At 35.3% G+C, this 72,089-nt stretch overlaps 3 protein-coding genes and 1 long non-coding RNA gene across 16 annotated transcripts; all 4 read right to left on the bottom strand.

The window, feature by feature from the left end:
- Positions 1-4,647: 4,647 nt before the first annotated feature.
- LOC114163463 lies at positions 4,648-10,110 on the bottom strand. Its single transcript, XM_028047773.1, has 9 exons — positions 9,226-10,110; positions 8,905-9,048; positions 8,698-8,862; positions 8,374-8,571; positions 8,022-8,188; positions 7,841-7,976; positions 6,731-6,808; positions 5,839-6,261; positions 4,648-4,770 (listed from the first exon to the last, which is right to left on the bottom strand). The coding sequence occupies exons 1-9, from the start codon at positions 10,108-10,110 to the stop codon at positions 4,648-4,650; spliced, it is 2,319 nt and encodes a 772-aa protein (XP_027903574.1).
- A 10,067-nt stretch (positions 10,111-20,177) lies between these two features.
- LOC114163952 (DNA ligase 6-like) lies at positions 20,178-29,866 on the bottom strand. Of its 5 annotated transcripts, none has more exons than XM_028048351.1 (12): positions 29,248-29,866; positions 29,081-29,142; positions 28,840-29,001; positions 28,675-28,763; positions 27,662-27,761; positions 27,406-27,534; positions 25,385-25,432; positions 24,881-24,978; positions 24,663-24,728; positions 23,713-23,872; positions 23,507-23,614; positions 20,178-23,008 (listed from the first exon to the last, which is right to left on the bottom strand). In XM_028048351.1, exons 3-12 carry the CDS (start codon positions 28,903-28,905, stop codon positions 22,955-22,957), a joined length of 918 nt encoding a protein of 305 aa, XP_027904152.1. In that variant the 5' UTR covers positions 28,906-29,001; positions 29,081-29,142; positions 29,248-29,866; the 3' UTR covers positions 20,178-22,954. The 5 variants fall into 5 exon arrangements, with proteins under 5 accessions (XP_027904152.1, XP_027904155.1, XP_027904153.1 ...); XM_028048354.1 differs by having other exon boundaries at positions 28,840-28,991; XM_028048352.1 differs by having other exon boundaries at positions 29,624-29,866.
- Positions 29,867-32,785: 2,919 nt separating this feature from the next.
- On the bottom strand, positions 32,786-35,943 carry LOC114196243. 9 transcript variants are annotated; one of them, XR_003606650.1, is made up of 6 exons: positions 35,764-35,940; positions 35,523-35,602; positions 35,344-35,413; positions 33,207-33,272; positions 33,043-33,129; positions 32,786-32,965 (listed from the first exon to the last, which is right to left on the bottom strand). It is a non-coding gene; the product is annotated as an uncharacterized LOC114196243 (long non-coding RNA). The 9 variants fall into 9 exon arrangements; XR_003606646.1 differs by having other exon boundaries at positions 33,203-33,272; positions 35,764-35,938; XR_003606645.1 differs by having other exon boundaries at positions 33,043-33,272; positions 35,764-35,943.
- Positions 35,944-63,289: 27,346 nt separating this feature from the next.
- LOC114163462 lies at positions 63,290-70,493 on the bottom strand. Its single transcript, XM_028047772.1, is given in 4 exon segments — positions 63,290-63,891; positions 63,894-64,487; positions 64,545-66,733; positions 66,919-70,493. Coding segments are annotated over 4 exon segments (6,960 nt in total).
- Positions 70,494-72,089: the final 1,596 nt, after the last annotated feature.

The raw sequence follows: 72,089 nt of genomic DNA, 5'->3' as shown, positions 1-72,089 counted from the left end.
TTACGCATAGGGAATGTGTTAGCAGCGCCCGCCCAAGGGCGGTACCCTTAATTAAACATGCAAAGTTGATGTGGTTTTCAAAATATTAATTTTCCCCAAAAATAAAGAGACAAAGATGCTAAAATGAAACAAAAATATGTTTTTAATTTTTTGGGCCCGACAAGGATTGACCTTGGTCCTACGTATTCTCATTTCAAATGAGAAATTAGGGTTACGTAGTTCTTTAAAAGATATTTGGAAAACAATTGAGAAAATGATTTGATTTTTTTGGAGGTGAACCTGACAAGGACTGGCCTTGCTCCTACGTATCTCACAGTGGAGAATCAAGGATCACGTAGTTCTTAAAGAAAATATTTGTTGGAAAATGTTGATATTTGTATTTTTAAAATTTTTGTATTTTTTGATGTTTTTGAGATTATTTGAAAAAACATGTGTCATACGATGCGAGCGATCGGACAAACACTAAAATATAAAGAAAACCATTTTTGGTATTTTGAAAATGAGTGTCACACGGTGCGGATGACCGAACAGACACAATAAAACAAAAGAGAACATCTTTCGTTTTTTAGATTTTTCTATTTTTTGTAGTTTTTTATAATTTAAAATATTTTCATTTTCTCTTTTTTAAGAAAAGAAAAAAAAATAATAGCAAAAAAGATAAAAGTAAAAAAAAACAACAATAGTAAGGTGCATGAGTAATGTGGGAGGTGCAGCGAGTAATGCATAAACACATGCCCAAAAATGAGAAACAAATACATAGGGGGTGCGAGTTATCAGATTTGGGAGGTGCACGTAGTAAATAGGCGGGGTGCGTGAAGTAAATGTGAGGGTGCATGAAGTAAACATGAAACAAGTGTGGTAGGGGTGCGAGGTTAGTAAATATCAGGGGTACTCACAGCATAAAATTAAAACATGGGTGCGAGATAAAGGAAAAAAGGGGTGTACAGAGTAAAAGCTGAAGATGGAATAAAAATGTAGAAGAGGTGTAAGCAATGAAAATTAGGGTGCAGTCAGTAAATGAGGACCAAAAACACAAAGTAATTCAATTTTGCAAATAGGGAGATACAAATATCAAGATGTGAGGTGCACAGAACAAACAAGGGTGTGGTCCAATTTCTAGTTAAACTAAACCTAATTTAAACTAAAGCTTCTCCTTCACACAACCTCCTTCTACATCCGCGCAAGCCCCAATGGCTCCAGCATCAGATGCCACCACCGCACGTCCAACTACCGGCGAGAGATGCAACCGCCGTCGCCGGCGAGACATGCCGCCGTCGCCGGTGAGAACCCATCTTTCCGAAACGCTTGCCTTCTCGTTTCTTCTCCCGCGCGTGAGATAGGCTAGGTTCTAGAGTTGTGTCGTCGCACACCACGCCGCTGTCATTGCTTCGGCCTCGCATTTGTCAACCTAGACAGTCGCGATCTAGACTGCTGTCGCAACACCATCGCTGTTTACGGAAAGCACTGCCAGAAATCCAGTTGCCGCGAGGTTCCCCTTTTCCACGCCATTCAAATCTAATCCCAAATCACGTGCAAGAGACGTGAATATTTGGTGTTGGAATGGGGTTCTAGTTTTTATGTAGGTGCGAGATGAAGATGGTGATGGGTTGTTGGTTTGGTGTTCGCGTTAGGTGCGGCGGGAAGGTGGTAAGGTGGTGATAAATTTTTTTTTGGTGTATTAATGATGCGAACTGTGTTAGGATGATGGATCAAAGAATGATGAGGATCTGTTTGGTTATATGCTTATGAATGATGGTGAAACAAAAAGGATGATGGGGTGGTGGATTCTGGCTAATAAATAACAGACTTACTATGCTCACCTCAAATCATCTCCAATTCATATATTCATGAACATTAATATTAAGTCACAGTTCCAATACATACATTCATCATGAAAATCAATAGCAAGTCACGGTAATAGAAGCTAAGAAGGAGTTAAGAACACTTACTGTGAAAATAAAATTAATGCATTAACAACTTTGCTTCCGTTTTCAATTTTGACTCATTCTCCCCCTCTCTGATCTCTAGTGCCTTCCCCCTTTATCGTAAAAAATCCCCTTTCATGAATGTTCCTCTTTTTATTATGTAACTCTTCCCTTTGTTCTGTTCACTTTTCTCTACACCTTCCAATCTCGAAATTTGGGATAAAGGCGAGAGCAGATGTTGCTTCCTGCTCCTTCAGCCATCATGACTATGTTACAGCTCATTCCCAATACAAAAACCATGATAGCACAACAGGCATGGGTCTGATAACAGAGAGACCTTACGTTACCTCTAGCTTTCTTGCCTTTTTTTTCTTTTTGCTTTTTTATATACATATTTTTTGAAAAAGGAATACAAAAAATAAAAATAAAAAAGGTAATCAAAATATGATTAAAATCAAAATTAAAAAAAATAAAATAAAATAAAAGAAACAAGATAAAGAAAGCAAGATTAAATCAAATAAAACAAAGTAGGAATATATCAATACTCAAATCAATGTTCATTAGTCTTTTGTTTTTTTTTATTTCCTCCTCTTCTTGATTATTTTTTGTGAAAACAAAATTATTATTTTTTTACCCGGACAAAATTGGGTGTTGACACAACGTATTGCGTCGGCTCCCCCCGATATCAACATCCGAGCTTGAAACGCTTTTAGATGTAATTCAGGATCAGAGTTCCCCGTAAAGGGTGTGATCTTTGGGATCACAAAATTCTGGGGAATCGGCTCCTCCATAATTTCATTTGACAAAGGATGGGCTTCATTAACCTCAGGATTTAGACGACTGGAATATCGATAGCCAATCCTGGTGGCATCCAGTCTGTTTTGCATCTCCTTATTTGCCTTCCTCAACTATTCCTGTTGTTGGAGAGCATCTTCCAGCTTTCGATGTGTTTCCTCTGCTTCCTTGCGAAGTCGTTCTCTTTCCCCCAGGGCCTCCTCCCCGAAGGAGCTGAAGGTCTTCTTCAGCTTTCTTACGAGCTTCCTCTCTCTCCTTTTCTAATTGAGCTTGATCGGCCTCGGCTTTCAATTTGATTTCCTCATTTTGTCGTTTTAACTCCATAATGCTTTGCATTATCTGTTGCCGGGTAGGTCCTTCTCGCGTTGTATTTCTGTTTCTATTCATTATTGTTGCTTCCAGAAACTTGTGCCCTTTCTACTCGTTCTTTATTGAAGTGGAGTCAGGATCGAGTTTTACCGAACCCCACAGTGAGCGCCAATGTTCCGGTCAAGAAAAATACTAGATAATTCTTAACCAAAAACAAAAAGAAAGAAATATTTTTAACCCTAGCTTAAGACTTGCTTAGGTCAAAAACCATCTGTCCCTTGACCATGAGAGCAAAATTTGTATTTATAGAATAATCAGTTACAAATATTGGATTTTGTAGATAATACGTAACAAAATAAAATTATCTTTTGCCCTAAAATATCTCCCAAAATAATAACTAAAACCTCCCCCTGAAAACCACTCAATATATTTAAAAAATAACCTCCTAAGTATTCTAAAAATCAAATCCCCCAAATATCGGACACTGATTATCTTTCAATTTTCTACAAACGCCTCGGACTCGCACCGATCTCCTCATGTATTCGTCATCTCGCCTTTATACCGAACCCCTTTAACCATCACCTCGTCCCATGACTAAAGTTACTTTCTCGATGCCTCGGCATAATGACGAAATGTTATTCCCAGACAGGTACAATATATATATATATATATATATATATATATATATATAATATATATATATATATATATATATATATATATATATATATATATATATATAAAGCTGTCAAAATGGATAACCCGACTCGGTCTGGCTCGACCCACACGGGTTAGTCACTTACTAAGCTAACCCAACCCAACTGATTTATTAGCGAGTCAAAAAAATTCGAACCCGACCCGACCACCATCGGTTGGCTCACCGACTCACTTAATTAAAAGAATACAATTTCTTTTCTTCAATCTCAAATAAACTAAATTATAATTCTAATTAAAATCTAAATAAACTTCAATAGAGTCCAAATGCAATCCAAAAGGATGTTAAACTCCAACTACAAACCAAAATCACAAAAATACCAATGTGTTGGCTAAAAAAAAACCTAACCTGACTCAAATGCAAAACTCAACTTAATAAAAAAGCACTTGTGTAATCCTTTATTTTCGGGTTGGTGAGTCAATCCAACTCATAACGAGTTTAACTTGGGTGAACCGAGTTTTAGGTGACCCGGGTCAAAAATTAACCCGTATTAAAATTTATAGAAAAATTTCAACCCAACCTGACCTAAACTTATGGTGGATTGAATTGACTTATAGATTCTAACTCAGTTTAATATATATATATATATATATATATATATATATATATATATATATATATATATATATATATATATATATAATCAACATATGAGTAATGATAGATAATCAATGAAAAATCATTAATTATATCCTAATTACTTTTTTTTCATAAATCACCAAACTTTTATTATAAGAAATTCAATATAACGCAATTAAAGGAATTTATAACACAATTAAAGGAAAATGTTACATGATTATAATATAACAGCGCAGTTCAGGAATTTAAACATAAGACCTTACAACTAAGGCACACCACGATGCCTCCAAAAACGAATAACGGTATGACTAAAAGTTTACAATTTCAATAACGAGGAATATAGGGGTCGTAGCCATAAATAAAAGCCCAAAGGAAACCAAAGCCCAATTCACGCGGACTATGCAGCGGAATTACCATCTCCCTGTTGTCCACGGGTGTTCCTCGTCTCTGTTCACACCAACAAGTTGGTGATCATCGCAAATAAGAGTACCACACAACAGGAGCACACAACAACAAAAGTAGGGTAAGCTAGTGCATAAAATCACATCATCAATGAAGTCAGATACATATCCACAATCCATCATACGTACATCACACAAGAATGTTACGACCTTTCAAACAATACACTACGACTCGACTCATCTGGATACATATAACTTGGTCGGATTAAGCGGATGCTTGCACTTGTGGTGGATACCTCTGCTCACCCCCGAGCTGCTCACCCCCGAGCTAAGTGTTACAAGTGTTGCAATGAATCGATTTCCCTCACCACAAGGTTAGCCCTTAATGAGTTTCAGGCCTCCTGTTACCCTCACCACAGGGGTTAGTCCGCTCTAAGTGAGACTAACTGACCCCTTAGAGTGTCAGGATGCAATCCTTACCTAGTTATATAGATGGGGCACCACCATGGACACCCACTAACAGGGGCCATGGAATTACTTCCCGACCACTGAAGCGCGACCCTGAAGGTCTCACTTAGAGACCCCAAGGAATTATGCACTGACACAAAACAACCAAAATCACACAGCCAAAGAATATTCACCATGCAGAGATATACCTTAATCGTATCAGCCTTTAAAGCCAGAGCCTTTCATGTTCCAGGCCCAACCCATTTCAACTCATCATACACCATTCATGCTCATAGGATCTCAACTCATCTCGTTTTCATGTCACTTTAACAATAACCAACTCACTTAGTACACATGCCAACTTTCATACCAGACCCATCATCTACAATTCGTGTTTCTTGCCAAGCATGCGTAATACTCCATTACATACATATTTCTCATCATATAACTCATACTCAACAAACATCAATCATCCAAGAATAAGCAAACAACCAAACAGAGTACTGTCTCGCCCAACCCCTCGCTTAGGGTGAAGGGTCGCGCTCAAGCGAGACGTGCTCGCTCAGGCGAGCCCCCCTTCGCCTAGGCGAGGGCTCGAGGAAGCATGTAGAGAACATCACGGGATCTCGCTTAGGCGAGACCCCTCTCGCGTGGGCGAGGCGTTTACTCGCTTAAAAATTTGAGCGGGCCGCCTGGGCGACCTTTCGCGCATTTGGGATTTGGGCGAGTCCTTGCTCATCTCGCCTAGGCGAAACTGACTCGCTTGGGCGAGATTTGCAGGTCTCGCCGCTGTTCTCCTGAAGAAGTCCCTCACACCAGCCAAACAACAAATTTTAACAACAGATTCAACCACAGATTCATGTACCCAAACCAGTATATCATCATACCAAACGTGCAAACTCAAAATGACAATCAAACCACAAGAAAACATGGCATAAGAGAAGGTTTTAGCTTCCCTACCTGGAAATGGGTTTGTACGGGACTCCGACACGGAGTCAAGGAGCACAGCAGCTCCAGGACCCGACTCGCAAACTGGAACAGCGGTTAAACGAGTTAATACAGAGTTTCCCACTGTGGCTACGAAACTATACTAGACAGAGGCGATAGGGTGAGAGAGTACTTACGTGAGCAAAACAATGGCCAAGCCAAACGTGAATCTGAAGAACGTTGGAACCTAGAAGAAGTAAAGGCGGTTGCAGCTCAAGGCAAGGACAAAAGCTTTTTCTGAAAATGGTAAGGAACGTTAGGTTTAGGGTAGACCTAAGGACTTTATCTGTTGGGCTGGCCTTAGGCCCACTTACAAGGGCATTCCACTATCTTTAGAGCAGAAAGAATTAAAACATATTTAAAGGGGTCTTACAATCCCTCCAACAACAAAAAATTTCGTCCTCGAAAATAGAGACTCACCAGGTAAACAAATGTGGATGTGATTTTCTCATGTCCTCTTCCAACTCCCAAGTCGAGTCACCCGTCCTCCGATCCCAGATGACTTTAACAAGACTGACGGTGTTTCCACGACGTTCCTCAACCTTGCTATCCTCAAGAGCGATGGGTGGTACTTCCACGGTGAGGTCTTCCTTGATCTGTATATCTTCGGCTTCTAACACATGAGCTGGGTCAAACACGTACTTCCTCAGCTGTGAGACGTGAAACATTGGGTGAAGGTTTGCCAACTCTGGGGGTAAGGCTATCTCATAAGCCACTGGCCCAATCCTCCTCGTGATCTGATATCGGCCAAGGAATTTAGGAGAAAGTTTTCTTGAGCGGAGAGCCCTTCCCACGCTAGTGGTTCGGGTCACCCTCAAGAACACATGATCGCCGGCTGCAAACTCCAAGGGTCTCCTCCTACGGTCTGCATAGGCCTTCTGCCTACTCTGAGAAGCCTGCATCCTGTTCCTCACCATCTCGGTGGTCTGCTCTAACAACTCTGGTCCAACCAACACTGCCTCCCCATCCTGATACCAACAGAGAGGAGTCCTACACCTCCTACCGTAAAGAGCCTCGTATGGCACCATGCCAATGCTCGCATGAAAGCTGTTGTTGTAGATAAACTCGATCAAGGGCAACACCTCATCCCAAGCCCCCAGATGATCAAATATGCAAGTCCTCAACAAATCCTCTAACGACTGGATCGTCCTCTCAGACTGGCCATCGGTCTGAGGGTGATAAGCTGAACTCATGGTGAGCTTGCTACCCATAGCACTCTGTAACGTCTGCCAAAACCGGGATGTGAACTGCGGGTCTCTGTCGGAAACTATGCTCGAGGGCACCCCATGAAGTCTTATTATCTCCTTAATGTACAACTGAGCCAGTTTGGCCATAGACATCCTCAAGTTCATCGCCAAGAAGTGTGCACTCTTGGTCAGTCGATCTACTATCACCCAGATGGCATCATGTCCCCTAAATGTTCGTGGCAAATGGGTCACAAAGTCCATCGAGATGCTGTCCCATTTCCACACCAGTACCTCCAACGACTGTAGAATGCCACCGGGTCTCTGATGCTCCACCTTCGCCTTCTGACACGTTAAACAAGCTGATACAAACTGAGCCACATCTTTCTTCATACCCTGCCACCAGAAAGTCTCCTTGAGGTCCTGATACATCTTAGTCATGCCAGGATGCAAGCTAAAATGACTTTTGTGTCCTTCCTCAAGGATCAACTTCCTTACCTCTGCATCATTAGGTACATAGATCCTGTCCTGAAATCTCAGTATACCATCATCACTCACGGCAAAGTCTCTAACCTCGTCCGACCCAAGCTGTTCCCTGACTCTGTTCAGACTGGCATCCAGCAACTGCCTCTCTCTGATCGAGTCCAAGAAGTCACTAGATATAGTAAGGGTACTACACCTAATGGACTCGGACCCCAATTCCACCTGTATCTTCATGTCCCTGAACTTCTCTAGTAGTTCTACCTCTTTTATCATGAGATGTGCCGTGTGTACCGTCTTCTTACTCAGAGCATCTGCCACTACATTTGCCTTTCCTGGATGATATAGAAGCTCGAAGTCATAATCCTTCAAGAATTCCATCCATCTTCTCTGTCTCATGTTCAGCTCCTTTTGGTCAAACAAATATTTGAGGCTCTTATGATCGCTGAACACTCGAAACTAAGCACCATAAAGATAGTGCCTCCAGATTTTCAAGGCAAAACTATAGCCGCCAACTCCAGGTCATGAGTGAGATAGTTGCGCTCATGCACCTTAAGCTGTCTCGAGGCATACGCCACCGCCTTCTTTTCTTGCATCAAAACACAACCAAGTCCAAGATGAGAGGCGTCACAAAAGACCTCAAAAGGCTTCCCCATGTCTGGGATCACTAGTATCGGGGCACTGGTCAGTCTCCTCTTCAGTTCCTGGAAACTCTCCTCACACTTATCCGTCCAAGTGAAGGGTTGGTCCTTCCGGGTAAGCAAGGTCAAAGGTGCCACTATCTTGGAGAATCCCTCTATGAACCTCCTATAGTAGCCTGCTAACCCCACAAAGCTCCTAATCTCTGTGGCCGACTTAGGGCTTTCCCACTTTACCACTGCCTCGACCTTTGCGGGGTCCACTACAATGCCTCGTGCAGATATCACATGCCCTAAGAACTGCACTTCATCCATCCAAAATTCGCACTTGGACAGCTTGGCATACAACTGTTTTTCTCTCAGAACACTACGCACCATCCTCAGGTGTTCCTCATGCTCCTCCTGAGTCTTAGAATAGATAAGGATGTCATCTATGAAGACTACGACAAACTTATCTAAGAAGGGTCTGAAAATCCGGTTCATGTAGTCTATGAACACTGCGGGAGCATTGGTCACACCAAAAGGCATAACCACGTACTCATAGTGTCCATACCGGGATCGGAAGGCCGTCTTCTGCACATCATCGGCCTTCACCAAAATCTGATGTTAACCTGATCGTAGATCTATCTTCGAGAACACTGATGACCCATGTAGCTGATCCATCAAGTCATCAATCCTCGGGAGTGGGTATTTATTCTTGATAGTCATCTTGTTTAATTGCCTGTAGTCCACACACAGACGTGAACTCCCATCTTTCTTCTTTACTAACAACACTAGTGCTCCCCACGACGAAGTACTGGGTCGAATAAACTGCTTCTCCATCAGCTCTTCTATCTGTTTCTTGAGTTCCACTAACTCTGTCGGAGCCATGCGATATGGAGCCATTGATACTGGACCCGTCCCTGGTACCAGGTCAATAGAGAACTCCACTTCTCTACTGGGAGGCAACCCTGGTACTTCATCCGGAAATACGTCTTCAAACTCATGCACCACAGGTATGATTGATGGTCTCTCTCCCTCTCCCACCTCTATACGGGCGAAGATTATGAAGCACTGCGCGCCACTCTGAATCTCCCTCACCGCCCCCTGAGGGGACACCAACTCGAGCTCCTCTGAATCGGGAAACAACAACCTCTTCTCCCGACAGTCTATAAGGACGCGATTGGCAGATAGCCAATCCATCCCTAAGATCACTTCCAAGTCTTGCAAAGGCAGGCAGATTAGATTCACCTTGTACCTGCGTCCCTCTATCTCCACTGGACACCTAACACACAAAGACGACGTCGTGACCAATCCCGACGCCGGAGTAGACACCGCAAGCTCGCACTGTAGCTCGCATACTGACAAACCCAGACGTTTCACACAACTATCTGACACAAAGGAGTGTGTCGCTCCAGAGTCATACAACACACAGCAAGACACACCAGCTATCAAGCAGCAACCCATAACCAAGTTACCTGAACCAGTCGCCTCTGCTCCTGTCATAGCATACACCCTGCCTGTTGCCTGAGGCCTGTTGCCTCTGTCCCTCCTCTGATGCTGATGGGGAGTCTGAGCTGGAGGGCGTGTTGCTGCCCTAGCAAGGTTGGGACAGTCCTTCCCAAAGTGGCCCTCCTTGCCATAGTTGTTGCACCGACGGTAACCCTCCATACACGGGCAGGCACTCCTTAGATGAGGGCCCCCACATATGTAGCACTGCACTTGACCCTGCTGGGGAGGAAGACCCCTAGACCCCTGAGGTTGATGAGGAGGTCTGTCATACGGTCTCCTCCACTCGTCATGTTTGGGCTTGGACCCAGATGGTCCACAAATCCTCTAAGGCTACTGAGGCCGCTGACCCTCTACCTCATTCTTCATCTTCTCCATTACCCTGACCTTCTCCACCAGAGCGGCAAAATCCTTGATGGACAAGGGTGCCACCATCAAGCGAATGTTGTCGCGGAGTCCATTCTCGAACTTGCGACATCTCCACTCCTCATCGAGTGGCAAGGTGTAGAAACGACTGAGATGCTTGAACTTCTCAGCATAATCAACTACTGACTTCCCTCCCTGTATGAGCTGGAGGAATTCCACCTCCTTGGTGTATCTGACGCTGTCAAGGAAATACTCTTAGAGGAACTTTCCTCGGAAGGCCTCCCAAGTGACTGGCTCTCCCCTCTCCTCCATGATAGATTTGGTGCTGGTCTACCAATGTTCGGCCTCCCCGGTGAGCATGTACACGGTGAAAGCCAACCTGTTCTCCGCTGGACATGTTTTTGCATCAAAGATCCTCTCCAGGTCCTTCAGCCACTGATCTGCTGTGTCAGGGCTCGTCTTCCCGTTGAACTTCACGGGATGGTGTTTCAGGAAGTCTTCCAGACTCCACTCCCTGACCGGTGGTCGTGGCTCAGGGCCAAACACAGGGGCAGCCGCCCTGTTCTCTTCCAGCTGGCGGAGGGCCTCCATAGGCTGCCGATGAGCATCCTCGGCAGCCACCCTTGCAGCTTCCATCTGCTGCATCAGCAACTGCTGCTGCTCTAGCGACGCTACCTGTCGCTGCATTGATGCCTCGTGTTGCTGCATCATCGCTGTACTTTGCTGCGTCATGGCAGCTATCATCGCCTCGATAGCCCTGGCAATATCGGGTACGTCACCCTGGGACGATTGCGAAGTCCTATGAGGGGGTGCCATAGTCCACTGGCACACAGAAAATCACTTGGTTAGGCTTGATAAAGGCAAGAATTTTAACTAAGCACTTAGAGACACACAGAGAAAGCTAAGCGGACAACCCAAGTCCACAGACCTAAGGAATGACCGCTCTGATACCATAAATGTAACGTCCCATTTAATTTATAACGCAATTAAAGGAAAATGTCACATGATTATAATATAACAGCGCAATTCAGGAGTTTAAACATAAGACCTTACAACTAAGGCACACCACAATGCCTCCAAAAACGAATAACGGTATGACTAAAAGTTTACAATTCCAATAACGAGGAATACAGGAGCCGTAACCCTAAATAAAAGCCCAAAGGAAACCAAAGCCCAATCCACGCGGACTATGCAGCAGAATTACCATCTCCTTGTTGTCCACGGGTGTTCCTCGTCTCTGCTCACACCAACAAGTTGGTGATCATCGCAAATAAGAGTACCACACAGCAGGAGCACACAACAACAAAAGTAGGGTAAGCTAGTGCATAAAATCACATCATCAATGAAGTCAGATACATATCCACAATCCATCATACGTACGACACACAAGCATGTTACGACCTTTCAAACAATACACTACGACTCGACTCATCCGGATACATATAACTTGGTCGGATTCAGCGGATGCTTACACTTGTGGTGGATACCTCTGCTCACCCCCGAGCTAAGTGTTACAAGTGTTGTAATGAATCGATTTCCCTCACCACAAGGTTAGCCCTTAATGAGTTTTAGGCCTCTTGCTACCCTCACCACATGGGTTAGTCCGCTCTAAGTGAGACTAACTGACCCCTTAGAGTGTCAGGATGCAATCCTTACCTTGAATCCTTACCTAGTTATACAGATGTGGCACCACCATGGACACTCACTAACAGGGGCCATGGAATTACGTCCTGTCCATTGAAGCGCGACCCTGAAGGTCTCACCTAGAGACCCCAAGGAATTATGCACTGACACACAACCAAAATCACACAGCCAAAGAATATTCACCATGCATAGATATACCTTAATTGTATCAGCCTTTAAAGCCAGAGCCTTTCATGTTCCAGGCCCAACCCATTTCAACTCATCATACACCATTCATGCTCATAGGATCTCAACTCATCTCGTTTTCATGTCACTTTAACAATAACCAACTCACTTAGTACACATGCCAACTTTCATACCAGACCCATAATCTACAATTCGTGTTTCTTGCCAAGCATGCTTAATACTCCATTACATACATATTTCTCATCATACAACTCATACTCAACCAACATCAATCATCCAAGAATAAGCAAACATCCAAACAGAGTACTGTCTCGCCCAACCCCTCGCTCAGGCTGAAGGGTCACGCTCAGGCGAGACGTGCTCGCTCAGGCGAGCCCCCCTTCGCCTAGGCGAGGGCTCGAGGAAGCATGTAGAGAACATCACGGGATCTCGCTTAGGCGAGACCCCTCTCGCCTTGGCGAGGTGTTTACTCGCTCAAAAATTTGAGCGGGCCGCCTAGGCGACCTTTCGCGCATTTGGGATTTGGGCGAGTCCCTGCTCATCTCGCCTAGGCGAGACTGACTCGCTTGGGCGAGATTTGCAGGTTTCGCCGCTGTTCTCCTGCAGCAGTCCCTCACACCAGCCAAACAACAGATTTTAACAACAGATTCAACCACAGATTCATGTACCCAAACCAGTATATCATCATACCAACCGTGCAAACTCGAAATGACAATCAAACCATAAGAAAACAGGGCATAAGAGCAAGGTTTTAGCTTCCCTACCTGGAAATGGGTTTGTACGGGACTTCGACACGGAGTCAAGGAGCATGGCAGCTCTAGGACCCGACTCGCAAACTGGAACAGCGGTTAAACGAGTTAATACAGAGTTTCCCACTGTGGCTACGAAACTATACTAGACAGAGGCGATAGGGTGAGAGAGTACTTACGTGAGCAGAACAATGGCCAAGCCAAACGTGAATCTAGAGAACGTTGGAACCCTAGAAGAAGTAAAGACGGTTGCGGCTCAAGGCAAGGATAAAAGCTTTTTCTGAAAATGGTAAGGAACGTTAGGTTTAGGGCAGACCTAAGGACTTTATCTGTTGGGCCGACCTTAGGCCCACTTACAAGGGCAGCCCACTATCTTTAGGGCAGAAAGAATTAAAACATTTTTAAAGGGGTCTTACAGGATATGTTAACACAATTTTTTAAAAACTTATACAAAATTAAAATCAAAATTAGTTTATATATAAATTTTCTCATATGACTTAATTATAAATTTTTTAATATATATGAACTAATTTTAAATTATAAAAAATACTTTTATCTTTCTTTATAAATTCTTCTTGTAAAAGTAGTCCAAAGATCATAAATGTGAAAAACATTTCTTTATAAACCAAAAATTATAAGAACGACAACAGACTTTCAGTGCAAAACGTGCATGTCTAATGGTAAAAGAAATACTTTGAGAATATTAAATTAATTTTGAGAATATTAAAATAATATGTTTGAAAATTATATTATGCTAAAATATTATTTAATATTTTTTAGTAGTTGAGGAATGTATCTATTGTTTCCGTATTTTATTTTTTTTTAAATTGATTTAGTTGTAAACAACTGTCATGATGATAGAGAAATTATTATAAATAACTCTATATTTGAAGGTGAGTTAATTATAAAATTAATCATGTGTTTGGGTTAATATATTTAAAAATATTTTTTTTGGTTACCATCTGAATAAGATTAATTATCTTTTTCTATTAAATATTAATTTTCTTAAAATGTTTAGGAGAATTTATGATACGATTTAAAAAATACTGACCAAACCTATTATAATGGTTTAAATCATTTACTTTATTTATTAAATAGTTTTATAGTTGGCAATTTAAGAAAGAAAAATGATAAGACATACTTATATCCAATTTGACTCATTTGTTAAAGTTGTAACTTTTTAAAATGTTTTCCGTTGTCGTAACCTTGTTATAATCTTGCTTATTATAATATATTAATTATAGAATACCTTCTTTATTTATAACTTTTAAAATAAGTATATATTATTTTAAGATTTTTATGATTTAACATATAAAATTAAAATTAAATAATTATATATATATATATATATATATATATATATATATATATATATATATATATATATATATATATATATATATTAACATTCTTTAAAGGATTATATGTGTTTTTAGCTCCTGAACTTTAACGAGGAATTAGGATTTGTTCATATCTGAAACTTTGATACATTTTGGTCCACAAACTTTAAAAATGAAGGGCTATAGTCCTTTTAACCTTTATTCCTTCTTTTACATGTTAAACATGTTCTCCGGCTGATAGGGTGTCAACAACTCAAATGCTAGCTTGAAATGTGTTGGTCACAAAAAAAAACGTAATTGGGTTAGAAGGACTACATCCATTAATTTTTAAAGTTTGACTATCAAAATATGTCAAAATTTTGGACAGGAACAAATTTCAATTTTGTGTCAAAGTTCATAGACTAAAAACATATTTAACCCTTCTTTAAATTATCAATGTGGAGCCTTTCACTTGAAACATTATTTCTTTCTGTGTAAAACACAATCATCACATATTAGTGTTGAGACTAGACGATACAGATAACCCTCTAGACAAAAGGTTTAAGAAGTTTTGATGATAATAAAACACTATACAAAATGACAAAATTGATGATAACAAATATTATATGAAAATGAAGATATATGTGGTTATTCATATAATTCATTTAGTCTTACATATTAAAGCTACCAAATTGTTAATCTATTGAATATTTTGTGGTAACTATAGGACCTCGTCTAACACTTTTCAAGACTAAGTGCGAATTCGTTGTATTGTTCTTATCATTTATGATTTGAATAAGCTACAAAGTTTAAATAAAATTTTATAAGCCACAAATTTTAATATATTTATGTATAATTAAGTTTGAATTAAATGATTTCACGAAAGATATTATATCTAAAAATTAGAATTGTTTTAAATGTCAAACATACATCTTATCTATGTATAGAAATCTTTTATAAATGACTAACATTATTTAATTTATCTTAATTTATTGTATATGATTACATTTGATTATAGTATATGCAAATTATGGTTTGAAAAAGTTTCCTTTAGCAAAGAATTTATGAAAGTTGGAGAGAATATAAAATCAATACTTTATATATTAAATATTCTTTGATTTCGAGACAAATACACTACATCAAAATCTTCAATAGAGAATATCTTTCTAGAAGAAGTGTTCTTTGATCTCAATAAGGAATAGACATATTAAAGCTTAAAAAAATATATCTCAACTTCAACAAAGGATATCTTACAAATGAAGGATTACAAGGAAGATTTTCTAAAGATAGATAATATTACATTTCTTTTCTATGTAGATTTTGCTTCATCTTAATAGAAAAATAAAAATATTATGTTCTCAATGGTCATATGATTTGAAGAATCGAAATTAAGAAGATTCAAGTAGAGAAGCTACAATGAGAAAGTAATTAAAAGAAGAAATATCATATACTATGTATTTCTAGAAAGATAAATTCCAAAGATGAAGATCTCAAAATTATCTTGAAGATTACATCATAACTTTTGTTACCAAGTGTTGAATGTGAAGATGTTAATATAAATTAATGTTGAAGAAAATAAAAAAAGGTAAAAGACACATTAAAGAGAAGATCTAGAAAATGAAAGAAAGAGTCAACTAAGGAAGAAACAAAAAGCTCTGTAAATTATATCTATAATTTTTTATTTTGAAGTGTTAAATATCAAGAAGATCATTCAACATAATTGTGAGATCAGATATCAATGTACTACAACGGTCATTTGCAATATATTAAAGATTGTAATATCGAAAGAATATCTTGAAGATTATATGAAGAGACTGATGAACTGAGAAGATGAATATCTATCATGATCAAATTCACTTATTCAACGATTACAAATTGGCATAAGACACAAAAGAAGAAAGAAATACGACTATGAAAACAAACAAATGAATTATTCAATGAGAATATACTCAAAAAAGGAGAGAGAAACAATCAACAAGAAAAGAAGATTGAACAATATCATTATGCTTGAAGATTGAAGAATGACATATTGAATAAGCAAATCGAGAAAAGGAAAGAAAGAGAAAATCAAGAAAAGAGGAAAGCAAAAGCTTTGAAGATAATGAAAACATTCCTTAATAAGAATAAGAATAAGATACAAAGAGAATAAAAAAATATAGAGAATTAATTTGAGAAGATTTAGAAGTACAGACACTTAATTGTCATATTCACAACATGTCTATAGATACAAAGATCAAGGTGAAGAAGAAAGGGCATGAGTAGAAAGTAAAATACATAAGAAATGAGAAAGAGAAAGGAGAGATATTTGAGCTTATAGAGTCACATTTCAATAGTCGTGAAAACAATGGGCGTGTGTAGTTAACCATTGTAAAATCCTTTAGTTTATGAAGTATATTTGAGTGAATTTCATTTGTATTCTCTTACTTTAAGAGTGTTTGTCGTTATTCCATTTGAGATTTATTGATCTCACGGGGAGGTTAATAAGTGATACATGGAGAGGTTAAAATTGTTATACCTAGAGAGGTTGATACTTTTGCCTAGAGGGACTATACTCGTAATACCTAGATATTTGATACTTAGTGATAGCTAGAGAGGTTGACACTCATGTCTAGAGAGACTACACTCGTGATACTTGGAGAGGTTAATACTAATGTTGTAATCAAGTTGTTTGATTAGTGGAACCTTTTAAGCATTGTGCTTAAGAGACAATATATATATAACCCATGTGATTAGGTGAACCAGTATAAAATTTGTGTGCATGCTTGTTATTTATTTTACTTCAAATATATTTATATTTTATCATCTGTCAATGTCTTTGTGCGAGAAAATGTGTACATGATTTATTCATCTTCCTCCTTTCTTCTAAAGTCTAATTCCATTATCAATTAGAACAACACAAAACACACAAGTAGGGTAATCTACTATTAATTTGAACAAAACATACATTTAACAATAAAAATATGAAACAAACACACATTTGTCACATCTCATTCATCATCTAATTAATATGATGTAGAAATCAATTCATATAATCATCACAAACACTCATGTCTACTTCCGGAAGATCCGTATGTTGAATTAGACTTAGAGGTTTTGTACCTATCATATAATCATTCACTCACAAAGTCACATCCCAATAACCAAGACTTCCTCAATACGGTAAGTTTCTTATAATATGCCAGTTATGGTTCTTATTCACATCGTACTCCAAATTATAGGAACCTTCATCCACTCTCACCACCTAATATCTTTTTGTATGTGAGTTCAATATTAGTAGATTCAGAATAATCTCATTAAGAAACCCCTACTCAATACACATCTTACCGCTACTCAACATAACATTTGTTCCTTAAAAATAACTACACTCGCATCACACATATATCAAATCAACAATCCATAGTAGATTATGGCACATTCCATAGTTCTACTTGACCACACACCCACACAAAAATAATATATCATACCTAAAACTAGCTCTACTTGGCACACACCCACACATTTTTATCTCAAAATCTCAAACATTGATTTTTCTCAAGATCCTTAAAGGTATACTCACCTAGCGAGTTTATGCTCGCTCAAACCAATCTCCTCTAAGCACTCTAGGTTTACATCAAATTTATTTTGTTCAGCAAGGAAATTGACTCCTCTAATGACAAGGTATTGGAACTAAAACTTAATGATTTCTACCAACAACCTAACCACCCTAGCCTCTTTATATTTTAACAAAAGGAATTTCTCTCAGTGAACGATTTAGTCGCCCGATAATTAAAACCCTGGAAGCCTTAATCAAAAGGTTTGCCTAGTGATTAAAATGACTTGAGCTCTCTAGACTTTGAAATTTAGAATTTTGCTCAACGAAATGGATGGCTAGCCAACGAGTTTGCAATAATTTCAAAAACCTCAAGAAATATATCTTATCAATCACTTAGTCAAATTGAGCAATTTCTACTCCATCCTCATTCCCAAAAGATATAATTTTCTCCAAATGATTTTAAACCATACCAAATTGACTAAAATAATATATCTTAATTGTTAAAACTTCACACAACTAGTACAACATAAAATGCATCAAATCAACAAAAATTTAATTAAAACTAACTATCCAAAATTCATCCACACAAACTACATTTCTTAAATCAAATTCAATGATCGTGTCAACCATACTACTAGATCATTTAACTAAAGCACTACCAACAAATTACTAGTTTCCCTTATCTGCACTAAGCCTCTGACTCAACTAAGCTCTAATAACTCTTGCTCTCATAAAATATTATACATGTACTAAAAAAACTAATATTAACAATTTGAGCATGTCCTGGCAATCCTAGATAAATAGATATTCATCTTAAGCCTTTTTCAACCACATGTAACAACCCTAAAACACATGCATACACACTTCTAAAAGTTAACTTAAGAGAAGGGTGAAGATGTATTTACTCAAAAGAAAATTTAGATCGGTTAGGATTACTATATATTTTGCTTGGATCTTTATGACAATCTCTAATCTTCAAAAGAATGAATAAGTTGATAGTAAACTTAGAGAGATTTTAGAGAGAAAAAGAATAAATAGTTTTAAAGACATGGTGGTCTTTATTAGATGAAAATCGATTGAACGATTTTTTCTATTTACAACCTTTGTATTTTAATAATAAAATTTTCAAGCTTTACTTAAAATAGATAAGTTTTAGTCCTAATTATTTTCTAGGTTCTTACTAAACTAATAAATTAGTGCAAGAGTGTGATGTAATTTCATACAATATTACAAATAATATTTTGTATAAAAAATCATTAGAAACTAAAATTACTCAAAGTAAAATAAATTATATAATATTTGAAAAATTGGATCTTTTAAAAAGAATAAAGTTCAAATAGAAAATGGAAGAAATTTTACTAAGTTATAATTGTATTTAATTTTTATTTTTTTATTGTTTCTATGACCTCATATTAGTTTTTTACTTTTATGGTAATGCCTTTCAAACTCAACAAATACATGGAAGAAACAATCCAAAATATCTTAGAAATATTAGTTGTTCTACATACTACATCTTATCAAGATGTTAACTATATTCATCATACTACACCTCAAAACATCATAAAAGCTCATAAAGCTTCATTAAAAGTTAAAAATGGTTGTCTACAAAACCCTAACCAAGAAGTAATAATCATAACAACCTCCCCTCAAGTTAGAAAATGGATGCCCATTATTCCATGTCAGGATATAATCATTTGAAAACATAATTGACGTAAAATTTTAGTGAAAACATGTACGAGTTATTAATTCGAGCATATAGGGAGAAGATGGAAGAGATTGGGTTGGAACTACATGGTAATCAATGTCTATATGCTTCATTCGTTTGAGAAAGTTGTGATTATGGGTTATGTGACGTGTCAATTGATTATCAATGTACAAAAATAATAGAATTATTTGGTTGTATATGAAGACCTTGTAGAAGATGAGAGAGGCAATGTAGCTCACGAGCATTTGTGGCTAGGGCACAATATTCCACTTCAAAAGAGGATCAAGAAATAATAGTTTGTTTCTTAAATTCCTAAAATTAGGGGATGTTCTAAGAAAAATTCAATACCTTATATTGAGCATCTAGTTTTAGGAAAAGATAACCAATCAGAATCATTAAACCCCTTTAGTTGAATTTCAGAGTCATAAGGAGAAAATAATCCTTGTGAAGGGTTGGTTTTTATGTACCTAAGAATGTGTTGTGCAACTTGTGGTGATAAATAGTAGGTCCTTGTCCAAATTGGCTAAGAAGATCTACAACAAAGTTTATACTCGGTCCTATATTAGTTAAGTACAACAATTTTTCAATAAGTCTTCGATAACAGTTTGCATTTTGGAGAATATTCTTTGCTTAAAAAAACACTTTAATGTTATTCATGGAAGGTGTGGTGCACAGTTTGCTGGCAATTTCTTGTCTCTTTTAAAATATATGGGTACACTTCCTATGGCATAGATAAATACCCACTTCAAGACCAAGAAAATACTTGAGTTCTTCAAGATATTTAATCTTAAAATAGTTATCCAGAAAACACTTTATTTTTTTCAATTTTTACTAATGAAACTCCTTTTAAGATGATGTAATCTACATACACAAGTAAAGTTGTAAAAGTAGTAGATGATTTATTTATAAATAAAGAGTGATCAAATTTAGATTGAATAAAACCAATAGAAATAAGAGAGGAAGAAAATTTAGCAAACCATTGCCTACTTGCATGCTTTAATACATATCAGGATTTAGTAAGCTTACAAAGTTAATTGTGTTTATCAACAACATTTAGACAAGGAGATGGTATTGTAAGACCCGTGAAATTTAATTAATTAAATAAATATTTAATTAATAAATGCGGGTAGTGAGAGCCTTTATGGATTTTAATGTTGATTGATGTGACGTAGAAAAGTACTAGCTCAAATGGTTGAGAGTACTTAATTATGTGAGAGGAGAGGTTTTCTGCATTTTCTATTATTGTATAGGGAGAGGAGTATGAAAATTGAGAGTTGGGTGAGGATTGAGTGAGGAAAGGAGCTGCATTGAGATAGAGTCAAAGGAAGATCATTGGTGATCAAGGAGGAACTCAACAATTCCAAAATAAGCTAAGGAAACCAGGTTAGGGGAGTTCCTTCACGTATATACATGCTTTATGATTGTTTTGTATTGTAATGTATGATCATGATGCCCTGCATAATTCCAAATCGTGGTGTTTTCGAGTTTGTTCTAAAATTCCCAGAAACCGCCTAGAGGCTTTGAATGTGCCGCCAGGCGATGCATGAGTGATAACCCAATTCTGGGTTTTTCTATGATGAACTGTCTGGCGGCAAGGGTGACTCTACTAGATGATGCAAACACTGTGCAAAAAAATGCTACTTTTCGTACTTTTCGCACAGCAGGAACCACCAGGCGCCAAGCTCTTGAATTCTGGGTGCTAGGCGCCACAAATTTTTCTAGTTTGCGCAGTTTTCGTAAAACTGTGTTTTCTTATTCGTTAACCGTCCGATTCAGGTGACATTTTGACAAGCGATTCATAACATATTGTTATTCACTTTGAACGGTGGAGATTTGCATTGGATGTCTGCAGCTAGAAATATACATCACTCATGATTGGTTGTTTTAATTCCCTAATGGTATGACTATTAATGGATGATTAAGTGTGCTTAAGTGCTGGTATGGCCTTGATTGGTGAATGTATATATATATATATATATATATATATATATATATAGAGAGAGAGAGAGAGAGAGAGAGAGAGAGATGTGTGATTGTTGAGTATATATATATGAATTCGGTGATTGATTGGGTTCTCTAGAAACGTTCATGTGTAAAATGTGAAATTATGAGAAGTGTTATATTACGAATGTTTACCTATGGGTATGAATCTTGGGGATTGAATGGGAAGCATTCAATTACGGTAACATGGTTAGGGTTTGGGGAATGATTCATTGAATTGATTTCTATAGTGTAATAAGAACGAAATTGTGATTATATGGTTTTACTTGAAGAGTTGAATAATTGAACCTTTGTTACCATATTCACGTGTGAACTACGAAGATAGACAGAGAATTGGGTTTGAGAATTGTCAGAAGAGGCTTGAAGGTGCTCGAAATTCTGGAATTTCTCGCTAAGCGCCAACTTAGCAGGTCCTTTACTGCGTGGCTGTGATGGAAGGCACTGGGGTTGGGTTCTGTTGCAATCCTAAATGGAATTGGAAGGATGGATTTTAGAATGTTTTGAATGATTAATGGAAGAAAAATAATGTATTAACTAAGGAGTTGACTTAAAACTTAGAATTGAGTGAATATTGTATACTTGAGTTGACTTGGAGGAGCTGAAATTATGGGCAGAGAACATGAGTTGTTTAATTGTGGTGTCAAGGTAAGACTAATAGGAATTGTATGAAAAATAAAGTAGTAGTACTTTGGATTATTGGAGAGGGGGCCTAATTAATGGGACATGGAAATAACTAATGGTGGAATTGGTCTAAAGGTTGAAGTAATTTGTGTGGGTTGATCTATGTATTGGGTACTATGTCTGAAGTACAAGAGAGGTAAGTCTCAGTACATATAAGTGATGCGTTTCATGGTTGTAGTCTAATGCATATAAACATAGAAAGAAAGTTTTAGAGTGAATACTTAAAGATTTAAATCTGTAGAGAGTTAAGGACAAGTCTCAATGGGGTTGAATTAATCTTGTGGGCTTGCGCACTGGGTGATGCATTAGGGAACTAGGATTACTTGGTAAAATCGAATGTAGTGGAAAAATAGTATGTCTCGCAGTACTGGTGCATCGCCTGGCGGTGGCTTAGAGTCATCAAATGATAGTTGTGGGTTTAGAGGGCTACTGGTACGCATGCGCCTGGCGACGAGGGAAGTCCCGCCAGGCGATGACTGCAACAGTGGTGTGTTTATAGGCACTATGTGCCTGGCGGTATGTGTCTCCTACCCGGCGGTCTGGAGGTAGGCAACGCTTGGCGCCTCATGAGTAGCGCCAAGCGGTTTTGCTGCAGCAGATTGGTATTATGCTTGCTATGATGTGCGTGATCTACATGGCTTCTAGGATATCTTAAAGGTCAGCTTGCTGGTGTTCCTTGAGTTGTGGCTCAGAACGTATCCCTTGACTTAACCTCGGGATAGGGGTTAAGCACGTAATACAGTGAACCAAATAAGGCTAAAGTATTCATGAGACACATTTTCTAAGCTCATCACCAAATATATTAAGCTTGAGTAAAAGATAATTACTGCTCTCCATTTGCGAACATGATATCAAAAACAAAGATGCATATATCCACCTGCACGAACAAAGAGAAGATATCAGAATTAAATCCAGAGAACTAACTGCAAATAGAGTTGAAGAAGAGAACTAGAGAAGTACAAAGACAAGAAATACTACTGCAAGAACTAGAGCAAAACCAAACCACGTCAAATTCAAAGGAACCAAAGCAAAGCAAAATGACCTGACTAGAAAAATCGAAAGAAAAAGAAGAAAAGAGCATAATTTCAACAGAGCTCTCCAATCCCTCTAAAATTTCCATGTTCTTGACAATTAAACAAATGTTTTAATACTTCATCCTACTAAACCCTTCTAAAAGTTACCGAGTCAGGTAACATTCCTAAGATTGTTAAATAATTGGTTTTTATCTAAGTTAACTACAACCTGAAATTAAATAACTATGCTGTCCATAGAACAAACCAGTATCAACTAAGGTCAAGTCTTTTATTTTGAACTGTAGTACTGAATATAATTAATAAAAATAACGTGTTTTATAGGCCAAATGCAAATGTCCAACCTTGATGCTCTCTGCAGTAACTAATGCATCTTTTCCACCTCTCCCACGTGATGATAGCTCCTGGAAAGACATAATCCTGCATCCATTTTTCCTGTCAATACCAACAACCTGAAAGGTACAGGAACCATAAAATTATGAGTAAATACTAGGAGCTAAGTTAATAAGAACAAATATAAAGAATATCACGGCAAGAATCTTTTTTGTACTTCCGCATCCATTACGAAAGTTGATGCAACAGGCTTGCTGGATTCCTTGATTATGTCAATCAGATCAGGAAATCTTGAAGTTGTTTCATCCCCATTTCTTGAAAAAACACAAATTGATCCATCAACTAATTTATGAATTTGAGCCCGCTGACCATCATACCTGGGATTCAATTAAACTCAATTTAACAAGTGATGTGAAATAAAAGGCAATTCATCTTGAACAAGAGACAAGTAATGCCGAAGTGGATGTTTACCCTGAATAATATCACCGTTTTGAAAGGTATTAATAAACAGGCAAGATCACTATCTATCCAAGAAATTTTTCAAGTTTCACATAAAACTGATTATACATGAAGCAATCTGACATTTTTGCACCTACTACTACCTCTCTTTTGTACAATAGTGCAAGTAATCTCTGCACTACTACAGATATTTTAGAAAACTTTGTAAAAGATAGAAATAAGATTAGAATTTCAAATTTTGAAACTTAGAATATTAAAAATTTAGTTTTTTCTTTTCACCAGCAACCTGATGACTCTGCCTTGTACCAGCTTTCCTGCCATCAAAACGACCATTTTTAAAAGATTAAATGTTCAATTTTGATACTAAAAGATATTTTCTTTTTCTTTTTAATAGTCAACTTGGAAAAAACTTTAGAATTCACAGTCAAGGAAACTTAACAGCACATTGTCCCATAAGTTTTATAGCATTGACATACAAATTTGACAAATTAAGTGATGTAGAATTGCAGATAAAATTACTATTTTAATATGCACATGCTCTAACAAGCAATCTGTTGTGATTGAAACTTCATATGACCCAGCTAATATATCCACCCAAAATATTAAATGACAACTTGCTTCTTCATGTTCATCGTTGAATGCAATGAGATGTCAAAAGAGAAGTGAACACAAAAGGAAACAACTAACTAATTAAGGAATAGCGCATACTTATATTCACATGTAAATGCTTTATTTTCAAATAGCTTCAGTGCTTGAGGAATACCATTGGTGATCCTATGAAGAAATGGAAAATAAAAGAATCAATTGGGAGTTAATAAAATACGTGAGGACTTGTGAAGACTACTGAAGTTGACAAAAGGTTCTAGAAACTTGAAATCAAATCATCAAGGTTTCAGGAAAGGGCCAATATATGGAATAGTGTATACTTTGCTAGCATAGGCTTAATAGGGATGCCTGGAACCATTGATAAACTTGAAACCAAAAAATCAATGCCTTTGTTCATGAGAGATGGAACTATTAGATCCTGCATAAGTAGATGACAACGAAATTTTTTATCCTTCATGAATTAACCTTAAAACAAACAAATATGAATTACAGACAATCAAGAAAAAATCAGAACAACTTCGACAAAGTTATTGGAACCTAAAGACGAAGTCCTGATAAAATTGTATATCAAGCTTTATCAGTATTTGATCATATTAATCAATGCAGTAGATACAAACTTATAAAGCCTATACTTTCTCACTTTCAACAACAGCTGCTCAGAAACAAGAAAATATTTAGTGCCAACCTTCCTATCTCCTACCTACCATATGAGAGTAGAGTACCATAGAGTCTTAACAACAGCCTAATGAATGCAATAATGCTGTGGTCTCAATCAGAAAATCTACCTCAACGCAAGACTCACAATTCAAATAAACAATACTTACCAGATTTGGCAGTATGTTATATGCTTCAACAACTTCCATAGAAAGAACCTGGGGAGTGAGGAAAACTATTTAGTGACAGATATAAATTGTCACTTCTACTATTAAACTGTAACAAAAAAAGCCCCATGAACCTTATTGACCTGTAACAAATTGTTAGTGTTAAATCCAATTAAGAATTGCAGCCCAAATAAATACACAACCTTGCATGTATCATTATCTTTTCACACAGTTTCACAAAACTTGTTATGGAAAATAGTTATTCTCAGTAAGTTGGTTTTTTCTAACTCAATCATACAAAGCCAGCTAGTAAGTCAGGTTTACATTCTACTTATATATTATGATTTAGCCATATTCCTTTTTAATATGGGATCTTCAACACACCAACTCACGCTGAGAAATGAACATCTCAAACATAGAATTAGATATTTGTGGATAGTCTGACAATAACTCGACAATGGATGATACAATAGGTCCAATAAATCTCATAGGATAAGCTTGAAATAGCTATGATACCATTTTATTAGGTATGTTCATGTCTAACTCAACCACAAAATCCAGTTTGCAAAGTGAGGTTTGTACCACCTTATATATTATGATTTGATCATATTCTTAGTCGATATGAGACCTCCAACCGTTATAACTTATATGTGACAGATTTAAAGAAAAATTAAAGGGGTAAAAGATTGAAGGGTAAGACTTCCAAGTTTGAGCCAAGAGAAATGATAGATAAAAGAAAAGGAATCATGAATGCTAGAATTGAAAGCAAGCCTATAATCACTAAATCATTAAAGTTACATTGAAATTTGAAAATTACTATACTACCATTTTTGCATAATTTACAAGCTAATTACATGACACAGACCTCTTGGCTCTCACAAATCTAGGTTCACTATGATTTGATGAAAATCACTACAAGTTTTACAGGATTTAGCTGGAATGTAAAAGACAAAGGTCTTGTGAAGATGCACTATTTATGCTTTTACTTTGTCAGAGCATAATGCTCGAACATTTAAGAAGTTTCTGTTCTCGAATTTCCCATCAGACTGAAATGCTGGGGTTTAAATTTAGTGTCTAAGAATGTCATTTTGTCTAGCTAACGGTTCCAGCATTTACCTTCGAAATAACATTCTCTTCAGCTTCAACTACTTCAGAACAAGTAAAGAACTAAATAGAAAGAATGTGAGGCATTGGCGAGCTTTACACAACTGATGTGCTTTCAGTTTGTTCATTGGGTATTTTCTTTTCTCTTCCCTATGGAGAATTTATCCTAGTGCAGCAGTAAAGTTGCACCTTGATGACCAATTGATCATGATTCAAATATGAAAAACCCTCTATGCATATATGAGGATAAGAGTATGTATGGTGACCCTCCCTAATATCATTACTTAGTGAGTAGCCTGCACGTTAGTTAATTTTCTGTGGAGGATATATTATCCTCGGCCACTGCACTTTTTTCTCTCCCTCTTATCCGAGAATATTTTTTCTATTGTATTAATACTGAGTAATGTAAATGAAATTTTTGCTAGACATTCAGGGGTTTAAAGCAACAATCATATTGATGATGTCTGTTGAATTTGGAAGGAGGGCATTTAGAAAGATAGGGAAGCTAATCTGATAGAAGGGAAAGCTTTTATTCTTGTAGAATGTAATGTATAGATCTTGCATATAGTCCATGTACATAGACTCTTCAGGAATTACTGGAGATTATTCCCTAGGATTATAACACGTGAGGCAAGGCAACTTAGCATTGGATAGTTGAACTACTTCTAACAAGTCCTTGTATTATATGTTACTCATGTTTTTTACTAAATGTATTTTTGGATAAGGTTATCTTGTATACTAACATAATCTTATCTCCTATTATCGTATTAAATGGAAGTTCCTCTACATATAAAATGGCAGATGAAAACTAATTATTATGAAAAAATAATATCAACCATTAAAAAGCAAATAGGTAAACAAAATAGCACATAAATACATTAACTTGGACATAGGTAAAAGAAGATGACTGCAGAATGCCCCTGAAGTTTCTCCTTCAAATTTTCTGCAGTTCTTCCTTGGTGAAAAGTAGGGCTAGAATTCATAGCAACAGCATGAGCCCATGCAGGCAAAACAGTTCTAAGCATGGCCCCTATCCTTAAGTTCCTGACCTACACATGAAGCAGAGTTCAAACTTGGACTGAAGCAAACACGGATACAGAATAGGGTAAGCTTCCCTCCCACCAAACTTCTATTCAGCAAAAAAAAAATGAATACTTTGAAGTCAACAATTTATACCTCTATATAAAATGAATCTGAAAAACCAGACATCACACGACATACGCTTTGATACTCCTCTGTTTCAGGATTGAAACACGCCACAAGAAATGGACTATACCTGGAACAGTAAAAGATCCAGAGATAAACAGCAGTAAAGTAAATCGATTTCATACAACAAATAGAATCATTGTGTTGGTGCAGAAAATGCATACACTTTTCTGCCACTTCATTTTCCATTTGTTGTTTTAAATAAGTTCTTAAGTAATCATGCATGGCATATCAACCAGTGAGAAAAATAATAAAACTTCATGATTTTACTATATATTATAGACACAAATTTCTATCACAATTACAAAGACTGGCCTATTGCTCGACATAATCATGTTCATTCTTAACCAATCACATGGATCATAATATTTAAAACACCTTTTTCAAACAAAAGTGCCACTCAAACTTTTTGTGATTTATACTTACTCTAATGCATCAGTTATTGATTATACTCCATATTTTATAATTGTTAGATATGACTATTGCTTTATTGGTTGCACCTAACATAGATATTTCACCCAAAAATTTCATACTAAAACAAACTATTGCCATTTTTTGATTTGTTCCAAGCATCTGAGAATGAAACGACATGCACTATGCGCTGAGAAGTTTAGGCCTACACACATGTACGGTTAAAGCAAAATTCACTAGGCCTACACAAACATTTGCTTCTCAGTATAAAACACCCTAACCCAATTATATGTTCACTGCTCAAAATGTTTTACCCTAACTACTGAATGTAAGGGTTTCTAATAACCTAGCCCCTTGCTCCCACAACCTAACCTCCAGTAAAACTTGGTTGTCCAGTCACAAATTTGGATTTTCTGCTGAATATTTTTGTGTTGTTTTCTGTTGCGCTTTTAAAATATACTGATGCATACTCCTTTTTTAAAAATGAGATAAAATAATTTCAAGTTAATACAAGTTTCATTGCAGCATCTTAAAATGATTTTAAGAGAAAACAGTACGATGATTAAAATTACCATCCAGCTTTCCTTCCATTTCCTCGCCAAGCACCAATCGGTACTAAATCAAGAGTATCATTTAATCCTTCCACATAATCTCGCTTGACCTACAAAATGAATGATCAGAATATGATACAGATTTAATACCTAAAATGTCCATAGTACTGCAGGGCAAATACTAACATTTAACCATTTGTCTGAACGCTTTGATGGAAAATAGCCAGCCTCAACATCAAATGTTTTCATCATAATTCCTTCGCAAGAAGACTGGATTGCCTCTTCCAGGAAAGCATTTACCTTGGTTAATGTGGCTTCACAAGCTAAGCAAGCATCATCTGCTTCAATCTACATTTAAGTACTCATATATATGCCTTTTATAAATAGATTTCAGTAGAAAATAGTAATAATAATCTGAAGCACTTACAGTAATTTCCTTTGCATATTCAAAATACCCAGGTTTCTCATCATAGAATAAATCCTTCAGATCTGTATAATTTCCAAGATAAACAAAAGGATTAATATGAAAGTGTAATTACAAGTTACATTTTGCCTCAGAAAATGCAGAAGATTTACAGATGATTAGATGCATACACTTTCGTCTATGGCGCAGAGGAAAACCCAATAACCTACAAATCAGACATTTTCACAAGAAGCAATATAAAAATATTCATCGGTGGCAAAGTATCCACCGTGGTCAGACATCCAAAGATTGAAACACACACAAAGCTTAAAAAATATTAACAATGTTTAAATGGGGTACCACTTACACAATTAAAATTGTATTAAAGGTTGGTTGACACAAACACCCCACCACCGAAAATTGACAAACAAAGAATTTTAAATTAGGGGACAAGAACCTTTTATTCTATTTGAAAACGACAACTCAAATATAATCAATCCTCATGCACAAACAAAACGAAGCAAAAACACTAATTAAAATACATAACCAGAAAAGCTAAGAGTTAACTTGTTTGACGATACGAACACCTCACACCACCAATCTTGTCGCACAACTATCTTCTCGCACATATATCTTCTACAATTGAAAAAGAAATTCCAATGCACACAAATTTTGTCACCAACAGCAATACGAATGCCTTTCAATCAAATTTCGTCCCCAACAGTGATCCTTCCCCAAAATTTCTCCCAACAGCGAACCATAACCCTAATCCCAATTTGTTCTAATTCATTAACCTAATCCCCCTTTCAATTAAACATCATGCCATTCTGACACAGTAAATAAACAACCACGTCACTGTACAATGCACCACGTTAGTGGAAGAGTGACACATATACATTATTATGTTAATGATTTTAACGGTGTTAAGTAAAATGACTTAATTGAATGATATTTTCCAAATTTAGGACCAATAGGAAAAACAATTCTAAAGTAGGACCAAATTGAAAAAAAATTAACTAAAACTAGGACCAAATGACTATTTAAGCCTAAAATGAAATACATATGCGCAGGTATTTGTTAAAGGAAAATGTAGGTATATTGTGTAATATGGTTCCATATAAAATAAATACAACATGGAATTAATGTTAAAATTTTTAAATAGAAATACATGTGTGTTATATTAAAATGAAATGTGTATGCACGGGTCGTTATTGAAGTAAAATATAGGTATATTCTATAATATGGTCCCGTATAAAAATAAATACAACATGAAATTGATGTTAAATTTTTTAAATAGAAACATGTAAATAATAATAATAATAATAATAATAATAATAATAATAATAATATAAATGGTTAATAATAATAATAGTAAAAGTAATACCAATAATGCTAATAATAATACTAATAGTAATAGTAATACAAATAAATAATATTGTTATTATATTTAAATTGATAATTTATTTGAATAATTATATTTAAGCGGTTTAATTATTTGGTGTATGAGATTGAGAGCTATCAAGTTAAATCAATTTTTTTAATCGTAAGTGGTCTAGATTAAGTAACTAAATATGACTATAAACTTTTGAATATAAAGTAATTGAACTAAAGTAAATCAAATACAAAAAAATATATGACTTATTAGCAAAAGCAAGTTTGAAGCAAAGAATTGATAAAGTCATGTGCATGAGAATCATAGGTGTTTGATGAAGATTTATGAAGATCCACTTCAAGATTAAGTTTTTAAACTGTTAAATCTGAAAATAATATGTTAAATGTAATGTTTTTGTGTTATATCATGTTGGTAGGCTATATGACATAGGTTAGATATCTTGTGTGCCTCAGTGTGTCTCTTTTAATATGTTAAAATGGGTTTTAACAAGTTAAAAGGCTTGTAGTATATAGTTTCTGGTATGAATGCATTCAGTCAGTTGAATTATTTTTCAATCGACTGATTTCACTTAAGTCAAGAGAAATTAACTGACTGTATCGAAAATTCAATCAACTGATTTCACTTAAACTAGACTATATATGTTGTGTTTTCGAGAGCAAAGTCTCATTTTTGAGTTTTTGAGCACGAAACTTTGTCATTCTTCTCTAAAAAAACTCTCTCTCTCTACAATACATAGTTGAAACTCATTGTTTGAAGATTTTGGTTGATCTTGGAGGCATTTTGGCTTGTGAGTAGCTTGAAGAACACATGTATGGTTAGCTAGGGACAACCACCATCAGGTTTGAATGTTCTTGTGCCTCTGGTTGGTTTGCCTGATGTGATTTCAAGTCTGTAAGTGTGATTCTTACAGGGTGTGATTCTAGATTTTTGTGTGGAGTCAAAAATCTTGTGAGTTTCTTTGTTCAAAAGTCTAGTCTTGGTGTTTGATTTGTAAAACTTTTGAATATAGTGAAAACCAGACTTAGGTTGTCCTAGAAAACTGGATGTAGCTCTGTGATTGAGTGAACCAATATAAAAATAATTGTGCAATTCTCTTTCCCTCATCTCACTCACCTTGAATCACTTTAAAATCTCAAGAAAATCAAGTAATCCACTTCTTATTGTGTTTTAATGCGTTCTTGTGTAATCTTAGGCTATATAATAGTTAGAAATATTGATTGGAATAAGTCTTGTATGTAAAAGATTGTTGTTTGAGTTAAATCTACGAATTCTGCATTCTACATAAATCTCCAGTATTTTAGCCGACTGATTTGTCTTTTTAATCGACTCTTTCATAGCTCAAGAACAAATTAGTTTGTTATTTTATTTTTTTAACCGATTGAAAGATTATTGGTCTGCTGCTTTTACATCCTAACTTTCTAATCTATTTGATTCAATTGAAAAGAGTTTTAAGCTTTCGAAAAAGTTTTAAATAGCCAATTCAACCCCCCCCCTTTCTTGGCTTAAATCACCATTTCAAAACTAACAAAACTTACCATCACTATCCAACAACAACATTAACACACGTTCATATAGAGATTAGCATAGGAAAAAAATTAAAGAGAACCACACACCCAATCTTATTCATAGCTAACATTAATTCCCATCACAACGTGTTCAAACAATTTGACTTTCTGATATAATAATACACTACAAGAAAAAATATTTTTAACTGAGGTTTATTTTTACATTACCCAGGGTTAAAACCTCTACTAAGTTCTTTACCCGGAGTTTTGATTTCCTCCGCTAAACCATCCCTGGAGAATGTGTTAGTCGGGGTTTTTACGAACCCCAGGAAGCACCAATCAATAACGGAGGTTTTTTATCCTTTTGTATTTAACATAGGTTTTAAAACCTCAGTTAAGTTTTGTGAGTTTAAAACTCTCGGTAATTACCATGAATTTTGAAACCTCCATAAAATATCGTGGATTTTGAAACCTCCATAAAATACTATGGGTTTTAGAACTTCCATAAAATAACATAGGTTTCAGAACCCCCATAAAATACCATGGGTTTCAAAACCCCCTAAAATACCCTGAACTTCAAAACCTCCGTAAAATACTATAGGTTTCAAAACCTCCGTAAAGTACCATAGATTTTTAAATTATTATTATTATATTTTTTTACTCATTTATCATTTATGTATTCATATATATTTTTTCAATCACAATTATTTACATTTATTCTATTTTTTTAATCTATATTTAATGAAATTATACATAAATAGATATAAACTTATCAAATTGACAAATTATTTATAGATGACTAAATGTATATCAAAGTATAACAAATATACGAATTCAAATTCAAGTACAATATTAGTCAGCAAAAACTATCATGAAGTACTGCAATGATTCTCAAAACATAAAATGGTTCAATTAATTTCCACATTATATTATATTCTTCAACTATCACATATGATTTTCCTCATGTCCAGAACTTGTTGTATTAGTTGGCACACTTCCTTGATCAGAAACCTACAATATAAATGTGAATCATAATTACAAATATAAACTCTAAAAAATAAAAGAAGTTATGCAGTCTTAAACATTACCGGTGCAGGATTGAACATAGTCAACTCATGAAGCAATATTAGCATCCTTAGCTCTCTCCACAAGGTAATATTTGCATAGTCATCAATCTAGCTTAGTAAATTTGAAGATATAAGATGGTTAACACAAGACAGAGTAGTGTGTTTATATTGGGACACATACCTACGTTTAAGAATCCTCCTTTGTTGAAACAAGTCTGTCACCATTTGATTTTCATTTGCATCATATCTGACTAAAACAACAGAAATCATAATAATTATAATCATGATTAAGAAAGAAACCTAAAGTAGAAAATAAGATGAGAACTTTTTTCATTTCATATACATGTTATACAGGTATAAAGAAAAATTAAAACAGAGTAATAATTTCCGGGAGATTAGCTTCCCAAAATATACCCTTTTGTTAGAGATGTCGTACAACACATGACGTGTTTACCAACTACTTTCCTCGTGCCATTTCATGATAGAAATACATTGTAAAGGATAACATAAATTTAGTTCGGGTGGTGATGATAGGAACCATACAAAATTATAGTTAACATAAGCATATGTTTAATCACATCATTGAACTAGAAATCAAAATTAGTCTGAAATGTAGTAATGCTACCTAATTTTCTATTCTTATAAAGAATTCTGCAAGGAGTCTGATACTCTACAAAGAGTCTTTACATGAGTGCTTATTAAAAAACCCTTGAGCACTTGGATATTATTTTCTTCTGTTTTCTTCTCATTATTTGCAACTGCTACTCTATTCATATGCAACCACACCCTCAACATCAATCCTCCTTCTTTAGCATTTTATAAATCTACAATATGCCCGAAGGAGAACATCTTCTATGGCACATCTAATGTTGATGAGTCCTTCAGTTACTATTCTGAAGAGCTTCATGGTTCTTATTTTGAACATTGTTCAATGGTTAGACTTCCAATAAGAGATGCAGAGCTTGTACCTAACTCGAATGGAAGCCTCTTTGACTATGTATCATCTGATATTCTGGTTAAAATAGAAGTGTCTGGTGAGTGTTCTTCTTGTTACCATCTTAGACGAGGCCAATGTCAACTTGACAGCCAAGGGAAGTTCTTATGTATACAAGGTACCTTGTTTATTGATGGAAATAATTTGTTTCAACTAGCTCCTAGGCTGATGATTTATCTCTCGTAATTCTGATGTGGAATGAAGAAACCTGAACTAAGTATATCTAACTGGTTAAGTTATGAAGCAAGCACTTAAGGATCCAATATGAGTTCTCACTTTCTCATGAAGTTTAGTTATAATAAATGGTTATTTAACCGATCCAAGTTACCACTTATTTCTACTTAGGTTTTATTGTTATTTGTTTTTGTTTAATTCCTTTTTTTTTTCATGTTTTGCAGAGAAAACTAGTAGAAAGGTCAAGATAGTGGTAGCAGGTACAACTTTTTCAACCCCTGATTCTCTCTACAGTGATTTATTTAACTTCGAACACAAAAGTACAACATTTTGTAAATTATTTGTCAATCTTGTATCATAGCAAGTTAAATATCTTCACTGGTTGATGAAGTTTTCCAATATAAGTTCATCTTATGAATATGATGAGTGATTAAATACAGAAAAAAGATGTAGATGTATGGTGACTTCCTATAACAAAAGTAAATAAATAAACAATCTCCTGCAAACAATCTCATATGAAAATAAACAAAGCATCATGGAGGGTATTTTTTTTCTTATTTTAACTCCTTACTGTAATAAACCTATAGCTACATCAGCTGCTGGAGCATTGGGAATTTTGATGGTGTTGGCTTGCATCTTACGAAGATACTATTTCCACAAGAAGAACCCCATTTACATAATGATTGAGAACTTTCTGAAACAACATGGGCACCTTTCAGCCAAAAGGTACAGTTATATATATATATATATATATATATATATATATATATATATATATATATATATATATATATATATATATATATATAAATTGAACCCATTAAGTAATTTTTTTATTTAAAAGGGAGGTTTCATACCAGTTTATAAGGTGATTGAAACTACTGAACTTATGCATTCATAATTTTGCTTTAGAGGAGTAACCACCTTTTGTTCTCGTTTCAAAAGGAAAAAGCAGAAAAACAACTCTTAATAAATATTACAAGTATCAAGGCTCAACCAATCAACCAAAAACTCAATCCATGAGTGTAAATTAAAAATCAAATCCACAGCATATTATAAACTAAATACAGAAGCAAGAAGCAAAACACTTCTACTACATAACAATTCCAGTTCAAAGTAATTAAAATCTGAGAATATTTATTCAATAAACTCACCTTACGAGACCGTCTTCATTAAATCATGAATCAATCTTTAGCTTGACCAATCTTTACTCGTTTTTCGTCTCTAAAACACACGAGTTCTTTATTTAGGTTAGTGTTCACAGAGGCTTTTTATTTACAATTAATCAATCGAGGGTTCTAGTAAAATGTTACCCAAAGTGTGATAATCTAACCTTACAACTCACCACCGACATCGGGAACGAAGAATGGGGATGAGATGAGTGCTCTGTGCTGCTGGAAGTCGTGAGTTTTTCTTGGTGAGAGATGGAAAACGAAATTGAATGAGATGAAAATAAAAGCATGTGATGAAATCAAAAGAGTAATGACACGAAATTGAAAGCAAAGGAAAAATTAAAATCAAGGAGAACAGTGGTGAGGCACAATCGTTGATCGATAACAAAAGTGAAATCTAACCTTGAGCGAAGAGGAAGAAATCAGACAGAAGAACAATTCGTCTTCCTCCTAGGCACTGTGATTTGAAATCAGAGAGAAGCAAATTTATTGGAAGGCACGCGAAGATGATAGATGAGACGTGAGCCAAGTTGCTTCTCAGTTTTTGACTGAAAATTAAAAATAAATAAATTAGAAACTAAATTTTACTGAGGTTTCTTGAAAAAATTTTGGAACTTAAGGAAAGTTTCTAAAACTTCTATTATGTTTATGTCTTACTAGGGTTATTATAATCCCAAATAATAAACCCCTATTAAAATTATATTTTTTTATAGTGATAATAATAATAATGTAAAATAATATTAATAATAGATTAATAGTAGTTATCAATAATAATAATAAATATTCATTAATACCAATCATATTAATACTATAATAGTAATATTAATAATTAGGTGTAATAAAATAATAGTGTTGTATGTTTAAAATTTATAATTACACTTTTGAGTTACATTATATTAAAATAAAATGTATACACGGATCATTGTTAAAATAAAATATAGGTATAATGTGCATTAGGGATCCCATAAACAAAATTCAAAACAAAAGTTGATGTTTAAATTTGTTATTAACCATAGATATAAAAACTTAAATTCATTTAAATTGAATTGGTCGCTATAAGAATAAATGTTACCATACATTGATTTAGTCGCTATTTAAGTCACTAATTAACAACTACTATTGTTCGGTCGCTATTTCAGTCGCAATTTGCAACCAACCTTTTTCGGTCGCTAATTTCGGTTGCTAAATTGTGTTTTTTTTGTAGTGGTCATATTAAGTTTTAAAAAAATGAAGTTAAACTTGAAATATTATAAACAAAAGTAATATATATATATATATATATATATATATATATATATATATATATATATATATATATATATATATATATATATATATATATATATATATATATATATATATATATATATATATATATATATATCAATATATTGTGACATGTAATAATACAAAATGATAATAGTAATAATAATAATAATTCAACTATTACTCATAAATATTAATTTAAAATTTGTTGAGTTAAAAATAACAAAAATAATAGTAATTATAATATTATTACTTGTTACCAATTAAAATATTTATTTATAATTAAAGAAATTTAAAATAATTGATAAAATCAATTAATTGATATAAAAAATTAAAATTAATCATATAATTATTAATTAGAAATATATAAATTTAAAAGATTTCAAAAAGTATGGAATAAAAAAGAAACCATTCAGTTAGAAAATTAAAAATGATTAATGAAATTAACTAGTCGTTTAATGAAAAAAATTTAGAAACAAATCATATAATTATTGATTGTATAAATAAATTCCAATTATCAACACAAATCATTACTAAATTAAATTTTTTATTTATTTAGATTTGGATCTTTATCATTAAAGAAAGTTTCTTTTTAAGCCTTTTCATAAGAATATTATTTAAACTTCCATTATTTTATATATTTATCTATATAGATTTGTGGAATGTATATGGTTCATCTGCTTATGCTTAATTTACATATTAAGTACATATGTTTGGGTTGATTTATGTTCATGTTTAATGTATGTAGCTTGACATTCAAGAATTCATAGATGTTTGCATTGCTTAATTGCATAATGAAACTGAATTGTGACTTTCGCTTAATGGTTATTGTCTAGTGGATTGAGAGTAGGCAAATGTGTTAATTTGGTGGCCTATGATAAGTGAAATTGTATTTGAATCAAGGAAATCATTACGTTTTAATCACTGTTGCATTTCATTTAATCTATTTTAAGCATTTGAATCTACCAACCCTCATCCCATTTGTGTTGAATTGAAATCTGAAAAGCTTTGAATGGAAGGTTTGGTCACTGGGAGATGACCTTGGATTAACTTCTGAGTATTACATTTAACTGTTTTATTTGGTCGGGTACAACCTCGATCACCTACCACACAAGGTTAGTCCATTTAATCATCTACGAAACTAAGTTAGTATAGGTCTTAGAGATTCTATTTGTTCCTAAGGAGTTTTAAGATCGGTAAAAAAATAATTCACATTCCACTTTCCTTATTTAATGGAATGGATTTCTTAAAGCATATCTAAAATTATGAAATGGTCACCTTTTAAGACCCTTTCCTGCAAGTCTTTCCAAAGATTTTTGGAGAATCAATGTAGATAGTGCTTTATGCAATTTAACGACATAAAGTCTGATTAATCGAGGAAAGAATCATCACATTGCACATTTCCTATGCTTCAAAAATAGGATCATTGCATTAAGGAATTCCAAAACTTCCATCAATGAACTTAAGTTTATTCTATTACAATAAGGCACGCCGCATATTTCTACTCAAAGATTGATAATTTGTCTATTAAAAGAAGGAGAGACAAGAAGAAGACATAGATTTTCTCTAGGATGCAAACGATTAGGACTAGATGGATTGAAACAGTAATCCATTGTGTGTTTTGTTTCAATAATAAATGACCCTAGAAAAAGGAGAAAGAAACATTAGAAGAAAAAGGAAAGATAAAAGATAGATTTATCATAATAGAGAAAGCCTTAACCTACTCTGATATCATAGTATGGTATTTAGTGAAGATGCATACAACCATTAAAAAAAAAAAAGCTCACCAGAAATAGATTAAACAAACTAAAGTAGAAACACAATCAGGTTTGTAAAACTGGAAAATACTTCAAATTTGACTTGTTCATTTTACAAATAGGAAACTTATTTATAGGTTTTGTACAAAAACCCTAACCAAAAAAACAAAAAATCATTAGGAATGTGAGTAACGGTTGTACATTCAGTAACCCTATCCTAGAAACAACAATCTTATGATTCATGATATACGCTCTGTTTGGAATTCAAAGTATTAGAATTCATGATATGCATTTTTCTACTCCAAATATTTTCAAAATAGGCAATCCCAAAGTCACCATTGAAATAAACCATGAAAGGTAGAAGAATTGCTTTAAAAATTATAAGGGTGTGGTAAGAAAAAACTTTCATAAAACCTTGTTCACATTTTTAATTGTGCCCACCCAACTTGGGATTCTACTTCTTAAATGCCCTTTATTTGGTACCTGCACCCTCATAGTTTAAGCAAAAAAAGTCAAAAATGCCTTTGATGGATTTTTTACATTAATCCTCATTTTATTTCTTTCTCCTTCACATGTGCAACTTGGTTGATCGCAAGTGTCTCTTCACTACGACATATGTTTGAGTGTTGTCTATTCTACCATTTTTGTTAGTCACATCTCAAGTTGCATTATCGTTGGAAGATGTCCCTAAATTAGCAATTATCGTATTCATCAAAAGATCCACATTATTTCCATAGGGTAGGTTTTCTTTTTTCCTTTCAAGAATGGGTATTCCAAAAGTAGAAGAGGTGTGGAAAACACACAACGCTTTGGATTGGTCATTCCAGAAGACCCTTTCTAAAGTCCCCATTTTTTAATGTGATTACAAAATCACCATTTCATAGAGATACTGAAGGGGCATTCTAAAAAGGTATTCCAGAATTACCAATCCATAAAATAGTCTAGAATAAGCATTTTGGAAATGTGTTCCAAAAGAGCAATCTAGGAACGTATTTTTAATTAGTGTTCTTGAAAGGTGCTATAGAATGACTAATCCAACACATCTTCCAAAATGTTTATTCTAGAATATGTTCTAGAATTGGGTTTTGAGCCTTTTAACTTTTAGTTTATATGAGGGGTTTAATATATAGTTTCTTTTTGTTCTTTTTTTAGTGTATTTATAGATAATCATTGTTAGATCTAGAGGAGGTGGTTACAAAATCACTATTTCATAGAGATGTTGGAGGGCATTCTAAAAAGGTATTCCAGAATGACCAATCCATAAAATAGCCTAGAATGAGCATTTTGAAAATGTATTCCAAAAGAGCAATCCAGGAACGTATTCTGAAATGAGTTTTCTTGAAAGGTGCTATAGAAAGACCAATCCAACACACCTTCCAAAATGTTTATTCTAGAATATGTTCTAGAATTGGGTTTTGAGCCTTTTAACTTATAGTTTGTATGAGGTGTTTAATAGGTAGTTTATTTTTGTTCTTTTTTTAGTGTGTTTATAGATAATCATTGTTAGAACTAGAGAAGGTGGTTCTCAACATGATTGTATACAACCAACTGCATTTGTAAGACAAAGAGGGTGTTAGGGTCCCAGTTACATTGTTAAAGATAACCATTTAAAGAAGAATATTGTAGCTGGAAAGCCACAGTTGGCGAAGGATGATGGTTAATTGGGAGGGCCTATGGCTACTTCATTACTCCTTAATTATGTGGGACATGTTACTCGCTAGTTATAGAATGGACTGGTGAGCATTATGTTTATATACATTAGGTTATGCATGTTAAGCATTTTAAAAGGTAAAATATTATTTATTGGCAATTATAGGATCGTGGCAAGATGAAGTTAGGACCTATATGAATTGATAGAAGTTGGGCTTCTGTTATCGGGGTCAAGAGGTCTAGGTAGTGCTAATTGTGTGATTACAAAATAGAATATTTTCTATCTACGTTAGGTTGCACAATGATAGAAATTATTTCTATTTATCTAATGGCGAGATGATCATCACACTTGATGATGTGTCTAACTTGTTGTGTTTGCCTATCATTATCTGTTTATGCACTTATGTAGTTGTAAACGTGGTTGGAGGGTCACACTTGTTGGTAGAGACCCTTTATGTTGATTGTGTTGAAGAAACCAGGGTATGATAATGTGTGTTTGAGCTAGTTAAGAGAGGTTTATGAAAATGCATGTGGTAACAAACAATGGACCATTGATGCACGAGTCTATCAATTACAGTTGGTGGGTTGCACCATTTTTTCATATACATGATCTTATTTATAAATTTCTCACTAAAGGATATGGTTGGAGGATTGATGAGTGCGTATTTTTGCCCTCATTCAGTATTTAATTCTGGGTATTTAATTGAATTTGTGTGCTTAAAGAGTGATTTAATTGATAATTCTGTTAATTAGACTGTTTGAGCATGTGTGATAAAAATGTCTTAAAAGTGATTTTTAGCTGCATAAATTATTTTTGTATATTTTAAACGTTTGTTGATGCAGCTGAAGTTAAGATTAAGCTCATTATAGGTGGGAAAATAGATTGATTGAAGTTACAAACCACCTTTAAAAGGTTGAAATTAGCAAGTTCTGGAAAATTCACTTTTGTACCTCATACATTACTTACACACTCCTCCTACAAAAACCTGTTCTGCACCCCTAATATATCTATTTACACCCCTCCTACCACTTAAAACCAATTCACTCAGATCATGCCATGTGGCAATCCTCCAAATATTAAATTAACCAATCAGATAAAGACATATGTCATGATCTAGCAACTCAAAATTCAGCCAATAACATGTTGCCACGTCATCACCTTCAACCTCCCAAACCCTAGCCTCCATCTCCATGCCGTCAGCCATGTCACGGACCACCACCGTGAGCCACCACGCCGGAAAGCACGAACCATGACAGCACCACAGCAGCACTCAGCCGCCGTCCTCCCTCCACCCTCGTCGGCAGCTACCGCGAGTTCCTCCGACCACCGCAAGCACCTGCAACGCACAGCAGCACCTGCAGCTACCAGCACCGTCAGCCACCGCGCAGCAGCAACGAGCGCGCAACCATGGCCACCGCGACACCATCGTCAATGCACCTGTGAGCCAGAACAGATCCACCGTGACAGCGAACCATCGCTGCAACGCGCAAGCAGCCACGCCGGAAAACGTTGCTAGAGCGAAGCCACCGGGAGCAACCACACTGTATCTGCAACGCACCAGATCTTCCCCGCACATGACGCCAGCCACCGCAGATCTGCAACTCGCCGGAAAACGCGAAACGACGCAACCAAGGCGATGGACCTGCAGCAGCGAAAACGTGAGAGCAGCAGCCATGGAAGCTCATAATTCGTGCTGTGGCAGAAACCCTAGAAGAGAGAGAAAGAGTTTCATTTGGGGAGAGAAGACTCTGCCACGTGTCATCCTGTCATTGCACAGTCAAATGGTCAAATCTGGTCAAACATTCAAAAGTTGGTCAAACAGTCAACTCTGGTCAAAGACTAGTCAAAGGAGAGAGATTTATTTGCAAATATTGATATTTTTGGATGTCTTTGCAAAATTAGACTACAAGATTGAAATGGGTTATTTAGAAAATTAATACAAATATTATTTGGTGATAATTTATCAGATATCTTTAAATAATTAATTTATTTAATTATATCATAAATTATTAACCAACTATATTTGTCAAATAATTTATATCTCTCCAAATATCTTTGAATATTTATCTTTATCTTTATTTTAAAAGATATTTGAGAGGTTTTAGCAACAGAAAAGCCCAGTCCAATTCCTATATAAAGAGACCAAAGGAGAAGCAGAAAAGAACAAGCTCGGCACGTCGGAATTTAGGAACCCTTAGGGGGGCCTAATTTCTTTCTCTCTCTTTTCTTCTCTCTATTCTTCTTTTATCTTTATTTTGCATTCATGGAGTTCTAAACTTCTTGGGTTGATTCCATTGTAATTTCATTATGGATTCTGAGGTTAGAATGAATTAATTTCTTTGTTCTTTTTATTATTGTTGAGGTTTTAATTTATCTATGTCTTTTATCTTTGAATCACATAAAAAGTAATGATTTTAAATCTATATGCATGTTGATCATATGAGTTCAAGGGTTTTTAAATTGAATTGAGACTTTACTTTGATTTTATTTAGAAACTTTCATGTGATTAAATGAGTTTTTACCAATAATTGAGACTTTACTTTGATTAAAGGTATTTACTCTAACGAAAATTAATTGAGACTTTACTTTGATTAATTAAGCTTTTTATTTGGTGAGGAGATAAAAGAATAGACATGATTAGGCATAGTAAAATTTGATGAGACTGTACTTTGGTTGAATTTACTATGGATAATCTAAAAGTTCTCACTTTTAATTGAGACTGTACTTTGGTTAAAAGTGAGAACGCCAACAAATTCATTGAGACTTTACATTGATTAATTTGTAAATCTACAACAATAATTAATTGAGCAATAATCTTTAGATAACCGATGATGAATCTATTTTGAAAAAGCAATGGAATCAATCTATTTTCTTTACTATTGTTTTTATTTCTTTTTATCTTTTAAACTTTATTTCTATCTTTGTTTATATTAATCCCCTATATTTTTTATTTTATTTGACTAACTCATTTGTATAGTTTTATAAGAACTAATTTGTTAAAAATCAATTCTGTGTTCGTTGGGAGACGACTTAGGGTTACTTTACCCTTTCTATTTTCTTGACTACTATCTTAGCAATACTGAAGTTGCTATAGTTTAGTAGTATTAATTTGATCGCGTCAACGAAACACATGTATAAGCAATTAAGTGATGTCAACTATGCAAATACAAAGTTTTTGGGTTGGACTTCTCCTACCAACAAAATACTAACAACTAGAATTGTTGATCTAAAACAAACTATAAAAATATAAGGTAGCTCATAGTGATGAGAGACCTCTAGCTAAGGGAGCAACCACCAGAGCCATGACTAGGAGGATACAAGAAGATTGGGACTCATTTGAGCATGCAAGGCCCAAGTTGAAGTTTACATGGGCCAAGAAGGATGTGAAGACCTAGTCTAGGACTCTTTATTTGTAAATACTATATTAGGATTTAATTTTGGGTTTTGTAGAATAGGGTTATCTTTGGGTCATGTATTAGGCCTTGGAGGGCTTGTGGGCCTTGAAATTGTTTTGGACCAAAAGAGAATTGGGCCTACTTTGTAAGCCTTGTTCCTTCAAGGAGTCTAGGAGCAAGCTTGGCCACCAAGCTACACCTTGAGCGAATAGGAGTAAGCTCCATGTGACTTGCTTAGTTGGCAAGTCACACCTTTCCCATGCTCTCTTTTTCGCTTCAAATACCATTTCTTCTTCTTCTTCTCACAACCTTGCTTTTGTTCCTCCAACCTTCTCCATAGAAGTGTCCTTCATTTTGCATGGTTTCCTCTTGGTTCTCTCACTACAACATTTTTGGCTTTAGGCAACACAAAATTTATCCACAAATAAAAAAGTGTTGCCTAAACATGGAAAAGCTAACACTTTTATTGGTGTGGCTTAAAGAGTACCTAAGGCAACAATTTTCAAAATGTTGATAACTTATACCACGTTTTATTCAAATGTTGCCCTAAAAAGTGTGGCCTAATATATTAAAACATGACTTAAAATAAATTAAAAAGTTTAATTTTAACTAAAAATTCCTAGATTCTGAAAATTCCCAAAATTAAAATTTCCTTGAAAATTAAACATTGCGCCAAAACTAAAGACATATTGCTAAACCTAAACACATAGTCTAAGACACTAAAGCCATCTTCTTCCCATTTCCTTCTCTTGTTTCCCATCAATTTTTCTCTGAACCCTAACCCTGACCAAACCCAAAGCTTTAAGCACTCCCATTCAATCCCTTCCTTAAGCACAACACCAAGATAATCCATTCTCAACTGGACTCAATTCGCAGCAAAACCCTACCAAAGTTAGATTCCTCAAACTCTGATTTTCGATGGGAGGAGACCCCCTCCCTCTGCCGTCGTCATCCTTTGGTAATGACGGCGACCCTTTCGGGACCTGGTACGGCAACATCGACTACCTTCTAAACATCTCGACAATCGACTCCGCGTGCTGCCTCCTGATCTTCCTCTTCGTCAAGCTGCGCAGCGACCACCGCCGCATGTCGAGGCCCGCCGCTCTCTCCTCCAAGAGATGAAGAATGATAAAAAATCCAAATGGTATATAAAGATGAAGAGGAATGAAAGTGCAAGATAAATTGTATTTTTTTCTTTTTTGGAGAACATAATACTTTTTAATTAGTTGTAAACATTTTTACTTATGGAATTGTACATAATATTACAATATAATTTTGCAATATATGAAAATTTTCAATTCCATATATGTTAGAAGTGTCTTATTTAATCTATTTTATTTTATTTCTACAATTTTAATAGAATAAATATATTTTAATTAATACTATTCAAATAAAATTATTAATATTTCATTTAAAATAGTATTGTCTAAATGTATAGATAAAATTAAAATTATATTTTAAATTATTTTATATCATTCAATTTTTATAAGCCTTATTTTAAACAAATCTATTTTGTTCCACACTTTCATAAATGTGGCCTATAGAAATAAGCAACACGAAAAAAATTGTTGCATTATATTGGCCGAAAAACTGTTGCCTATTGGAACATTTTAGGCAACATTTTTTAATTGTTGCATAATAAGCAACGATTTTTGAATTTCCTGGCCTAAACGGAAAAAAATCGTTGCCTCTAGTATAGGCCACAGTCACCTATGCAACGACTGCAAATTCGTTGCCAATTTGTTGTCTAATCTTCAGGCCACGGTTTTTTTACTTTAGGCCATGGTTTTTGGTCCATTGCCTAAAGTCATTTTTCCTGTAGTGTCTCTTTGAAGATGGACTCGTCACATAGGGTGTGGAACTTTGTTGTAGATTAGTATTTATCAATGTTTAACTCTACAAAATATGATTACATATTTTTGTACTACCATGTTATATTGCATTGAATTTTCTTGAACATAATATCTTGTTGACATGGATTTATGAACACTTTCTAACCTTTTGAACATAAAATAACTATTTTGAAAAACACTTTTCTGAGTAACTTCTAAATACTGCTTTCTAGTATTATTGTTCTTGAAAAGTTTTTAAGTTTTGCATTTTGAACAATTACATACCACTTTTGCAATTTATTTTCTAATATTTGCAAAAATTCCTTTCAAATACGACAATCCAGAATAATTTCTTTTTCACAATACATTCTCTGGAACGCACTTTCCAAACTTTTAAGAGCACAACTTCCATATGTAATAATCTTAAAGATAATTTTTTGCCATTATTCCAGAATCCCAAATTCAGTAGACCATTTTGAACCTATTAAAATGGAACTAAACAAAACAAACATATCCTTTTACACTTTCTTCACTTACAATTTTTTTTACCCATTTGGTGTACTTTCCTAGGTAAAATACCAGAATGTGCAATTTTTTTATATTACAAGTTTTTGTGTATGTCATGGTGTGAGGAAGTGACTTCATAATAGTCAAAGTTGAAGTCGTGGGCTATAGTGACGACATCTGCAAAAAAAAAAAAATTGTGTCCTAAGGGCAATCTTTCCTTAGTGAAGTTGTGGACACTAGACCTAAATTCCATTTCTTTCTTGGCATTAGAAGTTTGTGTTGTGAACACGACTAGTAAGATGAAGTCGTCGCCGATTGGGACAACTTTCAATTTTTAATTTCCAATTGAAAGTCGTGATTTCAGAACATGTTTTTTTGGCATGGAAGTCGTGATCTATAAACACGACTTCTATTTCTTTTTTTAAACATATGATAGGAGTAAAAGATACAACCACATGACAACAAATCTGGCGGAATGTATGAAATTTGTTCTAAAGGGAGCGCGTTCCTTACCAAATTCCACTATAATTAAGACAACATTTGAAAGAACAAAATCCTGGTTTGTTGAACGAGGGTTGAAGACAAAGTCTATGTTACGATCAAGTCATCAATATGTTGAAGATATTGCTACCCTCCTAAAGAAAACTCCAAACAATCTGCGATGTGTCATGTCCAAAGGTATGATCGAGAAAATTTTAAAGTTAATGTTCAATAGATTCCCTCTCCCCACCAACACCAACCAATGTCTTACACGATTAGATTAAATGATTAGTGGTGTGATTATGGGTATTTCCAAGCACTTCGACTTCCTTGCCATCATGTCATAGTTTTATGTTCCTTTTCTCATTTTTCATTGTTGCCATTTGTAAGATCCGAGAAAGTTAAATAATTAAATAAATAATTATTTAATAAATACGGGTAATGGAATATTTATGGCATTTAATGCGGGAAATTAGAACAAGGAATAGTATTAGCTCAAGTGGTTGAGTGTACTTGGTTATTGTTCTTGTGGAAACAATAGTAAAGTATTAGGGAGCATAAATAATATCTTACCCAATCTTTGATTACTCGGGATGGATACTCTTCGATTTTGTTGGGTATGTCTTCATGTCCTATTATCGGATTGAACATTTTGGAGGTTACTTGCAGAAAAGGACTCTGACGATCAAGTCAGTGAGAGCTCTCAAAAGTCAAATCTTGTTTTGATATTAATGAATTGTGTACCTTTAATTGTCAGGGTCCACTTGTATTTATAGAGTATTAATCATATATTACCTAGCTTATGGGTTGGGCCTTTATTGGGCTCACTAGGCCTCCTTTGGGTTTATATGGGCCTTATCAGGGCTCAAATATCAAGCTTATGACTTGATTCTGGGAATATAGCTATTATTTCCTAAGTTTGGAGTAGGCAGCCCTTACTCATATATGATATGCTGAAAGTAGGAGGCTTTAACCGCTATGTATATATCATTTTCCTATATAGTTAATCAATGATTTATTCAGAATAAGACTATAGGTTGGCGACTAGGACCAGGTATCTATTTATACCGACCATGTCCGCCTAGTATAGTACAACTATTATGAAAAGACTTGGGTTCGAGTCCTGTTGATGCCATATATGTGTTAAATTAATTGTTTTATTTCTTTTGGAATATGTTTGACCATGGTGCGTGATAATATAATCCTAGATGTGTAAGAATTGTCATGAAACATGAATTGGTTGATTGGTTGTGCATTGGCTTGATAAGTATGTGCTTGTGTGTTTGAACCCTAGCTGACGCTAAATATGATCAAGAAACCCTAGCCATCATATGGAGCAGCTGGAAAGGCTGAGAAAACCTTATGTTAATGCCATTTGATGGCCATTAACGCATAAAATTAATTTTCACTTTTTTATTAATTAAATTAAATTAGGGTGGAAAAGGGGAGGAAGGTCTTGAGAGAGGAACTTAAGAACTGAATTTGGCATTGAAAAGAAAGAGTTTGGGCACTTAATAGCGACAGTATTGAAGGCTGAAAGCAATTGTGGAGAGGAGACAAGGGCTAAGGCAACAAGTGGATTAAGAGGAACTTTAAGCATCACCAAGAAAGCAAGGAATCCAGATTAATTGCATGACGTATGATATGAATTGTGCATGCTTTCCTCCTACAAAAGTTCAAATTTCTAGGTTTCTAGCATATTTTCTAAAAATTGCCTAGCGAGCCTTCAAAGCTGTCAGGCGACTCATGTTGAAATAACCCTGTTTTTGGGTTTCTACTATGAATCGTCTGGTGTTGATGAACTACCGCCAGGCAACGCATGCAGGTTTGGTATGTGTTTTTTGTTTGGTGGATTTCTGGGAAAATGTGTGCGTAAGTGAGGTTCTGGTAATCGTAATGTATGTTTTTGGAACTATTTATGGTCTGGATAGTCTCTGTGGGATATTCAATTGATGGATATAGTGTACGCATTCATAGAAGGGTCATGTGGAATTTGAGAAAGTTTCGGTAGCACGATTCTGGATTATAGTGAGTTGTGATTTTCTGTGAAATTGAATGCCATTTGAGTATATGTGAAGTAGAATGAGTGAAAGAATGTTGGTGGGCAAAATTGGGTGAGTAGAAGGGATTATGATGTTTAGGGCTCGAGTAGGTGTTGAGGGACTCTAGAAAATTCCCAATTTTGGATGCATCGCCAGCATGTCAAGGATGGCAGCGAGTGTTTTGTGATGCGAAGAAGTGCAAAAGTGGAGGTTTGTTGGGATTCCTTAGCGTAGGCAAGGATAATGTTATAATGGATAAAGTATGTGATAGTTATTTGTTAGTAATTATAATGGTGATTATAATTGAGGATGAACTTGAAATTAGTTTAAGGGCTGGGAGAAAAGAGAGGTTGCAGCTATTTGGTAAGAGATAGTTTGATTGTGACCTAAATTAGAAGTATGTTGATGTTATGTGTAATTCTTAGTAGTTGGATGGTACTTTGGCTTGATCACATGGTAAGAGTGGTTTCATAGGAGAACACTTAGCTATCCAAATATTGACTAGGTTAATGATAGGTACGGTGTGGTATAAGACTTGGGTTTGGGAAATACCAGGGAAGAACGAGCTTCTGTTTTAGAGTCTCTGGAAGTGGAAATAACCTTTGTTGAAATTCAAGAGTGGTATGTTTCGAATTGTGAGATATATATCCATAGGCCTATATATTGGTTTAGGTAATTATCTATGCATATTGGATGTTTGTAATCTGTGGTGGAACCATGGAGTGCCATTAGATTGTTCTGAAATGCGTATGGGGTGTTTAGGTTCTTTGGAACCTGTTCTAAAATGTCAAAAACCAGTAGCATTGACGCTACTAGTGTGGCGCCTAGTAACACGGGGTGAGCCACTAGGGAAGTCCCTAAAAAGCGTAGCGTCTGGTGATGAAGAGTGGACCGCTAAGCAATGGCGGACCCATATTATGACATAAGGGGGCCATGGCCCCCCAAAATTTTTTATACTTACATAATTTATTATATATTTTTAAATATATTTTTTTAAATTAATATTTTTAATATATTTTGTATCTTATATTTTAAAAAATATATATATTAATGCATAAGATATTTTTTTATTACCTACATTTATTTTTTAATTTGGCCTTTTGAATATTTTTATATAAAAATAATTATTTTCTTAATATTTTTTTTAAGTGATTACTTGTTTAATTTAACTATCTTTTTATTTAATTATTTTTCAAACTTAATCAATATAAATGAAAATAAATTGTAGTAAAATAAAAATTATTTATATTTAATTTATAATAATAATAATTTTATTATTTTTTATTATCATAAAAAAATAATGCAATTTGGTCTTATTTTTGTTAAATTTCCTGAATTGGATCAAGATTTTTCCATAAAAATTGAAGTTGTAAATAATGATGATTTTCTTTGTTGATATAACTAACATAATCTCATTATCAATTTTGATAAAAACTCCTTTCTTCCTTCAAAAAATTTAATAAAAATAATCAAATTGCATCAATTTTTCAAAAATCAGGACCAATTTGAGGTTAAAAAACTAGAGGATTAATATAAAATTTTTGGATGAAAAAATAGACCAAAAGATTAATTCAACCAAATGTCACAACCGAAATCGCGACGGGATGACAAACCAAAAAATAAAATTTGAAAAAAAGAGTTTTGGAGTCACCATAGTTATTATAGGAAACTATGGAAAACCATAAAAAAGGAGCAAGGTCTACGAAAACAGAGTTTGGGGTACGAGAGTTAATTATGCGTAGAAAAGGTGTTAGCACCCTACAACGCTCATCCTAAGACGATACCTTTAATTAAAATACAAATTGATGTGGTCTCCTTTAAATGTTTATTTTCAAACAAAAAAGTAAATAAATCAATAAATAAAGATGACAAAGAAAAATAAAGGAAACAAAAAAAAAATATTTTTTGGGCCCGACAAGGATTATGTATCTCCATTCATAAGGGAGAATCAGGGTCACGTAATTCTTTATGATTATTTTGAGAACTTGTTGATTTGATTGTTTTTGTATGTAAAAGTCTTCTTATGATTTTAGTATTTTGAAATATCAAAAGCGAATGTCATGTAGTGCGAGCGGTCAAATAGACACTAAAGATAAACAAAAAAAAAATATTTATATTCCTTATAGTTCTTTTTTTTATATACATTTTTCAGAAAAAAAAGAAAAGTTGTAAAATAAATATAACCCCCGAACAAATACTTAGAGGGAAAAAAAAAACTCTTGTTTCTTAAATTGTATATTTTCTATTTTTTATATATTTTAGCACTTAAATGTTATTATTTTTAATCATCATTTCATTTTATGTGGATTCAGCAAAGGAAAAGAAAAAAAATAAAAAATAAAAATAAAAATAAAAAGTGTCCCTCGAATATGAATCAAATGCATGCAAAAAAGTGAATTAATCTTGGCATTATTACATAATTTTATTATGTCATGCGAGAAGGGGGAAAAAAGCATGACTGCAACAAGGCATTAATCCATATAATTAACTTAAAACACCCCTACCCAGCGGTAAGACTCATCCACTTATGGCTTTATTCAAAAAACAACGTTACATTCTAAGCCCCAAAAAAAACATGCACTGGAAGTGAAACAAAGAAAAAAACCATCAATATAACCAAAATATCTTCATTTTTTACACATATCTCAACCTTGACAAGCATTGCCCCAAACAAACAAATAATCAAGCATTGAATCACTCACACCAAGGCATCCCGGCAAACATCGAAATAAATATAGTACTTGAAAACTAAAAGTCAGAATATCCATACGCGGAGATCAATTAAACAACAACACAGAATATAGCATCATTGATATGGCATTAACAATAAAAAGGGATAAGGCACAAAAACCTGACTTACGCACTTCGTAATCACTCACAAGCAAAAGAAGACCCAGACAAATGATGCATTGCGGTTCCAACACCTAAATCTGATTTTGAACACACGAACCTACTTTTTCGGTGTTGTCATAAAAAGTGAAAGTCTCGGTAGAGAGAGAGCCCAGATGGTGGATGTGTTTAGGGTTATCAAAGAGGGAATCCTTTTAATCTTTTTTTTTATGGGTTTATATACATAACAAATTAAATCTAAAGTAATCTCATAAAAAGGTCCGTCTTAATTACAACGAAATTTAAAAGGTAATAATTAGTCTTAAAATTATCACATTATGGAAATCAAATCACACAAAAAATCAGAGTAAAAAATCAAATCTGATAAGGACAAATTAATTATAATTAAAAAAAAAAGATATTCTTGAGAAACATATTACTATTTTCCTCATCTGGAAAAGGAGGTGTCATAAAACCAGAACACAAAATCAGAGTAAATGATTCTAAATATTAGAACAGATTTTGTTTCTAATTATTAGACTTACTTCTTGAGCTGGATCCGAAACGACAAAGCATAGAGTGGGGGTGAGCAAATTAAATTTTGGGCTGCCATTAGTTGCAAGAAAAAACTGTGTGGGTGTACAGAGTATTTTGGGCTAAAATAGAACAAAGCCTCAAAAGAAAATACATAAAAGATTAAAACAATCTCTCTTTTATTTTTTATTTATTTATTTATTATTATCCTATTATTATTATTTAGACAAAGAAAAACTTATTTACTTTTTTTTATTTTTTTATTTTCTTAAAAAAACAAAATATTATTATTTATTTAGCTTGACGAAATTGGGTGTTGACACCAAAATTTTGGCATCCCCAAAATTTTGGCTCAAGTTCCGCCAGTGCCATTAGGTGATAGCTAACCAAAACAGTGGGGCTGGGGAGATATGCGCCTGGCGACAAGAGACTTCCACCAGGCGGTCTGCAACGGATTTTTGGCTAGCGGCGCTTAGGCAGCACCAGACGATAACGTAGGGGACAAGGAGTTGTTCCAATGGTTTTTGTTCGCGATCTACAAGGCTCGAGATGATACCTCAAGTATGGAATTTGATGAAGCATTCCTTGAGTTGTGGCTCGAAATGACATTCCTTGAGTTATGGCTCAGAATGAAGGGTAAACATGTGGTGATCCCGGGTTGTGACCTGGTGATATTGGTAACCGATGTGAGTGTGCGAGTTGTGGCTCGTATGGAGGGTCTCCACTTGATTGGGCAATCATAGGTTGTGGCTAGTGGTGTTGCTAATCTTGTGTCGAGAGTAGGACTTGTGGTTCATATTGGGAACTCCACCTAGCGTTACGGATGGTGGTTCGTAACATGATTGTCCCGCATGTGTATCTACGAGTTGTGGCTTGTGGATGGGGGAACCACGAGTTGTGGCTTGGCAGCAAAAGATATCTTAAGGTCATCATCTGAGGAGGTAGAACGTGGATGGACATGGTGGTGGCCATGCTTTCTGAAATCGGAGGATGGAGTTTCTTCGATGAGTGTGTGTGTGTGTGTGTGTAATCTTTATTTGTGATTATGTATATATTTGTGTTGTCCTATTTGCTTGTGTTTGACGATGATCGTGTAATTCGTTACATGGAAACATGTGATGTTGTAGGTGGTGCTGGTGAGGCATAGGAGAGGGGCAACATGGGATTTTTATTGTTATGCTTTACATCTACCTTTTTGTAAACAGATTTTATGTTTTGAATTATAGTGCGTTTAATAAAGTTTAAATTTTCCTGCGTTTTAGGAAAGAACGTGGATATTAATTGTGGTTTTATTATCATATCATTTTATTTTATTTAAATTAGTAATATTCGACCAAGATGTTACAACATTTGTTGATCCTGTGTACAGTCTCCATACAATTAACAAGGCTTATCAAGTTTAATTTCATTGGGTCAAAAACCAAGTTTATTGGTCTATTTATACATGATCAAATTTTATACTAGACCCTAACATGCGTCGTAAGTCATTTGGAAGGTCAACCACACCTCATTTCCATAATGAAATGGATGAACCAATTCATACTCTACCCTAAAAAATTGTTTCCTACATTTGTTACCTCAAAAAATTACAAATTTTATCCATTTCATACTCTACCCTCACTCACCGCATCTTTCTCCCTTTAATTCTTTTAAAAACACATAAACAAAGTACACCATTAATAGATATCCTTGTTTAAAAACAAATAGAAGTCATGTCCACAAATCACGACTTCCATGACAAAAAAAAAAAATGTGTTCCGAACTCCAGACTTTCAATTAGAAATTAAAAATTGAAAGTTTTCCCCATTGGTCATGACTTCTTCTCAAGAGTCGTATTCATAACACATGACTTTTGAGGAAAAAAAATGGAATTCATGCCGAGTGCCCACAACTTCAATGAGGAAAGTGTGATCTTGAGACACGATTTTTATTTTTCTATGGATGTCGTAACCAAAGCCCCCGACTTCTACTTCGACTATTATGAAGTCGCTTCCTTAGACCACGACTTACCCCAAAACCTGTAATAAAAAAAATGCCCATTCTAGTATTTTACCCGAAAAAGAACACCAGGTGAGTAAAAAAACCTCACTTACACATACATACCTTAAGCTAGTCTACTTCGAAACACCACCACCAAAGCTTCCCAAGCTACTTCTTGCAAGCTTGATGGAGAAAGACAATAGCCAAAGAACAATGTGGGAAGAAAAAGAAGGTTTGAAATAAAATGCAAAGAGATAAAATAGATATTTCAAAACTTATGGAAGTGTATGTAGCAAATAAGGGGATGAGGAAGCAAAAGCCTTAACTTCAACAACTTCTCTGCCTTTCTCCCTATAAGCTCGACCCAGTTTGTTGTTCTCCCTCTTTTTCTCTCTTCTTCTTTGTCAAACCTAGGGATGTTAAAAAATTTTGTACTCACAGGTATTCGCAGATAAAACCCGCAACGGGTAGGAAATGAATATTGTAAATGGATATCCGCGGGTAACGGATACGGGTATTTTTAATACTCGCATATTAACGGGGCAGATACGGGTATCATAGTATCTGTACCCGTGGATACCCATACCTACTATACTCTAATTTAAATTAAAAAAAATAAAAATAAAAATAAAAACATATTTAAAATATTAACATATTGGTTTTGAATGAGTTATTTTTTTATCAATTAGTTTTTAAAAAAATCATTTCTTTGTAAACTGTCATTCAACACTATTTAAATGGGTTATTTGGACTTTGTTTAAAATTTATGAATGTTATGTATTGTATTTTATTTGAATGTACGATTAATATGTTGTTAAATATTTCTTTTTATTTTTTTAAAATACTCATGGGTACCCGTGAAAATCTGTGGATATTAAAAAATTATGCGGGTACCCGCATAACGGATACCTGACAAATATGGATAAGACTACGGAGCGTATATTTAATCAGCAGGTAGGGTACAGGAGAGCTACTACACGTACCCTACCTGTCCTGTTGACATCTTCAAACCCTTATTGAACTTGTTCTCTTTTATTTCTCTCTCCATTCCTTTCTCTTTCTGGACTTTGGACTTTTTGTTTTGTTTATGCGTATTTGGATCGAATGAATGAAAGACCGTGATTGCCATTCTAAAAAATATATTTAGTTAACTAGAGAAACATATGAATAAACATCCATAAACAATCAACCAATCATAATTCACCACTCAATCCCCCGTAACAACACATTTTATTCTTTCTTTGTATTTCTTTGTCCTTCCATGGAAGGCTAAGCTTTTTGGATTGATTATATTTGGATTTCATAGTTAATTTTGAGGTTCTTTTCAATTCAAGTATTATTCTTCAATTTTTGTAAAACAAAGTTTATTTTGTTTATTATTTTTGAATTATGATTTATGCTTCTAATATTGTTTTTAGAAAGCTTGTTGATAATTTAATTAGAATTCTTGATAGTTTTCTTGATTCTAATAACCTTTACTTAATTCAAGAGGTATAAGAATAAAACCTAACATGTATTAAAACCTCAATCAAAAATTAAAATTTAGAAAAAAAAATAAAGAAAAATTAGAAAATTGAATTCAAAAAAGGAAAGAGAAAATAAAAAAGGGAAAAAGAAGAATGAAAAAATGAAAAAAAAAGGGAAGAAAAGAATGAAATTATTAATTAATTAATTTGCTGTTTGTACCACATTTTTTGACATCAAATCCTTAATTCCCCCTATACACCATGTACTAATAATTGGATTCTACCCATATTACTTGCTGCAGCCTTTATTTCAATGCACACACCTCACTGTTTGTTACTTTGGGCTGAGCAGCTTCTACTTCATACACCCACGTTTCCTCTCTCTTCACCACATTGGGCTCTTTAAGTTTCATGAGCTGGATTCTCTGACTTGTTGCACCCCATTTTTATTCATTGCACAACCACTTTCTTTTGGTTTCGGTTGTACTATGATTTACTTCTTTACAACTATCATTTTAGCCATGCACTCCCATTTTTTATTATTCCATTAAACTCCACATTTCACTCACAAACCCTCATTTCTTTTTTCTTTTACTCTTGAAGGTTTTGGGCTACTGTTTTACTCTTTACAACATTTATTTCACTTTTTATAAGTTTTGGCACTCCACTTTTTTACATGCACCATTTTTCTAAAAACATTAAAAATATATAAGAAAATGAAAATATAAACTAGTTTTTTAGTTTGGCGTTTGTCGAGCTCTCATATTGTCCTGTACCTTCTCCAAAAATATAAAAAAATATAAAAGGTTGAAAAAAAGCATCCTACTCAAATAGTTTTTTTCTTAAAACATCGTGATCTTTGATTCTTTTATCCTAAATAAAAATCGTAGGAACCAGGTCAGTTTTTATCGAATTTACATAAAATAAATAAAAAAAATTCAAAATTATTTTCTAATAATTTTTTATCTAAAACTACGTAAATCCAATATTTCATTATAAATGAAAATACGTGAGAAGAATGATTAATCTTTATTGGACTAAAAATTTTAAAAAATATTTTTGTTCATTTGTATAACATCATGTTTTCGAGAAAGATAAATATTTTGAAAAAATCACGTCTCTTTTGCATATTAAATTAAAAATATCGTTTTAGAATGATCATTCTTATCCGTAATCTACTTTCAAACCCAAAATTCGATTTTGCAAACTACGCTTAATCTTCACGGTTTTTCATAACTTTTCAGAATAAATTAAGACGGTAATTCTAAAAACAATGTTTTATATTCTTTGTATTATTGGAATTTCGGTTACGACAATCAGATAAAAAGAAAAAGTTAAAAAAGAAATGGAAAAAATCTAATAATGTGATAAGTATGGTGTATAAATGAATGATTTTAAAAGTTGTAATCCAAAAGGTGTATGATGCAAATATGACATGTTCGGTTGCACGACTAGATTTTGATCTCAAAATCAACTGTATTATTTAAAAGAGTTAAATTGGTGAAACATTATCACTATTGCTCAGGTTAATAGATTTTGCAGTGGTCACATTTTGTTACAAAAACTTTGATTTTCAAATTAATGCAAAATGTGAGGATGAAAAGCCAAAATGGCAATTAGGAAAATGAGAAATAAAGCTGTCAAAATAAAGCCTATGTACAAATAGATATTTCCATATTATATTGTAATAAGATTGATTTGTATGGTTGAATTGAATGATTAATAAATACCAAGTTTTTTTTATGGGTTTGGTGAATTTTAATTATTTATACTCTTCTATGTAAATATACAACATCTATCTATTGCACATATTTATATTTTCTTGATAGATAGAAATGATAAATAATATTAAAATATAATTAATATGTTAACTTACATTTTGTTTCGGTCTAACAAAAATCATAAAGTATTATATTTGTATTATTCTCAAACTCAAAAAAATCAAGTTAATATAAACATTACTAAAGTCTAAGTAAACAAAAAACACATCATAAATGCATTACTTATATTTTTAAAGTAAAAATAAACCTAAATAAAATAAATTTAGAACTATTCAATCCCAAAAGAAAGTGAGAATCACAAACTCTATTTGTAGATAGTTTAATTTTTTTTTCTCTTACCTTTATTTCCATCTTTTAAATATCTTAAATTCTTACATATTCTTTAGTTTTAAATTCACAAAGGCAAATTAATATAAATACCTACACAAAAGTTCAAGTAAAGATAATAATAATAATATAAATATATATTAGATATTTTTAAAACATAAAAAATCCATGTTAAAAAGTTTAGATTTATTTGAGTCCAAAAGAATGCAAGAATCAAAATTTGTATCAAAATATAATTAGTACGTTTGTTCTTACCTTTTGTATCAATCTTATCAAGACCCTAAGCTTTTACATTTGCTTCAATATCAAAGTCACAAAAATAGGTTCACGTAAACACCAACACAAGTCTTAATAAAGGTAAATGAGCTTTTAACAACGGTTAAAAGAGAGTTTCAAATATGATCCTAGAACTTCCATTAATTCAGTTGTCAATGGAAAATCTTAAGGGAATTATGGCTCCCTATATTTTTTAAAATTTATTAAATGTGTATATAGAAAATTTTTAATATTTTTTTAAATTTTCAAATTATATGTATGTAGTATATATTGAGAATGGATAGAAATTAAAGTAGGTATCTTTTTATTTCTCTTATAAAACCCAACATTTAATTTTAATAAATAATAAAACATAAAATCAAATATAGTAAATAATAAAAATATTTATTAAGATATTTTTTTTTACATTGTCTTTTGAGTTTCTCACCAATTGTACTCATGTCTTACTCTCACATGTTTTCTTTTTGTTTTTGAAGAAAAAAATAAGTTAGACACAAACTCAGTATTTTTTTTCTTTCATTTGTTGTCTTCCATTATCGAAAGAAAATAGGCAACTAAGTTTTATCTCACTTGATAGGATAGTGAAATATAACTTTAATAGTTAGCATTATTTTTTTATCTCATGAATCTTTATATATTCATTCTTTATGAATAAAGAAGAAAAAGTAATGTATTATGTGTCGTTTATTTTTTTATTAGATTATGATTAATTTATTTTTAATCTTAATTTTTTTTAAAGTATATTGATGAATAATCAAATAATAGGTTCATTTTTTAAAAGTAATCTATGAAGATGAATTTCTTGCCAAAAATATGATTATTTACATTGAAAAAGAAATAGCTGAAAATTTTAGTTATGATTCAATTATCGATGAGTTCAAAAATATGAAAGAAGGAAAGATAATTTTTTACATGTGTGATTTCTTTTATAGATATATTCATACTAAATTGTGTATTAATATTTATTGTATGGAAGATGCTAACTCGAGACACTAGTTAGGAAATAATTAATAATCCTTGATTTCATTATTTTTACATTAAAAACTAGAATAATTAGCTCTATTAATTAATAATGTTATAAATTCATAAATACCTTTCGAATTTTTAAGCAATATTTCTCTAGCAAAAAATAATCTCGTTGGAATTTCTAAGGTCTTTGCTAAAAAACAAGAAAAAAATATCTATTTGACATTTGAAGAATCTCTTAGTGAAAGTTTGAAAAAGGTTTGAAAGGTAGGTCTTTAATTTTTGCAAAAGGAAAAAATCTCTTTGAAATTTCTAGCAACATTAAAATATACTTATTTTATTATTTAATTCATATTTTAATTATTTTTTTGTAAATATTTTAGATATTAAACACTATTTTTTGTTAGTTTTTCTGTTAATTTAAACTCTTTCATGTTTAATCATATTTTAATTTTTAACAACATTAAAAAAATTATTTAATTATTTTTAAATTTTTTATTAGTGAGCATCAAATAAATAATAAACATAGTTATACAATACTGTCGCAGCGGAATCGCGACGGGAGGGCGAATCGAAAAAAGAAATGGGTTTAAAAAAGATTTCGGAGTCGCCACCATAGTTATTCTGGAAAACTATGGAAAACCATAAAGATAATACAAGTCTGCGAAAAAACCATATTTTGGATTCGGGAGTCGGTTACACGTAGGGAAGGTGTTAGCACCCTATCGCGCCCGCCCAAGGGCGGTACCTTTAATTAAAAAAGGCAAAGTTGATGTGGTTTTCAAAATATTAACTTTTCCCAAAAAATAATAAGACAAAAAAAAACTAAAAAGAAACAAAAATAATTTTTTTGTTTTTTTTTGGGCCCGACAAGGATTGACCTTGGTCCTACGTATTCTCATTAAAAATGAGAAATCAGGGTTACGTAGTTCTTAAAAAGATATCTTGTTTAAAAACGTTGATGTTTTTGTATTTTGAAATTTTATATATTTTTTGGTGTTTTTGAATTATTTGAAAACATGTGTCATACGATGCGAGCGATCGGGCAGACACTAAAAGGGAAAGAAAATATATATTTTTTGTATTTTTGAAAATCAGTGTCATACGGTGCGGGCGACCGGACAGACACAATAAAGTTAAAGAGAATTTTTAGATTTTCCTATTTTTTGCAATTTTGATAATTTTCAAATATATTTGTTTTTTTTTAAATAAATAAATAAAAAGGAATAATAAAAAAGAATAATAAAAAAGGATAAATAAATAAAATGATGAAATTATTTAAGAAGGATAAAAGTGAAATACAAAAATATGGTGGTGCATGAATAACATGGGAAATCAGGTGTGTACAGTAAAAATGGGAGTGCGACAAATAAAATATAAAACAAGCCCAAAAACACCAATAAAACATGCAGATGGAGTGGGGTCAATAAACATGTAGGTGCAGGAAGAAGCCAGGAAGAAACAATGGTGTTTACAAATAATGAAGCAAAAAAATAAAAATAAAAATAAAAATAAAAAAACAAAAGGAGTGAAAATAGCATGCGGGAGTGCACAAACGAAATGGCAAAAAAAATAAAAAAATAAAAAAGAGGGGTGCAAAGATTGAAAGTGGGGTGCACAGAGCAAAAGTCTCAACCATCTCCTAAAAACCTAATTTCATCCACGCCTCTTTCTTCTCCCAACCATCCTCTTCCACACAGCACAACCCCAGCCCTGGGTCACGCACCCGCTCAGCCTTAGACGCCGGCGACAATGGCAGCCACCGTTGACGGAGCTGCCGGCACTCGTGCCACCGCTTCGACTTCGTTCTCGCGTTTACGCGAGCGCTCCTTCGTCCTCGTGTTCCGAGTGCGAGCTCCTTCGTCGCACCTTCGTAGCCGACCAAGACTTGCCGCCACCGCACCGGACCCTACGATTGGGACACGCGAGCACCATGGAAGCCCAACCCCTGGCCTTCGCGACCCAGATCGCCTTCGCTGTGCCCTAAGCCTTCCATTCTTTTTCTCGCGCGAATCACCAAGTTTTGGGAGCCACGATACCGAGCCCTACCGTCGCGGGACCAGACGTGATCGAAGCCGCCGGTGATTCGCCCACTCCAACTCCGACCCGCCGGCGATTTCTCTTTCTTCTCTGTTTTGATTGGATGTATGTGATTGGGAAAAATGTGAGAGTTTGATGTTGTTCGGGATGTAACAGAACACGAAGAGGGGTGGTGAAGCATCTGCTTGATTTTCTGATTACAGGTCGAAGGTGATGGTGTTTGAAGGAGAAAATATTGGTCCAGAATCTGTGATTAAAGATGAAGGCCGAGATGGGTTTGGGCTTATTCATGTGCGGGTTGAGTGTTGATGGAAGTGAATATGGTGAGAGGGTAAATGGGGATAGATTTTTGATGGGAATGGAGAATAGAAGTATTCATGAACAAGCTGGGAATGAGGACGAAAAAGAATATGGTTACAGTGGTTATGAGTGTATGAAATGCGAAGGAATTGGGGTCTCATATACGATGAAAACCTGAATGGGTCTTCTTTTTGCTTTGTTAATTGCAGGCGAGGATGAATATGGGGTTAGGTGATGGGTGGAGGTAGGAGATGAAGATGAAGGTACCAGCGAAGATGTGATTATGTAAAGCATAATTGTTTATGTTGTTTTGCGTGTTTGGGTTCTGGTTTGGCAGGTAGAAGGTGATGAGGGGAAAGATGATGGTGGCGAGAGAGATTGAGATTGAGGGTGAGGTTATTTTCCAGCACTCACCCGGAGAACAGGATCAAACAAGAACATATCTTAACAGAAAAAAAAATAAAAAATAAAAATAAAAATAAAAACATTGTGCTCTGTTCTTGTGCTCTGATCTTTATTGTACCAGGTGCGATGAGAATAAACAAAATGAATAATAACAGATGTAACTATACTCATCTCAAACCATTCATACATTCATGAACATCAATATCAAACCACGTTAACATAAGCTTTAATTCATACACCCATGAACATCAACAACAACATCAAGTCACGGTAACATAAACTAAAGAGGAGTTAAGAATACTTACCGTGAAAATAAAACTTAATGCACTAACAGCTTTGTTTCCGTTTCCAAATTTTTACTCCTTCTCTCCCTCCTTCTGATTTCTAGTGCCCAAACCCCTCTCTGTAGTAATTCCAAAAAAAGACCCCTCCTCTCATGAATCTTCCCCTTTTTATTATGTAACCCTCTGCACCTTCCAATTTTGAAATTTGGGACCAGACTGAGAGCAGATGTTGCTTCCTGCTCCTTCAGCCATCATGACCATGCCACAGACCTTTCCCAATACAAAACCATGATAGCATAGCATGCTTGGGTCTGACAAAAGAGAGGCTTTACGTTACCTTTTTCTTTCCCCTTTCCCTTCTCTCTGTTTTTTCTTTTTTTTTTGTTATATTTTTTTTTTATTAAACTAGAATGAGAGACGTAAAACAAAAAAGGAGCTGTAATAATAGAAAGAAAAAAAATGTAATAATCAAAATAATAAGCCCAAATAAACAAATAAATAAATAAAACAAAACAAAAATAAAATATATAAAATAATAATAATAATAATAAAATAAATAGATAATTATTTTTCTCAAACCAAAACATATTTTTTCTTTTCTTTTCTTAATTATTTATTTATTTATTCTTCTCAATTGAACTTTAATTAATTAATTAATTAATTAATTATTTTATTTTTATCATTGTTACCCGGACGAAATTGGGTGTTGACAGCTGCCCCTCTTTACTTAGATTTTACTTGATAGTATGAAATTTTAACTTTCATAGGTTATCAAAGTAAAAGATGAGTAAAGATAAAAACACTAATTTCGTTTGGGTTTTAAAGGAAAAGAGGACAAAACAAAACAAGCATATACAAGACCAATTCAAAGAAAAGGGTCGTGATCAAAAGAAGAAAACAAACTCGACCATCCTAAAGGAGAGGATCATGATGTGACAAAGAAATCAATGACCATTCCATCGGAGAGGGCCTTGATGTAAAGAAAGAAAATCAATGACCATTCCATCGGAGAGGGCCTTGATGTAAACATAAGAAAATCAATGACCATTCCATCGGAGAGGGCCTTGATGTAAAGAAAGAAAATCAATGACCATTCCATCGGAGAGGGCCTTGATGCAAACATAAGAAAATCAATGACCATTCCATCGGAGAGGGCCTTGATGTAAAGAAAGAAAACCAATGACCATTCCATCGGAGAGGGCCTTGATGTAAACATAAGAAAATCAATGACCATTCCATCGGAGAGGGCCTTGACGTAAAGAAAGAAAATCAATGACCATTCCATCGGAGAGGGCCTTGATGTAAACATAAGAAAATCAATGACCATTCCATCGGAGAGGGCCTTGATGTAAAGAAAGAAAACTAAGGGGAGAGTGTCCATATATGAAAGGAGAACCCGAAGTTTGATTTTGATGTGTCAGTAAACACTGCTTGAATGCTTAACCGACAAGATTCAATCTTTAGGCAAAAGATGTAATGCGGTGAGGATGCATAAATGCATGGATGCATGGATAAAGTTCATATGAAGCTTTATTTTTTGCCTTTTTATTTACTAATTTTTTTTCCACGACACCCTCCAAAAATGAGTCTACTCTTAGTGAATGTACCCGTGATGCCTCGTTAGTATGCACATACTTTTATTCCCTTCTTTTTTGTTCATTATTCTCTTTACGAACTCAGCGTGACATTCATTGCTTTAAATTTATGGAGAGAAACAAATGGTGTTTATTGAATGAAAAACAAAGTAGAATACAACAAAATTTGGAGACAATGTCAATATCCCCTAGTAGCACTTCCTATCAAGGAATCATCATGTATAAAACTTTTTGACCGCATCAGAATTGACCGGTAACGGTAACTCCTCTCCATCCATTTTTGTGAGAATTAGTGCCCCACCAGAAAATGCTTTCTTCACCACATACGGGCCTTCATAATTTGGAGTCCACTTGCCCCTATGATCCTTTTGTATAGGTAAGATCTTTTTCAAGACTAGCTCGCCTTCATGGAACTCTCTAGGACGCACCCTCTTGTCGAACGCCTTTTTCATCCTTCTTTGGTATAACTGTCCATGACACACTGCCGCTAGCCTTTTTTCCTCAATGAGATTAAGCTGGTCAAATCGGGCCTGAACCCATTCTGCATCTTCCAACTGGGTCTCCATTAACACTCGTAGGGATGGGATTTCTACTTCGAAGGGTAGTACTGCCTCCATTCCGTACACTAGAGAAAAAGGTGTTGCCCCAGTTGATGTACGTACTGAGGTGCGATACCCATGCAAAGCAAAGGGAAGCATCTCATGCCAGTCTTTATACGTGACCACCATTTTCTGTACAATCTTCTTGATATTCTTATTAGCAGCCTCGACTGCCCCATTCATCTTTGGACGATAAGGAGAAGAATTATGATGCTGAATTTAAATCCTTCACACAATTTGGCCATCATTTGATTGTTCAGATTGGTGGCATTATCAGTGATTATCTTGCTAGGCAACCCGTACCTACAAATTAACTCTCTCTTTATAAATTTAGTCACAACCTTCCTAGTCACACTAGCGTAGGAAGCAGCTTCCACCCATTTAGTGAAATAATCAATTGCAACTAGAATGAAACGATGTCCGTTTGAGGCTTTTGGCTCTATAGCCCCGATGACATCTATCCCCCACATTGAAAACGGCCATGGGGCGGACATTAAGTTTAAAGTAGTGGGTGCCGCAATGATATTGTCTGCATACTTCTGACATTTCTCGCATTTTCTCACGTGTGTGCAACAATCATTCTCCATAGTCAACCAAAAGTAACCAGCCCTCAAGATCTTTCTAGCCATCGAGTGTCCATTCATGTGTGTGCCAAAAGTTCCTTCATGAACTTCCTCCAATATTGACTCGGCCTCTTTTGCATCCACGCATCGAAGGAGAACCATATCATGATTTCTCTTGTACAACACATCCCCACTCAGGATAAAATTTGCAACCAACCTTCTCAGTGTCCTTTTATCATTCTCAGATGCTTCTTCGGGGTATTCTCTGGTTTTTATATAGCGTTTAATATCAAAATACCATGGCTTACCGTCTAACTCTTCTTCAATGAAATGGCAATATGCTGGCCCTTCATGACTCTTCATTTGGATCATCGGCATTACCCCATCCTGATTAATCTTGAACATCGATGATAAAGTAGCTAAGGCATCTGCCAATTGGTTATCCTCTCGCGGAATATGGTGGAATTTAATGAAATCAAAATACTCCACCAATTCCATGATATAAGTTTTGTAGGGAATCAACTTCTGATCCCTAGTTTCCCATTCTCCCCTTAGTTGATGGATAACCAACGCTGAATCTCCATATACATTCAAAAATTTTGCCTTTGACTCAATCGCGGCTTGGATGCCCATAGCGCATGCTTCGTATTCAGCGATATTGTTTGTGCAATTAAAACACAACCTTGCTGTCATTGGAATGTATTGGTTTTCTGGAGATATTAGTATTGCCCCTATACCATGTCCCATGACGTTAGAAGCTCCGTCGAATAATAACGTCCATTTCTTTATGTTCTCATCTTCTTGGTCATCTTCAAACAAGGTCATGATGTCCTCATCCGGAAATTCGGGTTGCATCGACTGATAATCGTTAACGGGTTGTTGGGCCAGATATTCAGCCAAAGCACTACCCTTGATGGACTTCTGAGTGACATACACAATGTCGTATTCTGACAATAGCATTTGCCACCGGGCTATCCTTCCAGTGAGAGCGGGCTTTTCAAAAATATACTTGATAGGGTCAGTCTTGGATATCAACCAGGTAGAATGACTCAACATGTATTGTCTTAGACGATGGGCAGCCCATGCCAATGCGCAACAAGTTCGCTCTAAAAACGAGTATCGCTGTTCACATTCCGTGAACTTCTTGCTCAGGTAGTATATGGCATGCTCTCTTTTTCCAGTTTTGTCATGTTGACCCAACACACAATCCATTGACTCATCAAGTACCGTCAAATACATAAGGAGTGGCTTCCCCGGTTCGGGCGGGCGTAACACATGAGGATCTTGTAGATATTGTTTGATTTTATCAAAAGCAGTCTGACAGTCTTCATTCCACTCAACAACCTGGTTTTTACGCAATAGCTTGAATATTGGTTCACAAGTGGCGGTTAACTGGGAGATGAACCTAGCAATGTAGTTCAGTCTGCCCAAGAAACCCCGTACCTCCTTTTCTGTACTGGGAGCAGGCATTTCGATTATCGCACGCATCTTGTCGGGATCGACTTCTATCCCCTTTTGACTGACAACAAAACCCAACAACTTTCCAGATCTCACACCGAATGTGCATTTTGCTGGGTTTAGTTTAAGTTTAAATTTCCTCAATCTCTCAAATAATTTCCTTAGGTTGAGGATGTGTTCTTCTTCTGACTCAGACTTGGCGATCATGTCATCTACATAAACCTCGATTTCTTTGTGCATCATATCATGAAAAAGTGCCACCATGGCCCTTTGATAGGTGGCCCCAGCATTCTTAAGCCCGAAAGACATCACCTTATAGCAAAATGTCCCCCACAATGTGATAAACGTGGTCTTTTCCATATCTTCAGGTGCCATCTTAATCTGATTATATCCCGAGAAGCCATCCATAAACGAAAATAGCGAGAACTTGGCTGTATTATCCACTAATGTATCGATGTGCGGTAATGGGAAGTTGTCTTTTGGGCTCGCCGGGTTCAAATCTCTATAGTCAACGCACATCCGAACCTTCCCATCCTTCTTGGGCACGGGTACAATATTTGCCACCCATTGAGGGTATTTTGCCACAGCTAGAAATCCAGCGTCAAATTGCTTTTGCACTTCTTCTTTAATCTTTAATGACATTTCTGGTTTCATCCTTCTTAGCTTTTGTCTGACTGGAGGGCATTCCGGTTTGAGTGGAAGCTTATGTTGTACTATATCAGTATCTAAACCAGGCATATCATTGTACGACCAAGCGAACACATCCCTAAACTCCTTTAGCAGCACACACAATTCTTCTTTCACTTCTTTCTTCATACTCGTGCCAATTTTCACTTCTTTCTTTTCATCCCCCTCACTTAGGTCAAGCACTTCAACATCTTCTTGATGGGGTTTTATTTCCCTAGATTCTTGTTCTACTAATCTCATTAGTTCAGGGGAGGGTTCGGAGTCACCTTCATAATCATCTTCCATATTATTGACAGGGTGCTCGAAGTTAGGGACATCGACATTGTTATTTTCAAAACATTCATTATCATATCTGCATTATTTGAGTTTATAAAAAAGATAAATAAACAAACAAACAATGAAAAATGCAAACAAAGATAACAAAGGTAGCAAACACAAATTGATTATCACGCTGAGCATAAAGGAAAAGGTGTCATCCTGTTAAGTCATGAATCCTAAAGCTCCGGGTAAAGCAATAGGATAAATTAAAAATATTACATTTTAACCAAATTAAACATCACGGGCAGATCCAAAGTCTCCCAATTGTTGAGTAGCGCATTTGGAGCACAAGGCTGCACAAAAACCAAGCTTTCAGGTTCATCTTCATCTCTAACAGCTACTATCTGACTAGTGTTGATCCATCCCGCGCTGCGGAAGCTATCTCTGATGTCACAGATGCGAATCTTTCCTAACCCCAGTCCTTTTCCTTGGATTCGAGCCACACCGCGCTCTCTCCTTTCTTCCGCCAGCCTCCTCTTATCCTCTCTAGTAGGCTTGTATCCAAGGCCGTATTTATTCTTTTTCTCGGTGACTTCTAAAGGATACATCAATCCTTGCTCGTACTTGCCTAGCCCCTTTCCGTACTCATATCCTTCTTTCAACATGACCTTGGCCGTCATAAGGGAAGTACGCGACAAGTGTGGGTTCATTGGAAAGGGCTCCACATAGGCATTTCCCACAATTTCCAAAGATTGGAAGGCTGTCTCGAGGGCTTCCTCTGCTGCTTCAATATAGCGAGAAGATGAAGGCCCACTTACTAAAATATCTTCCTCCCCTGAAACAATCACTAATTTGTCACCCATGACATATTTTAACTTTTGGTGCAAGGTTGAAGGTACTACGCCCGCTGAGTGAATCCAAGGACGACCCAACAAGCAACTGTATGCTGGAAGGATGTCCATCACTTGGAAAGTTATTTGAAAGACACATGGCCCTATTTGGATCGGCAATTCTACCTCTCCCATTACTTCTCTTTTACTCCCATCGAAAGCTCTCACTATCATTGCACTTGGTTTCATGTGAATACCTTCACACGGTAGCTTTCCCAATGTTGTTTTTGGCATCACATTCAAGGAAGATCCATTGTCGATCAATACACGTGCTATGACATGATCCAAGCATTTTACAGAGACATGGAGGGCCTTGTTGTGTCCCCTCCCTTCAGTAGGTATCTCTTCATCGGTAAACGTGAGGTAGTTGTTAGCAGTGATATTGTTAACAATTCCCTTAAAACTGTCCAGAGAAATATTTTGCTCCACATGCGCTCCATTGAGTATCTTCATTAACAACTTTCTATGAGAGGTTGAATGCATGAGTAGTTCTAAAAGTGAGATTCGAGCAGGCAGGCGATTCAACTGTTCGACCACTTTATACTCGCTTTGTTGTATGAACTTCAAGAACTCGCAAGCCTCCTCATCAGATACTTCTTTCCCATCATCTTTTCTTAGACCCTCGTCGGTTTGGATGGTTTTCCCTTTCAAGAGTTCCTTAGCCTTTTTGGTATTCGCCGATTCATTATTGCCAACTCCATCTTTCATCAAGTTTGGAGGCGTAAAGATTCGACCACTTCTCGTAATTCCACCGATGCCTGATATATTTTTCACCACTGACTCACCACTGCTAGGTTGACCACCTACCCGTTGTTCCTCACCTAACACGTATGCACCATATTTCCATGGGACAGCTTTCTCACTTTTGTAGGGAAATGGGGAGGGTGTTTGGATAATAACAGATTGTCTTTCTTGAATTGTCGGGGTAGAGGTGGATCTAGTGAAATGAATCACCAATGGCTCTGGCAAAGTCACACCGGGTTCCGCACCATCTTGTGCAAATACTTCATCCTCCATGTGTCCGTGACATACTTGCACAAAGTTTCTGTCTATAAGATTTTGTAGAACATCCTCGAACTCTGTGCATTCATCGATAGAATGTTTAGCACTCGGATGGAATCCACACTTTTTACTCAGGTTATATTCTCCTTTTAACAAACCCAATTTTAATAGTGTCTCAAAAACAAATCGCTTGGAGCTTCGAATTTCATTCACATCCCTCACCAGTCGGTGTTTCTTAACCTCAATGGCATTTGTCGAAGGGTTCCCAAGACCAGAAAGGGGATTAGCCTCAACACTAGGTTTGTCTTCATGGAACTTTATCCATCCTGAGTTGATTAAAGCTTCCACCTTGTGTTTAAGGGACACACAATTCTCAATAGAGTGACCAACTCCCCCTCCGTGATAATCACATTTGGCATTTGGATCATAATTCTTGGGGAACGGAGGTTGCACAGGCTTCATCGGACAAATGGCCACCAAACGCTTTTGGAGGAGATGAGGCAACAATTCCGTATATGACATAGGAATAGGAGTGAAATGAACGAAGTTCCTCTCTTGATTCCTCCTTAGATTAGCGTTTTGTCCCGCGTTTCTGTTGAAATTCGAGTTAGGTTCGGTTTTCCAAGCACTGTTTGGAGCACGTTGTGGTTGATAAAGATTCGATGGTTGATAAAACCCTTGTTGCTGAGGTCGTATTTGATGAACAGACATTGCATTGGCCACATAAGGAGGTTGGTTCAAGTGTGCTCGATAATTAATCGTAGGAGCTCGACTTTCCCACACAGGCATCACTGAGGCCGCTTGTACTTCTGCTTCTTTCTTCTTTCCGGGAATAAAATTAGGTTTCTTAGGAGTTGCAGCCGCGAATGGGCCATATGCAATCTTTCCGCTTTTTAACCCGATTTCTATTCTTTCCCCTATGATGATGATATCAGCGAAATTGGAAGACACATTCCCCAATACATGCTCATAAAATGGTGACTGCAGCGTGTTTACAAACGTCGCCACCATCTCCTTATCAAGTAGAGGTGGCTCAACCTGAGCAGCCAACTCTCTCCACCGTTGTGCATATTCCTTGAAAGACTCAGTATCCTTCTTGGCCATGTTTTGCAATTGCAATCTATCTGGCGCACTATCTGTGTTGTATTTATACTGTTTCACAAAGGCGTCGGCCAAATCCATCCAGGAATGAATTCGAGATGGCTTCAAGTGTGTATACCAATTCAATGCTACCCCAGCCAAACTATCTTGGAAACAATGTATTAGCAATTTTTCATCATAGGCATAAGCAGCCATCTTTCTACCGTACATTGTCAGATGGCTTTTAGGGCATGTGGTGCCGTGATACTTTTCAAATTCTGGGACCTTAAACTTGTGTGGTATCATCACACCAGGAACCAGGCTTAATCTCGCCACATCACCGAACCCATAGCTTCCACCACCCTCAATGGCACGAATCCTTTCCTCAAGAATTTCAAGCTTACTCTTAGCCCCATCAACAACAGTGGATATTGCTTGGACTGTAGCGTGTGGTGCAGCTTTAGTCGCAGCATCTGCATCGATGAATGTTTTCGGAGGCTGGGGCGCCACAGTCATCCTCGGTCCTGTGAATGTGACTGTCTCATTCATCTCCGCTCCTGTCACGGGTGTCGAAGCTAACATCGGCCCTTGAGTACTGTTCGATAGTGTGTTGTTAGCTGCAGGAAAAGAGAAAGAAGTTTGTTCTGCATCTGAATATTCTCCAACTGGAGGAGTGTATCCCGGAGGCAAGCCGTACATGGGGAACGGAACTGACGCGCCTAGAGGCGTACTATAAGAATGAGCATTCTCCTCGACCCTAGCGGATGAGGCCTCCCCTGAAGCCTTCAGTGACTTCAAAACCTCTAGGATTTGGCCCACTTGATCCTTTAGCTCGTTAATGTCAGCCTTCACAGCTTCATGGGCTTCTTCCCAATCTTCCATGCTTCTGTGGTTAGCTCGTGTGCGATAAGGGTGTCGTGGAAATTTTGCCGTCGTATTTGATTTTGCTCTATTATTTCGTTAAATGAAATGAATTATGAAGAATGAAAAGAAATAAAATGAATGCAAAACATTTATTCTAGTCGGAAATTTTAAAGCTGTGAGAACGTTAAGGTAAATATATCATAGAAATTAACACGAAACTGATACAACCCAACCATTAACAAGTCTTCTACATTGATTAAACAAGAAAAGAAATAAAACCTATTCCCTACCCCTGACTATCATGCTCTTCATCTCCCTCATCAACTTCTTGCAATGATTAAAGAAAGCTTCAATCTCCCTTGGCGGATTGAAGATCGGTAGTGCAGCCTCTGCTTCAGCTAATAATCGTGGGATTTCTTCAATTGCTCCATTCGCCAAGGCAGCTAGCTGTGAGAAACATCTCTTCCAATGTTCTATAGTCATTTCCTGCTCGGCTGTGTACTCATTCATCCGACTGATCACCTCTCGATGTTCCTTTTCCAATTCAGCTCTATGCCAACGCTCCTCGTCCATCTTCACCTCATAGGTCGACACCACCTCTCTCATTTGTTGTTCAACCTCACTAATTCTCATTTGAGCATTGTGCAACCGTCTCAGTGCTTCAATTTTCTCTCTCTTAAATTCTTCACACAACTGATCCCTTTGGCGCTTAGATGTTGCTGCTGCATCTCTCTCTCGGTCCTTTGATTTTAATGCGGTGCTTGCTGCGGCCAAATCCTGTTTCACTCTGAAAGCATGATCTCGTTCTTCTCTTTGTTGCCTAAGAATCCCTTCATACGCTTTTGTCATTTCCTCATTGTCACGCCTCAGATCCACATACTCATGTCGGAGACTTTGAAGCTCGTTAATTAATTTGGCATTTTTTAAATTCATCTTCTCGATCTCTTCTTTTAGCCCTTTCACCTCCTCAGACTCAGCAGGTTCCAATCGCTCCGGAGCAGGGGAGTCCGATTTGAAAGGTAACTTGATCATATTAACCCTTTCCAGAATCCATCGTCGGTAAGGTATTTTCCCGTCCATTACCCATGGCCTTGGGTCTTTTTCTGCACGCAAAACCTCACCCCAGGCACTCCTAACTCTTCGAATTAGATCTTGAGAAATTCCTTCTTCATAATAAGTCCATATGGCGACTAAAGATTCTGGAGTTGGAGAGCTCTTAATTGGACACCCAAACTGCCGTTGCGCCAGAACAGGGTTATAATTCACACAACTTCTGGTACCTATCAGAGGGACGTTAGGGAAATCCCCACAAGAAATGACATGCGACTTGGGCAGCCTAGGGACACACCATCTAATCTTTCCCCCATCCAAACCTGCACAGAATTGGGCCCATTCTTTCGCCCCTCGAATTTCAACGCCGCCATGTGGCAATTCCCCAATCTGACATTCAGCATTTACTGTACCCAAGCGGACTCGGGATATAAACCATACATACAATATAGGTACACAGCATAACATCTTCTTCCTCTTGAGTGCATAGCACAAATTCAAACCCCCGTACACATAAGCTAGAACCGCAGTGACTGGACTTTCCGAATGAATCTTGTAAGCAAC

This window comes from Vigna unguiculata, chromosome 9 (genome assembly GCF_004118075.2).
Source record: "Vigna unguiculata cultivar IT97K-499-35 chromosome 9, ASM411807v1, whole genome shotgun sequence".
Lineage (NCBI taxonomy): Eukaryota > Viridiplantae > Streptophyta > Magnoliopsida > Fabales > Fabaceae > Vigna > Vigna unguiculata.
Note: the sequence above shows the minus strand (reverse complement) of the source record. Positions and strands in the feature narration are given on the sequence as shown.

What these genes read in the sequence shown, in the direction of transcription:
- LOC114163952 (XM_028048351.1), bottom strand. Translation starts at nt 28,905, where the DNA reads ATGATGAAAACATTTGATGTTGAGGCTGGCTATTTTCCATCAAAGCGT. An exon ending in AATGGAAGGAAAGCTGGATG is followed by an intron (nt 27,762 to 28,674) that starts GTAATTTTAATC and finishes TTACTGTTCCAG; the next exon opens with GTATAGTCCATTTCTTGTGG. An exon ending in GCATTTACATGTGAATATAA is followed by an intron (nt 23,873 to 24,662) that starts GTATGCGCTATT and finishes ATTGAATCCCAG; the next exon opens with GTATGATGGTCAGCGGGCTC.
- LOC114163463 (XM_028047773.1), bottom strand. Translation starts at nt 10,110, where the DNA reads ATGGAGGGTTACCGTCGGTGCAACAACTATGGCAAGGAGGGCCACTTT. An exon ending in CCTTCTTAGATAAGTTTGTC is followed by an intron (nt 8,863 to 8,904) that starts GTAGTCTTCATA and finishes TCTAAGACTCAG; the next exon opens with GAGGAGCATGAGGAACACCT. An exon ending in ATGTACCTAATGATGCAGAG is followed by an intron (nt 6,809 to 7,840) that starts GTAAGGAAGTTG and finishes CACGTCTCACAG; the next exon opens with CTGAGGAAGTACGTGTTTGA.